This window comes from Macaca mulatta, chromosome 5, assembly GCF_049350105.2.
Source record: "Macaca mulatta isolate MMU2019108-1 chromosome 5, T2T-MMU8v2.0, whole genome shotgun sequence".
NCBI classification, from domain to species: domain Eukaryota; kingdom Metazoa; phylum Chordata; class Mammalia; order Primates; family Cercopithecidae; genus Macaca; species Macaca mulatta.
This window is the reverse complement of record NC_133410.1, coordinates 85078277-85150365: the sequence shown is the minus strand read 5'-3', so window position 1 is coordinate 85150365 and position 72089 is coordinate 85078277.

The window sequence follows — 72089 nt, the reverse complement described above, 5'->3', positions numbered from 1 at the left end:
GATGAATTAACAGAATACTAAGCAGTTTCTCAGAAAGCTTCTTTCCAGATTTCATCTGAGGATATTTCCTTTTTCACCATAGCCCTCTTTGGGCTTCCAAATATCACTTTGCCAATTCCAAAAGAACTGTCTTAGCGAAAGTCTTCTTGAGGGGAAAGCTGTAACTCTGTGAGATGATTTCACAGAACACAAAGAAGTTTCTCAGAAAGCTTCTTTCTCTTTGTTATCGGAGGATATTTCCTTTGGACCTATAGTCTTCAAAGGGATCCGAAATATCTGTTCTCAGATTCCACAGAAATAAGGCTAGCAAAGAGATCCACGAAAAACAGATGTAACTCTGTGAGATGAATTAACAGAACACTAAGCAGTTTCTCAGAAAGCTTCTTTCCAGATTGCATCTGAGGATATTTCCTTTTTCACCATAGCCCTCTATGGGCTTCCAAATATCACTTTGCCAATTCCACAAGAACTGTCTTAGCGAAAGGCTTCTTGAGGGGAAAGCTGTACCTCTGTGAGATGATTTCACAGAACACAAAGAAGTTTCTCAGAAAGCTTCTTTCTCTTTGTTATCGGAGGATATTTCCTTTGGCCCTTTAGTCTTCAAAGGGATCCGAAATATCTGTTCTCAGATTCCACAGAAATAAGGCTAGCAAAGAGATCCACGAAATACAGATGTAACTCTGTGAGATGAATTAACAGAACACTAAGCAGTTTCTCAGAAAGCTTCTTTCCAGATTTCATCTGAGGATATTTCCTTTTTCACCATAGCCCTCTATGGGCTTCCAAATATCACTTTGCCAATTCCACAAGAACTGTCTTAGCGAAAGGCTTCTTGAGGGGAAAGCTGTAACTCTGTGAGATGATTACACAGAACACAAAGAAGTTTCTCAGAAAGCTTCTTTCTCTTTGTTATCGGAGGTTATTTCCTTTGGCCCTATATTCTTCAAAGGTATCCGAAATATCTGTTCTCAGATTCCACAGAAATAAGGCTAGCAAAGAGATCCACGAAATACAGATGTAACTCTGTGAGATGAATTAACAGATCACTAAGCAGTTTCTCAGAAAGCTTCTTTCCAGATTTCATCTGAGGATATTTCCTTTTTCACCATAGCCCTCTATGTGCTTCCAAATATCACTTTGCCAGTTCCACAAGAACTGTCTTAGCGAAAGGCTTCTTGAGGGGAAAGCTGTAACTCTGTGAGATGATTTCACAGAACACAAAGAAGTTTCTCAGAAAGCTTCTTTCTCTTTGTTATCGGAGGATATTTCCTTTGGCCCTATAGTCTTCAAAGGGATCCGAAATATCTGTTCTCAGATTCCACAGAAATAAGGCTAGCAAAGAGATCCACGAAATACAGATGTAACTCTGTGAGATGTATTAACAGAACACTAAGCAGTTTCTCAGAAAGCTTCTTTCCAGATTTCATCTGAGGATATTTCCTTTTTCACCATAGCCCTCTATGGGCTTCCAAATATCACTTTGCCAATTCCACAAGAATTGTCTTAGCGAAAGCCTTCTTGAGGAGAAAGCTGTAATTCTGTGAGATGATTTCACAGAACACAAAGAAGTTTCTCAGAAAGCTTCTTTCTCTTTGTTATCGGAGGATATTTCCTTTGGCCCTATAGTCTTCAAAGGGATCCGAAATATCTGTTCTCAGATTCCACAGAAATAAGGCTAGCAAAGAGATCCACGAAATACAGATGTAACTCTGTGAGATGAATTAACAGAACACTAAGCAGTTTCTCAGAAAGCTTCTTTCCAGATTTCATCTGAGGATATTTCCTTTTTCACCATAGCCCCCTATGGGCTTCCAAATATCACTTTGCCAATTCCACAAGAACTGTCTTAGCGAAAGGCTTCTTGAGGGGAAAGCTGTAACTCTGTGAGATGATTTCAAAGAACACAAAGAAGTTTCTCAGAAAGCTTCTTTCTCTTTGTTATCGGACGATATTTCCTTTGGCCCTATAGTCTTCAAAGGGATCCGAAATATCTGTTCTCAGATTCCACAGAAATAAGGCTAGCAAAGAGATCCACGAAATACAGATGTAACTCTGTGAGATGAATTAACAGAACACTAAGCAGTTTCTCAGAAAGCTTCTTTCCAGATTTCATCTGAGGATATTTCCTTTTTCACCATAGCACTCTATGGGCTTCCAAATATCACTATGCCATTTCCACAAGAAATGTCTTAGCAAAAGGCTTCTTGAGGGGAAAGCTGTATCTCTGTGAGATGATTTCACAGAACACACAAAGAAGTTTCTCAGAAAGCTTCTTTCTCTTTGTTATCGGAGGATATTTCCTATGGCCCTATAGTCTTCAAAGGGATCCGAAATATCTGTTCTCAGATTCCACAGAAATAAGGCTAGCAAAGAGTTCCACGAAATACAGATGTAACTCTGTGAGATGAATTAACAGAACACTCAGCAGTTTCTCAGAAAGCTTCTTTCCAGATTTCATCTGAGGATATTTCCTTTTTCACCATAGCCCTCTATGGGCTTCCAAATATCACTTTGCCAATTCCACAAGAACTGTCTTAGCGAAAGGCTTCTTGAGGGGAAAGCTGTAACTCTGTGAGATGATTTCACAGAACACACAAAGAAGTTTCTCAGAAAGCTTCTTTCTCTTTGTTAACGGAGTATATTTCCTATGGCCCTATAGTCTTCAATGGGATCCGAAATATCTGTTCTCAGATTCCACAGAAATAAGGCAAGCAAAGAGATCCACGAATACAGATGTAACTCTGTGAGATGAATTAACAGAACACTAAGCAGTTTCTCAGAAAGCTTCTTTCCAGATTTCATCTGAGGATATTTTCTTTTTCACCATAGCCCTCTAAGGGCTTCCAAATATCACTTTGCCAATTCCACAAGAACTGTCTTAGCGAAAGGCTTCTTGAGGGGAAAGCTGTAACTCTGTGAGATGATTTCACAGAACACAAAGAAGTTTCTCAGAAAGCTTCTTTCTCTTTGTTATCGGAGATTATTTCCTATGGCCCTATAGTCTTCATAGGGATCCGAAATATCTGTTCTCAGATTCCACAGAAATAAGGCTAGCAAAGAGATCCACGAATACAGATGTAACTCTGTGAGATGAATTAACAGAACACTAAGCAGTTTCTAAGAAAGCTTCTTTCCAGATTTCATCTGAGGATATTTCCTTTTTCACCATAGCCCTCTATGGGCTTCCAAATATCACTTTGCCAATTCCACAAGAACTGTCTTAGCGAAAGGCTTCTTGAGGGGAAAGCTGTAACTCTGTGAGATGATTTCACAGAACACAAAGAAGTTTCTCAGAAAGCTTCTTTCTCTTTGTTATCGGAGGATATTTCCTTTGGCCCTTTAGTCTTCAAAGGGATCCGAAATATCTGTTCTCAGATTCCACAGAAATAAGGCTACCAAAGAGATCCACGAAATACAGATGTAACTCTGTGAGTGGGTGTCACAGAACACTAAGCGGTTTCTCAGAAAGCTTCTTTCCAGATTTCATCTGAGGATATTTCCTTTTTCACCATAGCCCTCTACGGGCTTCCAAATATCACTTTGCCAATTCCACAAGAACTGTCTTAGCGAAAGGCTTCTTGAGGGGAAAGCTGTAACTCTGTGAGATGATTACACAGAACACAAAGAAGTTTTTCAGAAAGCTTCTTTCTCTTTGTTATCAGAGGTTATTTCCTTTGGCCCTATATTCTTCAAAGGTATCCGAAATATCTGTTCTCAGATTCCACAGAAATAAGGCTAGCAAAGAGATGCACGAAATACAGATGTAACTCTGTGAGATGAATTAACAGAACACTAAGCAGTTTCTCAGAAAGCTTCTTTCCAGATTTCATCTGAGGATATTTCCTTTTTCACCATAGCCCTCTATGGGCTTCCAAATATCACTTTTCCAGTTCCACAAGAACTGTCTTAGCGAAAGGCTTCTTGAGGGGAAAGCTGTAACTCTGTGAGATGATTTCACAGAACACAAAGAAGTTTCTCAGAAAGCTTCTTTCTCTTTGTTATCGGAGGATATTTCCTTTGGCCCTATAGTCTTCAAAGGGATCCGAAATATCTGTTCTCAGATTCCACAGAAATAAGGCTAGCAAAGAGATCCACGAAATACAGATGTAACTCTGTGAGATGAATTAACAGAACACTAAGCAGTTTCTCAGAAAGCTTCTTTCCAGATTTCATCTGAGGATATTTCCTTTTTCACCATAGCCCTCTATGTGCTTCCAAATATCACTTTGCCAGTTCCACAAGAACTGTCTTAGCGAAAGGCTTCTTGAGGGGAAAGCTGTAACTCTGTGAGATGATTTCACAGAACACAAAGAAGTTTCTCAGAAAGCTTCTTTCTCTTTGTTATCAGAGGATATTTCCTTTGGCCCTATAGTCTTCAAAGGGATCCGAAATATCTGTTCTCAGATTCCACAGAAATAAGGCTAGCAAAGAGATCCACGAAATACAGATGTAACTCTGTGAGATGTATTAACAGAACACTAAGCAGTTTCTCAGAAAGCTTCTTTCCAGATTTCATCTGAGGATATTTCCTTTTTCACCATAGCCCTCTATGGGCTTCCAAATATCACTTTGCCAATTCCACAAGAATTGTCTTAGCGAAAGCCTTCTTGAGGGGAAAGCTGTAATTCTGTGAGATGATTTCACAGAACACAAAGAAGTTTCTCAGAAAGCTTCTTTCTCTTTGTTATCGGAGGATATTTCCTTTGGCCCTATAGTCTTCAAAGGGATCCGAAATATCTGTTCTCAGATTCCACAGAAATAAGGCTAGCAAAGAGATCCACGAAATACAGATGTAACTCTGTGAGATGAATTAACAGAACACTAAGCAGTTTCTCAGAAAGCTTCTTTCCAGATTTCATCTGAGGATATTTCCTTTTTCACCATAGCCCCCTATGGGCTTCCAAATATCACTTTGCCAATTCCACAAGAACTGTCTTAGCGAAAGGCTTCTTGAGGGGAAAGCTGTAACTCTGTGAGATGATTTCAAAGAACACAAAGAAGTTTCTCAGAAAGCTTCTTTCTCTTTGTTATCGGACGATATTTCCTTTGGCCCTATAGTCTTCAAAGGGATCCGAAATATCTGTTCTCAGATTCCACAGAAATAAGGCTAGCAAAGAGATCCACGAAATACAGATGTAACTCTGTGAGATGAATTAACAGAACACTAAGCAGTTTCTCAGAAAGCTTCTTTCCAGATTTCATCTGAGGATATTTCCTTTTTCACCATAGCACTCTATGGGCTTCCAAATATCACTATGCCATTTCCACAAGAAATGTCTTAGCAAAAGGCTTCTTGAGGGGAAAGCTGTATCTCTGTGAGATGATTTCACAGAACACACAAAGAAGTTTCTCAGAAAGCTTCTTTCTCTTTGTTATCGGAGGATATTTCCTATGGCCCTATAGTCTTCAAAGGGATCCGAAATATCTGTTCTCAGATTCCACAGAAATAAGGCTAGCAAAGAGTTCCACGAAATACAGATGTAACTCTGTGAGATGAATTAACAGAACACTCAGCAGTTTCTCAGAAAGCTTCTTTCCAGATTTCATCTGAGGATATTTCCTTTTTCACCATAGCCCTCTATGGGCTTCCAAATATCACTTTGCCAATTCCACAAGAACTGTCTTAGCGAAAGGCTTCTTGAGGGGAAAGCTGTAACTCTGTGAGATGATTTCACAGAACACACAAAGAAGTTTCTCAGAAAGCTTCTTTCTCTTTGTTAACGGAGTATATTTCCTATGGCCCTATAGTCTTCAATGGGATCCGAAATATCTGTTCTCAGATTCCACAGAAATAAGGCAAGCAAAGAGATCCACGAATACAGATGTAACTCTGTGAGATGAATTAACAGAACACTAAGCAGTTTCTCAGAAAGCTTCTTTCCAGATTTCATCTGAGGATATTTTCTTTTTCACCATAGCCCTCTAAGGGCTTCCAAATATCACTTTGCCAATTCCACAAGAACTGTCTTAGCGAAAGGCTTCTTGAGGGGAAAGCTGTAACTCTGTGAGATGATTTCACAGAACACAAAGAAGTTTCTCAGAAAGCTTCTTTCTCTTTGTTATCGGAGATTATTTCCTATGGCCCTATAGTCTTCATAGGGATCCGAAATATCTGTTCTCAGATTCCACAGAAATAAGGCTAGCAAAGAGATCCACGAATACAGATGTAACTCTGTGAGATGAATTAACAGAACACTAAGCAGTTTCTAAGAAAGCTTCTTTCCAGATTTCATCTGAGGATATTTCCTTTTTCACCATAGCCCTCTATGGGCTTCCAAATATCACTTTGCCAATTCCACAAGAACTGTCTTAGCGAAAGGCTTCTTGAGGGGAAAGCTGTAACTCTGTGAGATGATTTCACAGAACACAAAGAAGTTTCTCAGAAAGCTTCTTTCTCTTTGTTATCGGAGGATATTTCCTTTGGCCCTTTAGTCTTCAAAGGGATCCGAAATATCTGTTCTCAGATTCCACAGAAATAAGGCTACCAAAGAGATCCACGAAATACAGATGTAACTCTGTGAGTGGGTGTCACAGAACACTAAGCGGTTTCTCAGAAAGCTTCTTTCCAGATTTCATCTGAGGATATTTCCTTTTTCACCATAGCCCTCTACGGGCTTCCAAATATCACTTTGCCAATTCCACAAGAACTGTCTTAGCGAAAGGCTTCTTGAGGGGAAAGCTGTAACTCTGTGAGATGATTACACAGAACACAAAGAAGTTTTTCAGAAAGCTTCTTTCTCTTTGTTATCAGAGGTTATTTCCTTTGGCCCTATATTCTTCAAAGGTATCCGAAATATCTGTTCTCAGATTCCACAGAAATAAGGCTAGCAAAGAGATGCACGAAATACAGATGTAACTCTGTGAGATGAATTAACAGAACACTAAGCAGTTTCTCAGAAAGCTTCTTTCCAGATTTCATCTGAGGATATTTCCTTTTTCACCATAGCCCTCTATGGGCTTCCAAATATCACTTTTCCAGTTCCACAAGAACTGTCTTAGCGAAAGGCTTCTTGAGGGGAAAGCTGTAACTCTGTGAGATGATTTCACAGAACACAAAGAAGTTTCTCAGAAAGCTTCTTTCTCTTTGTTATCGGAGGATATTTCCTTTGGCCCTATAGTCTTCAAAGGGATCCGAAATATCTGTTCTCAGATTCCACAGAAATAAGGCTAGCAAAGAGATCCACGAAATACAGATGTAACTCTGTGAGATAAATTAACAGAACACTAAGCAGTTTCTCAGAAAGCTTCTTTCCAGATTTCATCTGAGGATATTTCCTTTTTCACCATAGCCCTCTAAGGGCTTCCAAATATCACTTTGCCAATTCCACAAGAACTGTCTTAGCGAAAGGCTTCTAGAGGGGAAAGCTGTAACTGTGTGAGATGATTTCACAGAACACAAAGAAGTTTCTCAGAAAGCTTCTTTCTCTTTGTTATCGGAGGATATTTCCTTTGGCCCTATAGTCTTCAAAGGGATCCGAAATATCTGTTCTCAGATTCTACAGAAATAAAGCTAGCAAACAGATCCACGAAATACAGATGTAACTCTGTGAGATGAATTAACAGAACACTAAGCAGTTTCTCAGAAAGCTTCTTTCCAGATTTCATCTGAGGATATTTCCATTTTCACCATAGCCCTCTATGGGCTTCCAAATATCACTTTGCCAATTCCACAAGAACTGTCTCAGCGATAGGCTTCTAGAGGGGAAAGCTGTAACTCTGTGGATGATTTCACAGAACACAAAGAAGTTTCTAAGAAATCTTCTTTTTCTTTGTTGTCGGAGGATATTTCCTTTGACCCTATAGTCTTCAAAGGGATCCGAAATATCTGTTCTCAGATTCCACAGAAATAAGGCTACCAAAGAGATCCACGAAATACAGATGTAACTCTGTGAGTGGGTGTCACAGAACACTAAGCGGTTTCTCAGAAAGCTTCTTTCCAGATTTCATCTGAGGATATTTCCTTTTTCACCGTAGCCCTCTATGGGCTTCCAAATATCACTTTGCCAATTCCACAAGAACTGTCTTAGCGAAAGGCTTCTTGAGGGGAAAGCTGTAACTCTGTGAGATGATTACACAGAACACAAAGAAGTTTCTCAGAAAGCTTCTTTCTCTTTGTTATCGGAGGTTATTTCCTTTGGCCCTATATTCTTCAAAGGTATCCGAAATATCTGTTCTCAGATTCCACAGAAATAAGGCTAGCAAAGAGATCCACGAAATACAGATGTAACTCTGTGAGATGAATTAACAGAACACTAAGCAGTTTCTCAGAAAGCTTCTTTCCAGGTTGCATCTGAGGATATTTCCTTTTTCACCATAGCCCTCTATGTGCTTCCAAATATCACTTTGCCAGTTCCACAAGAACTGTCTTAGCGAAAGGCTTCTTGAGGGAAAAGCTGTAACTCTGTGAGATGATTTCACAGGACACAAAGAAGTTTCTCAGAAAGCTTCTTTCTCTTTGTTATCGGAGGATATTTCCTTTGGCCCTATAGTCTTCAAAGGGATCCGAAATATCTGTTCTCAGATTCCACAGAAATAAGGCTAGAAAAGAGATCCACGAAATACAGATGTAACTCTGTGAGATGAATTAACAGAACACTAAGCAGTTTCTCAGAAAGCTTCTTTCCAGATTTCATCTGAGGATATTTCCTTTTTCACCATAGCCCTCTATGGGCTTCCAAATATCACTTTGCCAATTCCACAAGAACTGTCTTAGCGAAAGGCTTCTTGAGGGGAAAGCTGTAACTCTGTGAGATGATTTCACAGAACACAAAGAAGTTTCTCAGAAAGCTTCTTTCTCTTTGTTATCGGAGGATATTTCCTTTGGCCCTATAGTCTTCAAAGGGATCCGAAATATCTGTTCTCAGATTCCACAGAAATAAGGCTAGCAAAGAGATCCACGAAATACAGATGTAACTCTGTGAGATGAATTAACAGAACACTAAGCAGTTTCTCAGAAAGCTTCTTTCCAGATTTCATCTGAGGATATTTCCTTTTTCACCATAGCCCTCTATGGGCTTCCAAATATCACTTTGCCAATTCCACAAGAACTGTCTTAGCGAAAGGCTTCTTGAGGGGAAAGCTGTAACTCTGTGAGATGATTTCACAGAACACAAAGAAGTTTCTCAGAAAGCTTCTGTCTCTTTGTTATCGGACGATATTTTCTTTGGCCCTATAGTCTTCAAAGGGATCCGAAATATCTGTTCTCAGATTCCACAGAAATAAGGCTAGCAAAGAGATCCACGAAATACAGATGTAACTCTGTGAGATGAATTAACAGAACACTAAGCAGTTTCTCAGAAAGCTTCTTTCCAGATTTCATCTGAGGATATTTCCTTTTTCACTATAGCCCTCTATGGGCTTCCAAATATCACTTTGCCAATTCCACAAGAACTGTCTCAGCGATAGGCTTCTTGAGGGGAAAGCTGTAACTCATTGCGATGATTTCACAGAACACAAAGAAGTTTCTCAGAAATCTTCTTTCTCTTTGTTGTCGGAGGATATTTCCTTTGGCCCTATAGTCTTCAAAGGGATCCGAAATATCTGTTCTCAGATTCCACAGAAATAAGGCTACCAAAGAGATCCATGAAATACAGATGTAACTCTGTGAGTGGGTGTCACAGAACACTAAGCGGTTTCTCAGAAAGCTTCTTTCCAGATTTCATCTGAGGATATTTCCTTTTTCACCATAGCCCTCTATGGGCTTCCAAATATCACTTTGCCAATTCCACAAGAACTGTCTTAGCGAAAGGCTTCTTGAGGGGAAAGCTGTAACTCTGTGTGATGATTACACAGAACACAAAGAAGTTTCTCAGAAAGCTTCTTTCTCTTTGTTATCGGAGGTTATTTCCTTTGTCCCTATATTCTTCAAAGGTATCCGAAATATCTGTTCTCAGATTCCACAGAAATAAGGCTAGCAAAGAGATCCACGAAATACAGATGTAACTCTGTGAGATGAATTAACAGAACACTAAGCAGTTTCTCAGAAAGCTTCTTTCAGATTTCATCTGAGGATATTTCCTTTTTCACCATAGCCCTCTATGTGCTTCAAAATATCACTTTGCCAGTTCCACAAGAACTGTCTTAGCGAAAGGCTTCTTGAGGGGAAAGCTGTAACTCTGTGAGATGATTTTACAGAACACAAAGAAGTTTCTCAGAAAGCTTCTTTCTCTTTGTTATCGGAGGATATTTCCTTTGGCCCTATAGTCTTCAAAGGGATCCAAAATATCTGTTCTCAGATTCCACAGAAATAAGGCTAGCAAAGAGATCCACGAAATACAGATGTAACTCTGTGAGATGAATTAACAGAACACTAAACAGTTTCTCAGAAAGCTTCTTTCCAGATTTCATCTGAGGATATTTCCTTTTTCACCATAGCCCTCTAAGGGCTTCCAAATATCACTTTGCCAATTCCACAAGAACTGTCTTAGCGAAAGGCTTCTAGAGGGGAAAGCTGTAACTGTGTGAGATGATTTCACAGAACACAAAGAAGTTTCTCAGAAAGCTTCTTTCTCTTTGTTATCGGAGGATATTTCCTTTGGCCCTATAGTCTTCAAAGGGATCCGAAATATCTGTTCTCAGATTCCACAGAAATAAAGCTAGCAAAGAGATCCACGAAATACAGATGTAACTCTGTGAGATGAATTAACAGAACACTAAGCAGTTTCTCAGAAAGCTTCTTTCCAGATTTCATCTGAGGATATTTCCTTTTTCACCATAGCCCTCTTTGGGCTTCCAAATATCACTTTGCCAATTCCACAAGAACTGTCTTAGCGAAAGTCTTCTTGAGGGGAAAGCTGTAACTCTGTGAGATGATTTCACAGAACACAAAGAAGTTTCTCAGAAAGCTTCTTTCTCTTTGTTATCGGAGGATATTTCCTTTGGACCTATAGTCTTCAAAGGGATCCGAAATATCTCTTCTCAGATTCCACAGAAATAAGGCTAGCAAAGAGATCCACGAAATACAGATGTAACTCTGTGAGATGAATTAACAGAACACTAAGCAGTTTCTCAGAAAGCTTCTTTCCAGATTGCATCTGAGGATATTTCCTTTTTCACCATAGCCCTCTATGGGCTTCCAAATATCACTTTGCCAATTCCACAAGAACTGTCTTAGCGAAAGGCTTCTTGAGGGGAAAGCTGTACCTCTGTGAGATGATTTCACAGAACACAAAGAAGTTTCTCAGAAAGCTTCTTTCTCTTTGTTATCGGAGGATATTTCCTTTGGCCCTTTAGTCTTCAAAGGGATCCGAAATATCTGTTCTCAAATTCCACAGAAATAAGGCTAGCAAAGAGATCCACGAAATACAGATGTAACTCTGTGAGATGAATTAACAGAACACTAAGCAGTTTCTCAGAAAGCTTCTTTCCAGATTTCATCTGAGGATATTTCCTTTTTCACCATAGCCCTCTATGGGCTTCCAAATATCACTTTGCCAATTCCACAAGAACTGTCTTAGCGAAACGCTTCTTGAGGGGAAAGCTGTAACTCTGTGAGATGATTACACAGAACACAAAGAAGTTTCTCAGAAAGCTTCTTTCTCTTTGTTATCGGAGGTTATTTCCTTTGGCCCTATATTCTTCAAAGGTATCCGAAATATCTGTTCTCAGATTCCACAGAAATAAGGCTAGCAAAGAGATCCACGAAATACAGATGTAACTCTGTGAGATGAATTAACAGAACACTAAGCAGTTTCTCAGAAAGCTTCTTTCCAGATTTCATCTGAGGATATTTCCTTTTTCACCATAGCCCTCTATGTGCTTCCAAATATCACTTTGCCAGTTCCACAAGAACTGTCTTAGCGAAAGGCTTCTTGAGGGGAAAGCTGTAACTCTGTGAGATGATTTCACAGAACACAAAGAAGTTTTTCAGAAAGCTTCTTTCTCTTTGTTATCGGAGGATATTTCCTTTGGCCCTATAGTCTTCAAAGGGATCCGAAATATCTGTTCTCAGATTCCACAGAAATAAGGCTAGCAAAGAGATCCACGAAATACAGATGTAACTCTGTGAGATGAATTAACAGAACACTAAGCAGTTTCTCAGAAAGCTTCTTTCCAGATTTCATCTGAGGATATTTCCTTTTTCACCATAGCCCTCTATGGGCTTCCAAATATCACTTTGCAAATTCCACAAGAACTTTCTTAGCGAAAGGCTTCTTTGGGGTAAAGCTGTAACTCTGTGAGATGATTTCACAGAACACAAAGAAGTTTCTTAGAAAGCTTCTTTCTCTTTGTTATCCGAGGATATTTCCTTTGGCCCTATAGTCTTCAAAGGGATCCGAAATATCTGTTCTCAGATTCCACAGAAATAAGGCTAGCAAAGAGATCCAGGAAACACAGATGTAACTCTGTGAGATGAATTAACAGAACCCTAAGCAGTTTCTCAGAAAGCTTCTTTCCAGATTTCATCTGAGGATATTTCCTTTTTCACCATAGCCCTCTATGGGCTTCCAAATATCACTTTGCCAATTCCACAAGAACTGTCTTAGCGAAAGGCTTCTTGAGGGGAAAGCTGTAACTCTGTGAGATGATTTCACAGAACACAAAGAAGTTTCTCAGAAAGCTTCTTTCTCTTTGTTATCGGACGATATTTCCTTTGGCCCTATAGTCTTCAAAGGGATCCGAAATATCTGTTCTCAGATTCCACAGAAATAAGGCTAGCAAAGACATCCACGAAATACAGATGTAACTCTGTGAGATGAATTAACAGAACACTAAGCAGTTTCTCAGAAAGCTTCTTTCCAGATTTCATCTGAGGATATTTCCTTTTTCACCATAGCCCTCTATGGGCTTCCAAATATCACTTTGCCAATTCCACAAGAACTGTCTCAGCGATAGGCTTCTAGAGGGGAAAGCTGTAACTCTGTGAGATGATTTCACAGAACACAAAGAAGTTTCTAAGAAATCTTCTTTTTCTTTGTTGTCGGAGGATATTTCCTTTGGCCCTATAGTCTTCAAAGGGATCCGAAATATCTGTTCTCAGATTCCACAGAAATAAGGCTACCAAAGAGATCCACGAAATACAGATGTAACTCTGTGAGTGGGTGTCACAGAACACTAAGCGGTTTCTCAGAAAGCTTCTTTCCAGATTTCATCTGAGGATATTTCCTTTTTCACCATAGCCCTCTATGGGCTTCCAAATATCACTTTGCCAATTCCACAAGAACTGTCTTAGCGAAAGGCTTCTTGAGGGGAAAGCTGTAACTCTGTGAGATGATTACACAGAACACAAAGAAGTTTCTCAGAAAGCTTCTTTCTCTTTGTTATCGGAGGTTATTTCCTTTGGCCCTATATTCTTCAAAGGTATCCGAAATATCTGTTCTCAGATTCCACAGAAATAAGGCTAGCAAAGAGATCCACGAAATACAGATGTAACTCTGTGAGATGAATTAACAGAACACTAAGCAGTTTCTCAGAAAGCTTCTTTCCAGGTTGCATCTGAGGATATTTCCTTTTTCACCATAGCCCTCTATGTGCTTCCAAATATCACTTTGCCAGTTCCACAAGAACTGTCTTAGCGAAAGGCTTCTTGAGGGAAAAGCTGTAACTCTGTGAGATGATTTCACAGGACACAAAGAAGTTTCTCAGAAAGCTTCTTTCTCTTTGTTATCGGAGGATATTTCCTTTGGCCCTATAGTCTTCAAAGGGATCCGAAATATCTGTTCTCAGATTCCACAGAAATAAGGCTAGCAAAGAGATCCACGAAATACAGATGTAACTCTGTGAGATGAATTAACAGAACACTAAGCAGTTTCTCAGAAAGCTTCTTTCCAGATTTCATCTGAGGATATTTCCTTTTTCACCATAGCCCTCTATGGGCTTCCAAATATCACTTTGCCAATTCCACAAGAACTTTCTTAGCGAAAGGCTTCTTTGGGGTAAAGCTGTAACTCTGTGAGATGATTTCACAGAACACAAAGAAGTTTCTTAGAAAGCTTCTTTCTCTTTGTTATCCGAGGATATTTCCTTTGGCCCTATAGTCTTCAAAGGGATCCGAAATATCTGTTCTCAGATTCCACAGAAATAAGGCTAGCAAAGAGATCCAGGAAACACAGATGTAACTCTGTGAGATGAATTAACAGAACCCTAAGCAGTTTCTCAGAAAGCTTCTTTCCAGATTTCATCTGAGGATATTTCCTTTTTCACCATAGCCCTCTATGGGCTTCCAAATATCACTTTGCCAATTCCACAAGAACTGTCTTAGCGAAAGGCTTCTTGAGGGGAAAGCTGTAACTCTGTGTGATGATTACACAGAACACAAAGAAGTTTCTCAGAAAGCTTCTTTCTCTTTGTTATCGGAGGTTATTTCCTTTGTCCCTATATTCTTCAAAGGTATCCGAAATATCTGTTCCCAGATTCCACAGAAATAAGGCTAGCAAAGAGATCCACGAAATACAGATGTAACTCTGTGAGATGAATTAACAGAACACTAAGCAGTTTCTCAGAAAGCTTCTTTCAGATTTCATCTGAGGATATTTCCTTTTTCACCATAGCCCTCTATGTGCTTCAAAATATCACTTTGCCAGTTCCACAAGAACTGTCTTAGCGAAAGGCTTCTTGAGGGGAAAGCTGTAACTCTGTGAGATGATTTTACAGAACACAAAGAAGTTTCTCAGAAAGCTTCTTTCTCTTTGTTATCGGAGGATATTTCCTTTGGCCCTATAGTCTTCAAAGGGATCCAAAATATCTGTTCTCAGATTCCACAGAAATAAGGCTAGCAAAGAGATCCACGAAATACAGATGTAACTCTGTGAGATGAATTAACAGAACACTAAACAGTTTCTCAGAAAGCTTCTTTCCAGATTTCATCTGAGGATATTTCCTTTTTCACCATAGCCCTCTAAGGGCTTCCAAATATCACTTTGCCAATTCCACAAGAACTGTCTTAGCGAAAGGCTTCTAGAGGGGAAAGCTGTAACTGTGTGAGATGATTTCACAGAACACAAAGAAGTTTCTCAGAAAGCTTCTTTCTCTTTGTTATCGGAGGATATTTCCTTTGGCCCTATAGTCTTCAAAGGGATCCGAAATATCTGTTCTCAGATTCCACAGAAATAAAGCTAGCAAAGAGATCCACGAAATACAGATGTAACTCTGTGAGATGAATTAACAGAACACTAAGCAGTTTCTCAGAAAGCTTCTTTCCAGATTTCATCTGAGGATATTTCCTTTTTCACCATAGCCCTCTTTGGGCTTCCAAATATCACTTTGCCAATTCCACAAGAACTGTCTTAGCGAAAGTCTTCTTGAGGGGAAAGCTGTAACTCTGTGAGATGATTTCACAGAACACAAAGAAGTTTCTCAGAAAGCTTCTTTCTCTTTGTTATCGGAGGATATTTCCTTTGGACCTATAGTCTTCAAAGGGATCCGAAATATCTCTTCTCAGATTCCACAGAAATAAGGCTAGCAAAGAGATCCACGAAATACAGATGTAACTCTGTGAGATGAATTAACAGAACACTAAGCAGTTTCTCAGAAAGCTTCTTTCCAGATTGCATCTGAGGATATTTCCTTTTTCACCATAGCCCTCTATGGGCTTCCAAATATCACTTTGCCAATTCCACAAGAACTGTCTTAGCGAAAGGCTTCTTGAGGGGAAAGCTGTACCTCTGTGAGATGATTTCACAGAACACAAAGAAGTTTCTCAGAAAGCTTCTTTCTCTTTGTTATCGGAGGATATTTCCTTTGGCCCTTTAGTCTTCAAAGGGATCCGAAATATCTGTTCTCAAATTCCACAGAAATAAGGCTAGCAAAGAGATCCACGAAATACAGATGTAACTCTGTGAGATGAATTAACAGAACACTAAGCAGTTTCTCAGAAAGCTTCTTTCCAGATTTCATCTGAGGATATTTCCTTTTTCACCATAGCCCTCTATTGGCTTCCAAATATCACTTTGCCAATTCCACAAGAACTGTCTTAGCGAAACGCTTCTTGAGGGGAAAGCTGTAACTCTGTGAGATGATTACACAGAACACAAAGAAGTTTCTCAGAAAGCTTCTTTCTCTTTGTTATCGGAGGTTATTTCCTTTGGCCCTATATTCTTCAAAGGTATCCGAAATATCTGTTCTCAGATTCCACAGAAATAAGGCTAGCAAAGAGATCCACGAAATACAGATGTAACTCTGTGAGATGAATTAACAGAACACTAAGCAGTTTCTCAGAAAGCTTCTTTCCAGATTTCATCTGAGGATATTTCCTTTTTCACCATAGCCCTCTATGTGCTTCCAAATATCACTTTGCCAGTTCCACAAGAACTGTCTTAGCGAAAGGCTTCTTGAGGGGAAAGCTGTAACTCTGTGAGATGATTTCACAGAACACAAAGAAGTTTTTCAGAAAGCTTCTTTCTCTTTGTTATCGGAGGATATTTCCTTTGGCCCTATAGTCTTCAAAGGGATCCGAAATATCTGTTCTCAGATTCCACAGAAATAAGGCTAGCAAAGAGATCCACGAAATACAGATGTAACTCTGTGAGATGAATTAACAGAACACTAAGCAGTTTCTCAGAAAGCTTCTTTCCAGATTTCATCTGAGGATATTTCCTTTTTCACCATAGCCCTCTATGGGCTTCCAAATATCACTTTGCCAATTCCACAAGAACTTTCTTAGCGAAAGGCTTCTTTGGGGTAAAGCTGTAACTCTGTGAGATGATTTCACAGAACACAAAGAAGTTTCTTAGAAAGCTTCTTTCTCTTTGTTATCCGAGGATATTTCCTTTGGCCCTATAGTCTTCAAAGGGATCCGAAATATCTGTTCTCAGATTCCACAGAAATAAGGCTAGCAAAGAGATCCAGGAAACACAGATGTAACTCTGTGAGATGAATTAACAGAACCCTAAGCAGTTTCTCAGAAAGCTTCTTTCCAGATTTCATCTGAGGATATTTCCTTTTTCACCATAGCCCTCTATGGGCTTCCAAATATCACTTTGCCAATTCCACAAGAACTGTCTTAGCGAAAGGCTTCTTGAGGGGAAAGCTGTAACTCTGTGAGATGATTTCACAGAACACAAAGAAGTTTCTCAGAAAGCTTCTTTCTCTTTGTTATCGGACGATATTTCCTTTGGCCCTATAGTCTTCAAAGGGATCCGAAATATCTGTTCTCAGATTCCACAGAAATAAGGCTAGCAAAGACATCCACGAAATACAGATGTAACTCTGTGAGATGAATTAACAGAACACTAAGCAGTTTCTCAGAAAGCTTCTTTCCAGATTTCATCTGAGGATATTTCCTTTTTCACCATAGCCCTCTATGGGCTTCCAAATATCACTTTGCCAATTCCACAAGAACTGTCTCAGCGATAGGCTTCTAGAGGGGAAAGCTGTAACTCTGTGAGATGATTTCACAGAACACAAAGAAGTTTCTAAGAAATCTTCTTTTTCTTTGTTGTCGGAGGATATTTCCTTTGGCCCTATAGTCTTCAAAGGGATCCGAAATATCTGTTCTCAGATTCCACAGAAATAAGGCTACCAAAGAGATCCACGAAATACAGATGTAACTCTGTGAGTGGGTGTCACAGAACACTAAGCGGTTTCTCAGAAAGCTTCTTTCCAGATTTCATCTGAGGATATTTCCTTTTTCACCATAGCCCTCTATGGGCTTCCAAATATCACTTTGCCAATTCCACAAGAACTGTCTTAGCGAAAGGCTTCTTGAGGGGAAAGCTGTAACTCTGTGAGATGATTACACAGAACACAAAGAAGTTTCTCAGAAAGCTTCTTTCTCTTTGTTATCGGAGGTTATTTCCTTTGGCCCTATATTCTTCAAAGGTATCCGAAATATCTGTTCTCAGATTCCACAGAAATAAGGCTAGCAAAGAGATCCACGAAATACAGATGTAACTCTGTGAGATGAATTAACAGAACACTAAGCAGTTTCTCAGAAAGCTTCTTTCCAGGTTGCATCTGAGGATATTTCCTTTTTCACCATAGCCCTCTATGTGCTTCCAAATATCACTTTGCCAGTTCCACAAGAACTGTCTTAGCGAAAGGCTTCTTGAGGGAAAAGCTGTAACTCTGTGAGATGATTTCACAGGACACAAAGAAGTTTCTCAGAAAGCTTCTTTCTCTTTGTTATCGGAGGATATTTCCTTTGGCCCTATAGTCTTCAAAGGGATCCGAAATATCTGTTCTCAGATTCCACAGAAATAAGGCTAGCAAAGAGATCCACGAAATACAGATGTAACTCTGTGAGATGAATTAACAGAACACTAAGCAGTTTCTCAGAAAGCTTCTTTCCAGATTTCATCTGAGGATATTTCCTTTTTCACCATAGCCCTCTATGGGCTTCCAAATATCACTTTGCCAATTCCACAAGAACTTTCTTAGCGAAAGGCTTCTTTGGGGTAAAGCTGTAACTCTGTGAGATGATTTCACAGAACACAAAGAAGTTTCTTAGAAAGCTTCTTTCTCTTTGTTATCCGAGGATATTTCCTTTGGCCCTATAGTCTTCAAAGGGATCCGAAATATCTGTTCTCAGATTCCACAGAAATAAGGCTAGCAAAGAGATCCAGGAAACACAGATGTAACTCTGTGAGATGAATTAACAGAACCCTAAGCAGTTTCTCAGAAAGCTTCTTTCCAGATTTCATCTGAGGATATTTCCTTTTTCACCATAGCCCTCTATGGGCTTCCAAATATCACTTTGCCAATTCCACAAGAACTGTCTTAGCGAAAGGCTTCTTGAGGGGAAAGCTGTAACTCTGTGAGATGATTTCACAGAACACAAAGAAGTTTCTCAGAAAGCTTCTTTCTCTTTGTTATCGGACGATATTTCCTTTGGCCCTATAGTCTTCAAAGGGATCCGAAATATCTGTTCTCAGATTCCACAGAAATAAGGCTAGCAAAGAGATCCACGAAATACAGATGTAACTCTGTGAGATGAATTAACAGAACACTAAGCAGTTTCTCAGAAAGCTTCTTTCCAGATTTCATCTGAGGATATTTCCTTTTTCACCATAGCCCTCTATGGGCTTCCAAATATCACTTTGCCAATTCCACAAGAACTGTCTTAGCGAAAGGCTTCTTGAGGGGAAAGCTGTAACTCTGTGAGATGATTTCACAGAACACAAAGAAGTTTCTCAGAAAGCTTCTTTCTCTTTGTTATCGGACGATATTTTCTTTGGCCCTATAGTCTTCAAAGGGATCCGAAATATCTGTTCTCAGATTCCACAGAAATAAGGCTAGCAAAGAGATCCACGAAATACAGATGTAACTCTGTGAGATGAATTAACAGAACACTAAGCAGTTTCTCAGAAAGCTTCTTTCCAGATTTCATCTGAGGATATTTCCTTTTTCACCATAGCCCTCTATGGGCTTCCAAATATCACTTTGCCAATTCCACAAGAACTGTCTCAGCGATAGGCTTCTTGAGGGGAAAGCTGTAACTCATTGCGATGATTTCACAGAACACAAAGAAGTTTCTCAGAAATCTTCTTTCTCTTTGTTGTCGGAGGATATTTCCTTTGGCCCTATAGTCTTCAAAGGGATCCGAAATATCTGTTCTCAGATTCCACAGAAATAAGGCTACCAAAGAGATCCATGAAATACAGATGTAACTCTGTGAGTGGGTGTCACAGAACACTAAGCGGTTTCTCAGAAAGCTTCTTTCCAGATTTCATCTGAGGATATTTCCTTTTTCACCATAGCCCTCTATGGGCTTCCAAATATCACTTTGCCAATTCCACAAGAACTGTCTTAGCGAAAGGCTTCTTGAGGGGAAAGCTGTAACTCTGTGTGATGATTACACAGAACACAAAGAAGTTTCTCAGAAAGCTTCTTTCTCTTTGTTATCGGAGGTTATTTCCTTTGTCCCTATATTCTTCAAAGGTATCCGAAATATCTGTTCTCAGATTCCACAGAAATAAGGCTAGCAAAGAGATCCACGAAATACAGATGTAACTCTGTGAGATGAATTAACAGAACACTAAGCAGTTTCTCAGAAAGCTTCTTTCAGATTTCATCTGAGGATATTTCCTTTTTCACCATAGCCCTCTATGTGCTTCAAAATATCACTTTGCCAGTTCCACAAGAACTGTCTTAGCGAAAGGCTTCTTGAGGGGAAAGCTGTAACTCTGTGAGATGATTTTACAGAACACAAAGAAGTTTCTCAGAAAGCTTCTTTCTCTTTGTTATCGGAGGATATTTCCTTTGGCCCTATAGTCTTCAAAGGGATCCAAAATATCTGTTCTCAGATTCCACAGAAATAAGGCTAGCAAAGAGATCCACGAAATACAGATGTAACTCTGTGAGATGAATTAACAGAACACTAAACAGTTTCTCAGAAAGCTTCTTTCCAGATTTCATCTGAGGATATTTCCTTTTTCACCATAGCCCTCTAAGGGCTTCCAAATATCACTTTGCCAATTCCACAAGAACTGTCTTAGCGAAAGGCTTCTAGAGGGGAAAGCTGTAACTGTGTGAGATGATTTCACAGAACACAAAGAAGTTTCTCAGAAAGCTTCTTTCTCTTTGTTATCGGAGGATATTTCCTTTGGCCCTATAGTCTTCAAAGGGATCCGAAATATCTGTTCTCAGATTCCACAGAAATAAAGCTAGCAAAGAGATCCACGAAATACAGATGTAACTCTGTGAGATGAATTAACAGAACACTAAGCAGTTTCTCAGAAAGCTTCTTTCCAGATTTCATCTGAGGATATTTCCTTTTTCACCATAGCCCTCTTTGGGCTTCCAAATATCACTTTGCCAATTCCACAAGAACTGTCTTAGCGAAAGTCTTCTTGAGGGGAAAGCTGTAACTCTGTGAGATGATTTCACAGAACACAAAGAAGTTTCTCAGAAAGCTTCTTTCTCTTTGTTATCGGAGGATATTTCCTTTGGACCTATAGTCTTCAAAGGGATCCGAAATATCTGTTCTCAGATTCCACAGAAATAAGGCTAGCAAAGAGATCCACGAAATACAGATGTAACTCTGTGAGATGAATTAACAGAACACTAAGCAGTTTCTCAGAAAGCTTCTTTCCAGATTGCATCTGAGGATATTTCCTTTTTCACCATAGCCCTCTATGGGCTTCCAAATATCACTTTGCCAATTCCACAAGAACTGTCTTAGCGAAAGGCTTCTTGAGGGGAAAGCTGTAGCTCTGTGAGATGATTTCACAGAACACAAAGAAGTTTCTCAGAAAGCTTCTTTCTCTTTGTTATCGGAGGATATTTCCTTTGGCCCTTTAGTCTTCAAAGGGATCCGAAATATCTGTTCTCAAATTCCACAGAAATAAGGCTAGCAAAGAGATCCACGAAATACAGATGTAACTCTGTGAGATGAATTAACAGAACACTAAGCAGTTTCTCAGAAAGCTTCTTTCCAGATTTCATCTGAGGATATTTCCTTTTTCACCATAGCCCTCTATGGGCTTCCAAATATCACTTTGCCAATTCCACAAGAACTGTCTTAGCGAAACGCTTCTTGAGGGGAAAGCTGTAACTCTGTGAGATGATTACACAGAACACAAAGAAGTTTCTCAGAAAGCTTCTTTCTCTTTGTTATCGGAGGTTATTTCCTTTGGCCCTATATTCTTCAAAGGTATCCGAAATATCTGTTCTCAGATTCCACAGAAATAAGGCTAGCAAAGAGATCCACGAAATACAGATGTAACTCTGTGAGATGAATTAACAGAACACTAAGCAGTTTCTCAGAAAGCTTCTTTCCAGATTGCATCTGAGGATATTTCCTTTTTCACCATAGCCCTCTATGTGCTTCCAAATATCACTTTGCCAGTTCCACAAGAACTGTCTTAGCGAAAGGCTTCTTGAGGGGAAAGCTGTAACTCTGTGAGATGATTTCACAGAACACAAAGAAGTTTTTCAGAAAGCTTCTTTCTCTTTGTTATCGGAGGATATTTCCTTTGGCCCTATAGTCATCAAAGGGATCCGAAATATCTGTTCTCAGATTCCACAGAAATAAGGCTAGCAAAGAGATCCACGAAATACAGATGTAACTCTGTGAGATGAATTAACAGAACACTAAGCAGTTTCTCAGAAAGCTTCTTTCCAGATTTCATCTGAGGATATTTCCTTTTTCACCATAGCCCTCTATGGGCTTCCAAATATCACTTTGCCAATTCCACAAGAACTTTCTTAGCGAAAGGCTTCTTTGGGGTAAAGCTGTAACTCTGTGAGATGATTTCACAGAACACAAAGAAGTTTCGTAGAAAGCTTCTTTCTCTTTGTTATCCGAGGATATTTCCTTTGGCCCTATAGTCTTCAAAGGGATCCGAAATATCTGTTCTCAGATTCCACAGAAATAAGGCTAGCAAAGAGATCCAGGAAACACAGATGTAACTCTGTGAGATGAATTAACAGAACCCTAAGCAGTTTCTCAGAAAGCTTCTTTCCAGATTTCATCTGAGGATATTTCCTTTTTCACCATAGCCCTCTATGGGCTTCCAAATATCACTTTGCCAATTCCACAAGAACTGTCTTAGCGAAAGGCTTCTTGAGGGGAAAGCTGTAACTCTGTGAGATGATTTCACAGAACACAAAGAAGTTTCTCAGAAAGCTTCTTTCTCTTTGTTATCGGACGATATTTCCTTTGGCCCTATAGTCTTCAAAGGGATCCGAAATATCTGTTCTCAGATTCCACAGAAATAAGGCTAGCAAAGACATCCACGAAATACAGATGTAACTCTGTGAGATGAATTAACAGAACACTAAGCAGTTTCTCAGAAAGCTTCTTTCCAGATTTCATCTGAGGATATTTCCTTTTTCACCATAGCCCTCTATGGGCTTCCAAATATCACTTTGCCAATTCCACAAGAACTGTCTCAGCGATAGGCTTCTAGAGGGGAAAGCTGTAACTCTGTGAGATGATTTCACAGAACACAAAGAAGTTTCTAAGAAATCTTCTTTTTCTTTGTTGTCGGAGGATATTTCCTTTGGCCCTATAGTCTTCAAAGGGATCCGAAATATCTGTTCTCAGATTCCACAGAAATAAGGCTACCAAAGAGATCCACGAAATACAGATGTAACTCTGTGAGTGGGTGTCACAGAACACTAAGCGGTTTCTCAGAAAGCTTCTTTCCAGATTTCATCTGAGGATATTTCCTTTTTCACCATAGCCCTCTATGGGCTTCCAAATATCACTTTGCCAATTCCACAAGAACTGTCTTAGCGAAAGGCTTCTTGAGGGGAAAGCTGTAACTCTGTGAGATGATTACACAGAACACAAAGAAGTTTCTCAGAAAGCTTCTTTCTCTTTGTTATCGGAGGTTATTTCCTTTGGCCCTATATTCTTCAAAGGTATCCGAAATATCTGTTCTCAGATTCCACAGAAATAAGGCTAGCAAAGAGATCCACGAAATACAGATGTAACTCTGTGAGATGAATTAACAGAACACTAAGCAGTTTCTCAGAAAGCTTCTTTCCAGGTTGCATCTGAGGATATTTCCTTTTTCACCATAGCCCTCTATGTGCTTCCAAATATCACTTTGCCAGTTCCACAAGAACTGTCTTAGCGAAAGGCTTCTTGAGGGAAAAGCTGTAACTCTGTGAGATGATTTCACAGGACACAAAGAAGTTTCTCAGAAAGCTTCTTTCTCTTTGTTATCGGAGGATATTTCCTTTGGCCCTATAGTCTTCAAAGGGATCCGAAATATCTGTTCTCAGATTCCACAGAAATAAGGCTAGCAAAGAGATCCACGAAATACAGATGTAACTCTGTGAGATGAATTAACAGAACACTAAGCAGTTTCTCAGAAAGCTTCTTTCCAGATTTCATCTGAGGATATTTCCTTTTTCACCATAGCCCTCTATGGGCTTCCAAATATCACTTTGCCAATTCCACAAGAACTTTCTTAGCGAAAGGCTTCTTTGGGGTAAAGCTGTAACTCTGTGAGATGATTTCACAGAACACAAAGAAGTTTCTTAGAAAGCTTCTTTCTCTTTGTTATCCGAGGATATTTCCTTTGGCCCTATAGTCTTCAAAGGGATCCGAAATATCTGTTCTCAGATTCCACAGAAATAAGGCTAGCAAAGAGATCCAGGAAACACAGATGTAACTCTGTGAGATGAATTAACAGAACCCTAAGCAGTTTCTCAGAAAGCTTCTTTCCAGATTTCATCTGAGGATATTTCCTTTTTCACCATAGCCCTCTATGGGCTTCCAAATATCACTTTGCCAATTCCATAAGAACTGTCTTAGCGAAAGGCTTCTTGAGGGGAAAGCTGTAACTCTGTGAGATGATTTCACAGAACACAAAGAAGTTTCTCAGAAAGCTTCTTTCTCTTTGTTATCGGACGATATTTCCTTTGGCCCTATAGTCTTCAAAGGGATCCGAAATATCTGTTCTCAGATTCCACAGAAATAAGGCTAGCAAAGAGATCCACGAAATACAGATGTAACTCTGTGAGATGAATTAACAGAACACTAAGCAGTTTCTCAGAAAGCTTCTTTCCAGATTTCATCTGAGGATATTTCCTTTTTCACCATAGCCCTCTATGGGCTTCCAAATATCACTTTGCCAATTCCACAAGAACTGTCTTAGCGAAAGGCTTCTTGAGGGGAAAGCTGTAACTCTGTGAGATGATTTCACAGAACACAAAGAAGTTTCTCAGAAAGCTTCTTTCTCTTTGTTATCGGACGATATTTTCTTTGGCCCTATAGTCTTCAAAGGGATCCGAAATATCTGTTCTCAGATTCCACAGAAATAAGGCTAGCAAAGAGATCCACGAAATACAGATGTAACTCTGTGAGATGAATTAACAGAACACTAAGCAGTTTCTCAGAAAGCTTCTTTCCAGATTTCATCTGAGGATATTTCCTTTTTCACCATAGCCCTCTATGGGCTTCCAAATATCACTTTGCCAATTCCACAAGAACTGTCTCAGCGATAGGCTTCTTGAGGGGAAAGCTGTAACTCAGTGCGATGATTTCACAGAACACAAAGAAGTTTCTCAGAAATCTTCTTTCTCTTTGTTGTCGGAGGATATTTCCTTTGGCCCTATAGTCTTCAAAGGGATCCGAAATATCTGTTCTCAGATTCCACAGAAATAAGGCTACCAAAGAGATCCACGAAATACAGATGTAACTCTGTGAGTGGGTGTCACAGAACACTAAGCGGTTTCTCAGAAAGCTTCTTTCCAGATTTCATCTGAGGATATTTCCTTTTTCACCATAGCCCTCTATGGGCTTCCAAATATCACTTTGCCAATTCCACAAGAACTGTCTTAGCGAAAGGCTTCTTGAGGGGAAAGCTGTAACTCTGTGTGATGATTACACAGAACACAAAGAAGTTTCTCAGAAAGCTTCTTTCTCTTTGTTATCGGAGGTTATTTCCTTTGTCCCTATATTCTTCAAAGGTATCCGAAATATCTGTTCTCAGATTCCACAGAAATAAGGCTAGCAAAGAGATCCACGAAATACAGATGTAACTCTGTGAGATGAATTAACAGAACACTAAGCAGTTTCTCAGAAAGCTTCTTTCAGATTTCATCTGAGGATATTTCCTTTTTCACCATAGCCCTCTATGTGCTTCCAAATATCACTTTGCCAGTTCCACAAGAACTGTCTTAGCGAAAGGCTTCTTGAGGGGAAAGCTGTAACTCTGTGAGATGATTTTACAGAACACAAAGAAGTTTCTCAGAAAGCTTCTTTCTCTTTGTTATCGGAGGATATTTCCTTTGGCCCTATAGTCTTCAAAGGGATCCAAAATATCTGTTCTCAGATTCCACAGAAATAAGGCTAGCAAAGAGATCCACGAAATACAGATGTAACTCTGTGAGATGAATTAACAGAACACTAAACAGTTTCTCAGAAAGCTTCTTTCCAGATTTCATCTGAGGATATTTCCTTTTTCACCATAGCCCTCTAAGGGCTTCCAAATATCACTTTGCCAATTCCACAAGAACTGTCTTAGCGAAAGGCTTCTAGAGGGGAAAGCTGTAACTGTGTGAGATGATTTCACAGAACACAAAGAAGTTTCTCAGAAAGCTTCTTTCTCTTTGTTATCGGAGGATATTTCCTTTGGCCCTATAGTCTTCAAAGGGATCCGAAATATCTGTTCTCAGATTCCACAGAAATAAAGCTAGCAAAGAGATCCACGAAATACAGATGTAACTCTGTGAGATGAATTAACAGAACACTAAGCAGTTTCTCAGAAAGCTTCTTTCCAGATTTCATCTGAGGATATTTCCTTTTTCACCATAGCCCTCTTTGGGCTTCCAAATATCACTTTGCCAATTCCACAAGAACTGTCTTAGCGAAAGTCTTCTTGAGGGGAAAGCTGTAACTCTGTGAGATGATTTCACAGAACACAAAGAAGTTTCTCAGAAAGCTTCTTTCTCTTTGTTATCGGAGGATATTTCCTTTGGACCTATAGTCTTCAAAGGGATCCGAAATATCTGTTCTCAGATTCCACAGAAATAAGGCTAGCAAAGAGATCCACGAAATACAGATGTAACTCTGTGAGATGAATTAACAGAACACTAAGCAGTTTCTCAGAAAGCTTCTTTCCAGATTGCATCTGAGGATATTTCCTTTTTCACCATAGCCCTCTATGGGCTTCCAAATATCACTTTGCCAATTCCACAAGAACTGTCTTAGCGAAAGGCTTCTTGAGGGGAAAGCTGTACCTCTGTGAGATGATTTCACAGAACACAAAGAAGTTTCTCAGAAAGCTTCTTTCTCTTTGTTATCGGAGGATATTTCCTTTGGCCCTTTACTCTTCAAAGGGATCCGAAATATCTGTTCTCAAATTCCACAGAAATAAGGCTAGCAAAGAGATCCACGAAATACAGATGTAACTCTGTGAGATGAATTAACAGAACACTAAGCAGTTTCTCAGAAAGCTTCTTTCCAGATTTCATCTGAGGATATTTCCTTTTTCACCATAGCCCTCTATGGGCTTCCAAATATCACTTTGCCAATTCCACAAGAACTGTCTTAGCGAAAGGCTTCTTGAGGGGAAAGCTGTAACTCTGTGAGATGATTACACAGAACACAAAGAAGTTTCTCAGACAGCTTCTTTCTCTTTGTTATCGGAGGTTATTTCCTTTGGCCCTATATTCTTCAAAGGTATCCGAAATATCTGTTCTCAGATTCCACAGAAATAAGGCTAGCAAAGAGATCCACGAAATACAGATGTAACTCTGTGAGATGAATTAACAGAACACTAAGCAGTTTCTCAGAAAGCTTCTTTCCAGATTTCATCTGAGGATATTTCCTTTTTCACCATAGCCCTCTATGTGCTTCCAAATATCACTTTGCCAGTTCCACAAGAACTGTCTTAGCGAAAGGCTTCTTGAGGGGAAAGCTGTAACTCTGTGAGATGATTTCACAGAACACAAAGAAGTTTTTCAGAAAGCTTCTTTCTCTTTGTTATCGGAGGATATTTCCTTTGGCCCTGTAGTCTTCAAAGGGATCCGAAATATCTGTTCTCAGATTCCACAGAAATAAGGCTAGCAAAGAGATCCACGAAATACAGATGTAACTCTGTGAGATGAATTAACAGAACACTAAGCAGTTTCTCAGAAAGCTTCTTTCCAGATTTCATCTGAGGATATTTCCTTTTTCACCATAGCCCTCTATGGGCTTCCAAATATCACTTTGCCAATTCCACAAGAACTGTCTTAGCGAAAGGCTTCTTGAGGGGAAAGCTGTAACTCTGTGAGATGATTTCACAGAACACAAAGAAGTTTCTCAGAAAGCTTCTTTCTCTTTTTTATCGGACGATATTTCCTTTGGCCCTATAGTCTTCAAAGGGATCCGAAATATCTGTTCTCAGATTCCACAGAAATAAGGCTAGCAAAGAGATCCACGAAATACAGATGTAACTCTGTGAGATGAATTAACAGAACACTAAGCAGTTTCTCAGAAAGCTTCTTTCCAGATTTCATCTGAGGATATTTCCTTTTTCACCATAGCCCTCTATGGGCTTCCAAATATCACTTTGCCAATTCCACAAGAACTGTCTTAGCGAAAGGCTTCTTGAGGGGAAAGCTGTAACTCTGTGAGATGATTTCACAGAACACAAAGAAGTTTCTCAGAAAGCTTCTTTCTCTTTGTTATCGGAGGATATTTCCTTTGGCCCTATAGTCTTCAAAGGGATCCGAAATATCTGTTCTCAGATTCCACAGAAATAAGGCTAGCAAAGAGATCCACGAAATACAGATGTAACTCTGTGAGATGAATTAACAGAACACTAAGCAGTTTCTCAGAAAGCTTCTCTCCAGATTTCATCTGAGGATATTTCCTTTTTCACCATAGCCTTCTATGGGCTTCCAAATATCACTTTTCCAATTCCACAAGAACTGTCTCAGCGATAGGCTTCTTGAGGGGAAAGCTGTAACTCTGTGACATGATTTCACAGAACACAAAGAAGTTTCTCAGAAATCTTCTTTCTCTTTGTTGTCGGAGGATATTTCCTTTGGCCCTATAGTCTTCAAAGGGATCCGAAATATCTGTTCTCAGATTCCACAGAAATAAGGCTACCAAAGAGATCCACGAAATACAGATGTAACTCTGTGAGTGGGTGTCACAGAACACTAAGCGGTTTCTCAGAAAGCTTCTTTCCAGATTTCATCTGAGGATATTTCCTTTTTCACCATAGCCCTCTATGGGCTTCCAAATATCACTTTGCCAATTCCACAAGAACTGTCTTAGCGAAAGGCTTCTTGAGGGGAAAGCTGTAACTCTGTGTGATGATTACACAGAACACAAAGAAGTTTCTCAGAAAGCTTCTTTCTCTTTTTTATCGGACGATATTTCCTTTGGCCCTATAGTCTTCAAAGGGATCCGAAATATCTGTTCTCAGATTCCACAGAAATAAGGCTAGCAAAGAGTTCCACGAAATACAGATGTAACTCTGTGAGATGAATTAACAGAACACTAAGCAGTTTCTCAGAAAGCTTCTTTCCAGATTTCATCTGAGGATATTTCCTTTTTCACCATAGCCCTCTATGGGCTTCCAAATATCACTTTGCCAATTCCACAAGAACTGTCTCAGCGATAGGCTTCTTGAGGGGAAAGCTGTAACTCTGTGAGATGATTTCACAGAACACAAAGAAGTTTCTCAGAAATCTTCTTTCTCTTTGTTGTCGGAGGATATTTCCTTTGGCCCTATAGTCTTCAAAGGGATCCGAAATATCTGTTCTCAGATTCCACAGAAATAAGGCTACCAAAGAGATCCACGAAATACAGATGTAACTCTGTGAGTGGGTGTCACAGAACACTAAGCGGTTTCTCAGAAAGCTTCTTTCCAGATTTCATCTGAGGATATTTCCTTTTTCACCATAGCCCTCTATGGGCTTCCAAATATCACTTTGCCAATTCCACAAGAACTGTCTTAGCGAAAGGCTTCTTGAGGGGAAAGCTGTAACTCTGTGTGATGATTACACAGAACACAAAGAAGTTTCTCAGAAAGCTTCTTTCTCTTTGTTATCGGAGGTTATTTCCTTTGGCCCTATATTCTTCAAAGGTATCCGAAATATCTGTTCTCAGATTCCACAGAAATAAGGCTAGCAAAGAGATCCACGAAATACAGATGTAACTCTGTGAGATGAATTAACAGAACACTAAGCAGTTTCTCAGAAAGCTTCTTTCCAGATTTCATCTGAGGATATTTCCTTTTTCACCATAGCCCTCTAAGTGCTTCAAAATATCACTTTGCCAGTTCCACAAGAACTGTCTTAGCGAAAGTCTTCTTGAGGGGAAAGCTGTAACTCTGTGAGATGATTTCACAGAACACAAAGAAGTTTCTCAGAAAGCTTCTTTCTCTTTGTTATCGGAGGATATTTCCTTTGGCCCTATAGTCTTCAAAGGGATCCAAAATATCTGTTCTCAGATTCCACAGAAATAAGGCTAGCAAAGAGATCCACGAAATACAGATGTAACTCTGTGAGATGAATTAATAGAACACTAAGCAGTTTCTCAGAAAGCTTCTTTCCAGATTTCATCTGAGGATATTTCCTTTTTCACCATAGCCCTCTAAGGGCTTCCAAATATCACTTTGCCAATTCCACAAGAACTGTCTTAGCGAAAGGCTTCTTGAGGGGAAAGCTGTAACTGTGTGAGATGATTTCACAGAACACAAAGAAGTTTCTCAGAAAGCTTCTTTCTCTTTGTTATCGGAGGATATTTCCTTTGGCCCTATAGTCTTCAAAGGGATCCGAAATATCTGTTCTCAGATTCCACAGAAATAAAGCTAGCAAAGAGATCCACGAAATACAGATGTAACTCTGTGAGATGAATTAACAGAACACTAAGCAGTTTCTCAGAAAGCTTCTTTCCAGATTTCATCTGAGGATATTTCCTTTTTCACCATAGCCCTCTATGGGCTTCCATATATCACTTTGCCAATTCCGCAAGAACTGTCTTAGAGAAAGGCTTCTTGAGGGGAAAGCTGTAACTCTGTGAGATGATTTCACAGAACACAAAGAAGTTTCTCAGAAAGCTTCTTTCTCTTTGTTATCGGAGGATATTTCCTTTGGACCTATAGTCTTCAAAGGGATCCGAAATATCTGTTCTCAGATTCCACAGAAATAAGGCTAGCAAAGAGATCCACGAAATACAGATGTAACTCTGTGAGATGAATTAACAGAACACTAAGCAGTTTCTCAGAAAGCTTCTTTCCAGATTGCATCTGAGGATATTTCCTTTTTCACCATAGCCCTCTATGGGCTTCCAAATATCACTTTGCCAATTCCACAAGAACTGTCTTAGCGAAAGGCTTCTTTGGGGGAAAGCTGTAACTCTGTGAGATGATTTCACAGAACACAAAGAAGTTTCTCAGAAAGCTTCTTTCTCTTTGTTATCCGAGGATATTTCCTTTGGCCCTATAGTCTTCAAAGGGATCCGAAATATCTGTTCTCAGATTCCACAGAAATAAGGCTAGCAAAGAGATCCAGGAAATACAGATGTAACTCTGTGAGATGAATTAACAGAACCCTAAGCAGTTTCTCAGAAAGCTTCTTTCCAGATTTCATCTGAGGATATTTCCTTTTTCACCATAGCCCTCTATGGGCTTCCAAATATCACTTTGCCAATTCCACAAGAACTGTCTTAGCGAAAGGCTTCTTGAGGGGAAAGCTGTAACTCTGTGAGATGATTTCACAGAACACAAAGAAGTTTCTCAGAAAGCTTCTTTCTCTTTGTTATCGGACGATATTTCCTTTGGCCCTATAGTCTTCAAAGGGATCCGAAATATCTGTTCTCAGATTCCACAGAAATAAGGCTAGCAAAGAGATCCACGAAATACAGATGTAACTCTGTGAGATGAATTAACAGAACACTAAGCAGTTTCTCAGAAAGCTTCTTTCCAGATTTCATCTGAGGATATTTCCTTTTTCACCATAGCCCTCTATGGGCTTCCAAATATCACTTTGCCAATTCCACAAGAACTGTCTCAGCGATAGGCTTCTTGAGGGGAAAGCTGTAACTCTGTGAGATGATTTCACAGAACACAAAGAAGTTTCTCAGAAATCTTCTTTCTCTTTGTTGTCGGAGGATATTTCCTTTGGCCCTATAGTCTTCAAAGGGATCCGAAATATCTGTTCTCAGATTCCACAGAAATAAGGCTACCAAAGAGATCCACGAAACACAGATGTAACTCTGTGAGTGGGTGTCACAGAACACTAAGCGGTTTCTCAGAAAGCTTCTTTCCAGATTTCATCTGAGGATATTTCCTTTTTCACCATAGCCCTCTATGGGCTTCCAAATATCACTTTGCCAATTCCACAAGAACTGTCTTAGCGAAAGGCTTCTTGAGGGGAAAGCTGTAACTCTGTGTGATGATTACACAGAACACAAAGAAGTTTCTCAGAAAGCTTCTTTCTCTTTGTTATCGGAGGTTATTTCCTTTGGCCCTATATTCTTCAAAGGTATCCGAAATATCTGTTCTCAGATTCCACAGAAATAAGGCTAGCAAAGAGATCCACGAAATACAGATGTAACTCTGTGAGATGAATTAACAGAACACTAAGCAGTTTCTCAGAAAGCTTCTTTCCAGGTTGCATCTGAGGATATTTCCTTTTCCACCATAGCCCTCTATGGGCTTCCAAATATCACTTTGCCAATTCCACAAGAACTGTCTTAGCGAAAGGCTTCTTGAGGGGAAAGCTGTAACTCTGTGAGATGATTTCACAGAACACAAAGAAGTTTCTCAGAAAGCTTCTTTCTCTTTGTTATCGGAGGATATTTCCTTTGGCCCTATAGTCTTCAAAGGGATCCGAAATATCTGTTCTCAGATTCCACAGAAATAAGGCTAGCAAAGAGATCCACGAAATACAGATGTAACTCTGTGAGATGAATTAACAGAACACTAAGCAGTTTCTCAGAAAGCTTCTTTCCAGATTTCATCTGAGGATATTTCCTTTTTCACCATAGCCCTCTATGGGCTTCCAAATATCACTTTGCCAATTCCACAAGAACTGTCTCAGCGATAGGCTTCTTGAGGGGAAAGCTGTAACTCTGTGCGATGATTTCACAGAACACAAAGAAGTTTCTCAGAAATCTTCTTTCTCCTTGTTGTCGGAGGATATTTCCTTTGGCCCTATAGTCTTCAAAGGGATCCGAAATATCTGTTCTCAGATTCCACAGAAATAAGGCTACCAAAGAGATCCACGAAATACAGATGTAACTCTGTGAGTGGGTGTCACAGAACACTAAGCGGTTTCTCAGAAAGCTTCTTTCCAGATTTCATCTGAGGATATTTCCTTTTTCACCATAGCCCTCTATGGGCTTCCAAATATCACTTTGCCAATTCCACAAGAACTGTCTTAGCGAAAGGCTTCTAGAGGGGAAAGCTGTAACTCTGTGTGATGATTACACAGAACACAAAGAAGTTTCTCAGAAAGCTTCTTTCTCTTTGTTATCGGAGGTTATTTCCTTTGTCCCTATATTCTTCAAAGGTATCCGAAATATCTGTTCTCAGATTCCACAGAAATAAGGCTAGCAAAGAGATCCACGAAATACAGATGTAACTCTGTGAGATGAATTAACAGAACACTAAGCAGTTTCTCAGAAAGCTTCTTTCCAGATTTCATCTGAGGATATTTCCTTTTTCACCATAGCCCTCTATGTGCTTCAAAATATCACTTTGCCAGTTCCACAAGAACTGACTTAGCGAAAGGCTTCTTGAGGGGAAAGCTGTAACTCTGTGAGATGATTTTACAGAACACAAAGAAGTTTCTCAGAAAGCTTCTTTCTCTTTGTTATCGGAGGATATTTCCTTTGGCCCTATAGTCTTCAAAGGGATCCAAAATATCTGTTCTCAGATTCCACAGAAATAAGGCTAGCAAAGAGATCCACGAAATACAGATGTAACTCTGTGAGATGAATTAACAGAACACTAAGCAGTTTCTCAGAAAGCTTCTTTCCAGATTTCATCTGAGGATATTTCCTTTTTCACCATAGCCCACTAAGGGCTTCCAAATATCACTTTGCCAATTCCACAAGAACTGTCTTAGCGAAAGGCTTCTTGAGGGGAAAGCTGTAACTGTGTGAGATGATGTCACAGAACACAAAGAAGTTTCTCAGAAAGCTTCTTTCTCTTTGTTATCGGGGGATATTTCCTTTGGCCCTATAGTCTTCAAAGGGATCCGAAATATCTGTTCTCAGATTCCACAGAAATAAGGCTAGCAAAGAGTTCCACGAAATACAGATGTAACTCTGTGAGATGAATTAACAGAACACTCAGCAGTTTCTCAGAAAGCTTCTTTCCAGATTTCATCTGAGGATACTTCCTTTTTCACCATAGCCCTCTATGGGCTTCCAAATATCACTTTGCCAATTCCACAAGAACTGTCTTAGCGAAAGGCTTCTTGAGGGGAAAGCTGTAACTCTGTGAGATGATTTCACAGAACACACAAAGAAGTTTCTCAGAAAGCTTCTTTCCCTTTGTTAACGGAGGATATTTCCTATGGCCCTATAGTCTTCATAGGGATCCGAAATATCTGTTCTCAGATTCCACAGAAATAAGGCTAGCAAAGAGATCCACGAATACAGATGTAACTCTGTGAGATGAATTAACAGAACACTAAGCAGTTTCTAAGAAAGCTTCTTTCCAGATTTCATCTGAGGATATTTCCTTTTTCACCATAGCCCTCTATGGGCTTCCAAATATCACTTTGCCAATTCCACAAGAACTGTCTTAGCGAAAGGCTTCTTGAGGGGAAAGCTGTAACTCTGTGAGATGATTTCACAGAACACAAAGAAGTTTCTCAGAAAGCTTCTTTCTCTTTGTTATAGGAGGATATTTCCTTTGGCCCTTTAGTCTTCAAAGGGATCCGAAATATCTGTTCTCAGATTCCACAGAAATAAGGCTAGCAAAGAGATCCACGAAATACAGATGTAACTCTTTGAGTGGGTGTCACAGAACACTAAGCGGTTTCTCAGAAAGCTTCTTTCCAGATTTCATCTGAGGATATTTCCTTTTTCACCATAGCCCTCTATGGGCTTCCAAATATCACTTTGCCAATTCCACAAGAACTGTCTTAGCGAAAGGCTTCTTGAGGGGAAAGCTGTAACTCTGTGAGATGATTACACAGAACACAAAGAAGTTTCTCAGAAAGCTTCTTTCTCTTTGTTATCGGAGATTATTTCCTTTGGCCCTATATTCTTCAAAGGTATCCGAAATATCTGTTCTCAGATTCCACAGAAATAAGGCTAGCAAAGAGATCCACGAAATACAGATGTAACTCTGTGAGATGAATTAACAGAACACTAAGCAGTTTCTCAGAAAGCTTCTTTCCAGGTTGCATCTGAGGATATTTCCTTTTTCACCATAGCCCTCTATGTGCTTCCAAATATCACTTTGCCAGTTCCACAAGAACTGTCTTAGCGAAAGGCTTCTTGAGGGAAAAGCTGTAACTCTGTGAGATGATTTCACAGAACACAAAGAAGTTTCTCAGAAAGCTTCTTTCTCTTTGTTATCGGAGGATATTTCCTTTGGCCCTATAGTCTTCAAAGGGATCCGAAATATCTGTTCTCAGATTCCACAGAAATAAGGCTAGCAAAGAGATCCACGAAATACAGATGTAACTCTGTGAGATGAATTAACAGAACACTAAGCAGTTTCTCAGAAAGCTTCTTTCCAGATTTCATCTGAGGATATTTCCTTTTTCACCATAGCCCTCTATGGGCTTCCAAATATCACTTTGCCAATTCCACAAGAACTGTCTCAGCGATAGGCTTCTTGAGGGGAAAGCTGTAACTCTGTGAGATGATTTCACAGAACACAAAGAAGTTTCTCAGAAATCTTCTTTCTCTTTGTTGTCGGAGGATATTTCCTTTGGCCCTATAGTCTTCAAAGGGATCCGAAATATCTGTTCTCAGATTCCACAGAAATAAGGCTACCAAAGAGATCCACGAAATACAGATGTAACTCTGTGAGTGGGTGTCACAGAACACTAAGCGGTTTCTCAGAAAGCTTCTTTCCAGATTTCATCTGAGGATATTTCCTTTTTCACCATAGCCCTCTATGGGCTTCCAAATATCACTTTGACAATTCCACAAGAACTGTCTTAGCGAAAGGCTTCTTGAGGGGAAAGCTGTAACTCTGTGTGATGATTACACAGAACACAAAGAAGTTTCTCAGAAAGCTTCTTTCTCTTTGTTATCGGAGGTTATTTCCTTTGTCCCTATAGTCTTCAAAGGTATCCGAAATATCTGTTCTCAGATTCCACAGAAATAAGGCTACCAAAGAGATCCACGAAATACAGATGTAACTCTGTGAGATGAAATAACAGAACACTAAGCAGTTTCTCAGAAAGCTTCTTTCCAGATTTCATCTGAGGATATTTCCTTTTTCACCATAGCCCTCTATGTGCTTCAAAATATCACTTTGCCAGTTCCACAAGAACTGTCTTAGCGAAAGGCTTCTTGAGGGGAAAGCTGTAACTCTGTGAGATGATTTTACAGAACACAAAGAAGTTTCTCAGAAAGCTTCTTTCTCTTTGTTATCGGAGGATATTTCCTTTGGCCCTATAGTCTTCAAAGGGATCCAAAATATCTGTTCTCAGATTCCACAGAAATAAGGCTAGCAAAGAGATCCACGAAATACAGATGTAACTCTGTGAGATGAATTAACAGAACACTAAGCAGTTTCTCAGAAAGCTTCTTTCCAGATTTCATCTGAGGATATTTCCTTTTTCACCATAGCCCTCTAAGGGCTTCCAAATATCACTTTGCCAATTCCACAAGAACTGTCTTAGCGAAAGGCTTCTAGAGGGGAAAGCTGTAACTGTGTGAGATGATTTCACAGAACACAAAGAAGTTTCTCAGAAAGCTTCTTTCTCTTTGTTATCGGAGGATATTTCCTTTGGCCCTATAGTCTTCAAAGGGATCCGAAATATCTGTTCTCAGATTCCACAGAAATAAAGCTAGCAAAGAGGTCCACGAAATACAGATGTAACTCTGTGAGATGAATTAACAGAACACTAAGCATTTTCTCAGAAAGCTTCTTTCCAAATTTCATCTGAGGATATTTCCTTTTTCACCATAGCCCTCTAAGGGCTTCCAAATATCACTTTGCCCATTCCACAAGAACTGTCTTAGCGAAAGGCTTCTAGAGGGGAAAGCTGTAACTGTGTGAGATGATTTCACAGAACACAAAGAAGTTTCTCAGAAAGCTTCTTTCTATTTGTTATCGGAGGATATTTCCTTTGGCCCTATAGTCTTCAAAGGGATCCGAAATATCTGTTCTCAGATTCCACAGAAATAAAGCTAGCAAAGAGATCCACGAAATACAGATGTAACTCTGTGAGATGAATTAACAGAACACTAAGCAGTTTCTCAGAAAGCTTCTTTCCAGATTTCATCTGAGGATATTTCCTTTTTCACCATAGCCCTCTATGGGCTTCCATATATCACTTTGCCAATTCCACAAGAACTGTCTTAGCGAAAGTCTTCTTGAGGGAAAAGCTGTAACTCTGTGAGATGATTTCACAGAACACAAAGAAGTTTCTCAGAAAGCTTCTTTCTCTTTGTTATCGGAGGATATTTCATTTGGACCTATAGTCTTCAAAGGGATCCGAAATATCTGTTCTCAGATTCCACAGAAATAAGGCTAGCAAAGAGATCCACGAAATACAGATGTAACTCTGTGAGATGAATTAACAGAACACTAAGCAGTTTCTCAGAAAGCTTCTTTCCAGATTGCATCTGAGGATATTTCCTTTTTCACCATAGCCCTCTATGGGCTTCCAAATATCACTTTGCCAATTCCACAAGAACTGTCTTAGCGAAAGGCTTCTTGAGGGGAAAGCTGTAACTCTGTGAGATGATTTCACAGAACACAAAGAAGTTTCTCAGAAAGCTTCTTTCTCTTTGTTATCGGAGGATATTTCCTTTGGCCCTTTAGTCTTCAAAGGGATCCGAAATATCTGTTCTCAGATTCCACAGAAATAAGGCTAGCAAAGAGATCCACGAAATACAGATGTAACTCTGTGAGATGAATTAACAGAACACTAAGCAGTTTCTCAGAAAGCTTCTTTCCAGATTTCATCTGAGGATATTTCCTTTTTCACCATAGCCCTCTTTGGGCTTCCAAATATCACTTTGCCAATTCCACAAGAACTGTCTTAGCGAAAGGCTTCTTTGGGGGAAAGCTGTAACTCTGTGAGATGATTTCACAGAACACAAAGAAGTTTCTCAGAAAGCTTCTTTCTCTTTGTTATCCGAGGATATTTCCTTTGGCCCTATAGTCTTCAAAGGGATCCGAAATATCTGTTCTCAGATTCCACAGAAATAAGGCTAGCAAAGAGATCCAGGAAATACAGATGTAACTCTGTGAGATGAATTAACAGAACCCTAAGCAGTTTCTCAGAAAGCTTCTTTCCAGATTTCATCTGAGGATATTTCCTTTTTCACCATAGCCCTCTATGGGCTTCCAAATATCACTTTGCCAATTCCACAAGAACTGTCTTAGCGAAAGGCTTCTTGAGGGGAAAGCTGTAACTCTGTGAGATGATTTCACAGAACACAAAGAAGTTTCTCAGAAAGCTTCTTTCTCTTTGTTATCGGAGGATATTTCCTTTGGCCCTATAGTCTTCAAAGGGATCCGAAATATCTGTTCTCAGATTCCACAGAAATAAGGCTAAAAAAGAGATCCAAGAAATACAGATGTAACTCTGTGAGATGAATTAACAGAACACTAAGCAGCTTCTCAGAAAGCTTCTTTCCAGATTTCATCTGAGGATATTTCCTTTTTCACCATAGCCCTCTATGGGCTTCCAAATATCACTTTGCCAATTCCACAAGAACTGTCTCAGCGATAGGCTTCTTGAGGGGAAAGCTGTAACTCTGTGAGATGATTTCACAGAACACAAAGAAGTTTCTAAGAAATCTTCTTTCTCTTTGTTGTCGGAGGTTATTTCCTTTGGCCCTATAGTCTTCAAAGGGATCCGAAATATCTGTTCTCAGATTCCACAGAAATAAGGCTACCAAAGAGATCCACGAAATACAGATATAACTCTGTGAGTGGGTGTCACAGAACACTAAGCGGTTTCTCAGAAAGCTTCTTTCCAGATTTCATCTGAGGATATTTCCTTTTTCACCATAGCCCTCTATGGGCTTGCAAATATCACTTTGCCAATTCCACAAGAACTGTCTTAGCGAAAGGCTTCTTGAGGGGAAAGCTGTAACTCTGTGAGATGATTACACAGAACACAAAGAAGTTTCTCAGAAAGCTTCTTTCTCTTTGTTATCGGAGGTTATTTCCTTTGGCCCTATATTCTTCAAAGGTATCCGAAATATCTGTTCTCAGATTCCACAGAAATAAGGCTAGCAATGAGATCCACGAAATACAGATGTAACTCTGTGAGATGAATTAACAGAACACTAAGCAGTTTCTCAGATAGCTTCTTTCCAGGTTGCATCTGAGGATATTTCCTTTTTCACCATAGCCCTCTTTGTGCTTCCAAATATCACTTTGCCAGTTCCACAAGAACTGTCTTAGCGAAAGGCTTCTTGAGGGAAAAGCTGTAACTCTGTGAGATGATTTCACAGAACACAAAGAAGTTTCTCAGAAAGCTTCTTTCTCTTTGTTATCGGAGGATATTTCCTTTGGCCCTATAGTCTTCAAAGGGATCTGAAATATCTGTTCTCAGATTCCACAGAAATAAGGCTAGCAAAGAGATCCACGAAATACAGATGTAACTCTGTGAGATGAATTAACAGAACACTAAGCAGTTTCTCAGAAAGCTTCTTTCCAGATTTCATCTGAGGATATTTCCTTTTTCACCATAGCCCTCTATGGGCTTCCAAATATCACTTTGCCAATTCCACAAGAACTGTCTTAGCGAAAGGCTTCTTGAGGGGAAAGCTGTAACTCTGTGAGATGATTTCACAGAGCACAAAGAAGTTTCTCAGAAAGCTTCTTTCTCTTTGTTATCGGAGGATATTTCCTTTGGCCCTATAGTCTTCAAAGGGATCCGAAATATCTGTTCTCAGATTCCACAGAAATAAGGCTAGCAAAGAGATCCACGAAATACAGATGTAACTCTGTGAGATGAATTAACAGAACACTAAGCAGTTTCTCAGAAAGCTTCTTTCCAGATTGCATCTGAGGATATTTCCTTTTTCACCATAGCCCTCTATGGGCTTCCAAATATCACTTTGGCAATTCCACAAGAACTGTCTCAGCGATAGGCTTCTTGAGGGGAAAGCTGTAACTCTGTGAGATGATTTCACAGAACACAAAGAAGTTTCTCAGAAATCTTCTTTCTCTTTGTTGTCGGAGGATATTTCCTTTGGCCCTATAGTCTTCAAAGGGATCCGAAATATCTGTTCTCAGATTCCACAGAAATAAGGCTACCAAAGAGATCCACGAAATACAGATGTAACTCTGTGAGTGGGTGTCACAGAACACTAAGCGGTTTCTCAGAAAGCTTCTTTCCAGATTTCATCTGAGGATATTTCCTTTTTCACCATAGCCCTCTATGTGCTTCAAAATATCACTTTGCCAGTTCCACAAGAACTGTCTTAGCGAAAGGCTTCTTGAGGGGAAAGCTGTAACTCTGTGAGATGATTTTACAGAACACAAAGAAGTTTCTCAGAAAGCTTCTTTCTCTTTGTTATCGGAGGATATTTCCTTTGGCCCTATAGTCTTCAAAGGGATCCAAAATATCTGTTCTCAGATTCCACAGAAATAAGGCTAGCAAAGAGATCCACGAAATACAGATGTAACTCTGTGAGATGAATTAACAGAACACTAAGCAGTTTCTCAGAAAGCTTCTTTCCAGATTTCATCTGAGGATATTTCCTTTTTCACCATAGCCCTCTAAGGGCTTCCAAATATCACTTTGCCAATTCCACAAGAACTGTCTTAGCGAAAGGCTTCTAGAGGGGAAAGCTGTAACTGTGTGAGATGATTTCACAGAACACAAAGAAGTTTCTCAGAAAGCTTCTTTCTCTTTGTTATCGGAGGATATTTCCTTTGGCCCTATAGTCTTCAAAGGGATCCGAAATATCTGTTCTCAGATTCCACAGAAATAAAGCTAGCAAAGAGGTCCACGAAATACAGATGTAACTCTGTGAGATGAATTAACAGAACACTAAGCATTTTCTCAGAAAGCTTCTTTCCAAATTTCATCTGAGGATATTTCCTTTTTCACCATAGCCCTCTAAGGGCTTCCAAATATCACTTTGCCCATTCCACAAGAACTGTCTTAGCGAAAGGCTTCTAGAGGGGAAAGCTGTAACTGTGTGAGATGATTTCACAGAACACAAAGAAGTTTCTCAGAAAGCTTCTTTCTATTTGTTATCGGAGGATATTTCCTTTGGCCCTATAGTCTTCAAAGGGATCCGAAATATCTGTTCTCAGATTCCACAGAAATAAAGCTAGCAAAGAGATCCACGAAATACAGATGTAACTCTGTGAGATGAATTAACAGAACACTAAGCAGTTTCTCAGAAAGCTTCTTTCCAGATTTCATCTGAGGATATTTCCTTTTTCACCATAGCCCTCTATGGGCTTCCATATATCACTTTGCCAATTCCACAAGAACTGTCTTAGCGAAAGTCTTCTTGAGGGAAAAGCTGTAACTCTGTGAGATGATTTCACAGAACACAAAGAAGTTTCTCAGAAAGCTTCTTTCTCTTTGTTATCGGAGGATATTTCATTTGGACCTATAGTCTTCAAAGGGATCCGAAATATCTGTTCTCAGATTCCACAGAAATAAGGCTAGCAAAGAGATCCACGAAATACAGATGTAACTCTGTGAGATGAATTAACAGAACACTAAGCAGTTTCTCAGAAAGCTTCTTTCCAGATTGCATCTGAGGATATTTCCTTTTTCACCATAGCCCTCTATGGGCTTCCAAATATCACTTTGCCAATTCCACAAGAACTGTCTTAGCGAAAGGCTTCTTGAGGGGAAAGCTGTAACTCTGTGAGATGATTTCACAGAACACAAAGAAGTTTCTCAGAAAGCTTCTTTCTCTTTGTTATCGGAGGATATTTCCTTTGGCCCTTTAGTCTTCAAAGGGATCCGAAATATCTGTTCTCAGATTCCACAGAAATAAGGCTAGCAAAGAGATCCACGAAATACAGATGTAACTCTGTGAGATGAATTAACAGAACACTAAGCAGTTTCTCAGAAAGCTTCTTTCCAGATTTCATCTGAGGATATTTCCTTTTTCACCATAGCCCTCTTTGGGCTTCCAAATATCACTTTGCCAATTCCACAAGAACTGTCTTAGCGAAAGGCTTCTTTGGGGGAAAGCTGTAACTCTGTGAGATGATTTCACAGAACACAAAGAAGTTTCTCAGAAAGCTTCTTTCTCTTTGTTATCCGAGGATATTTCCTTTGGCCCTATAGTCTTCAAAGGGATCCGAAATATCTGTTCTCAGATTCCACAGAAATAAGGCTAGCAAAGAGATCCAGGAAATACAGATGTAACTCTGTGAGATGAATTAACAGAACCCTAAGCAGTTTCTCAGAAAGCTTCTTTCCAGATTTCATCTGAGGATATTTCCTTTTTCACCATAGCCCTCTATGGTCTTCCAAATATCACTTTGCCAATTCCACAAGAACTGTCTTAGCGAAAGGCTTCTTGAGGGGAAAGCTGTAACTCTGTGAGATGATTTCACAGAACACAAAGAAGTTTCTCAGAAAGCTTCTTTCTCTTTGTTATCGGAGGATATTTCCTTTGGCCCTATAGTCTTCAAAGGGATCCGAAATATCTGTTCTCAGATTCCACAGAAATAAGGCTAAAAAAGAGATCCAAGAAATACAGATGTAACTCTGTGAGATGAATTAACAGAACACTAAGCAGCTTCTCAGAAAGCTTCTTTCCAGATTTCATCTGAGGATATTTCCTTTTTCACCATAGCCCTCTATGGGCTTCCAAATATCACTTTGCCAATTCCACAAGAACTGTCTCAGCGATAGGCTTCTTGAGGGGAAAGCTGTAACTCTGTGAGATGATTTCACAGAACACAAAGAAGTTTCTAAGAAATCTTCTTTCTCTTTGTTGTCGGAGGTTATTTCCTTTGGCCCTATAGTCTTCAAAGGGATCCGAAATATCTGTTCTCAGATTCCACAGAAATAAGGCTACCAAAGAGATCCACGAAATACAGATATAACTCTGTGAGTGGGTGTCACAGAACACTAAGCGGTTTCTCAGAAAACTTCTTTCCAGATTTCATCTGAGGATATTTCCTTTTTCACCATAGCCCTCTATGGGCTTGCAAATATCACTTTGCCAATTCCACAAGAACTGTCTTAGCGAAAGGCTTCTTGAGGGGAAAGCTGTAACTCTGTGAGATGATTACACAGAACACAAAGAAGTTTCTCAGAAAGCTTCTTTCTCTTTGTTATCGGAGGTTATTTCCTTTGGCCCTATATTCTTCAAAGGTATCCGAAATATCTGTTCTCAGATTCCACAGAAATAAGGCTAGCAAAGAGATCCACGAAATACAGATGTAACTCTGTGAGATGAATTAACAGAACACTAAGCAGTTTCTCAGATAGCTTCTTTCCAGGTTGCATCTGAGGATATTTCCTTTTTCACCATAGCCCTCTTTGTGCTTCCAAATATCACTTTGCCAGTTCCACAAGAACTGTCTTAGCGAAAGGCTTCTTGAGGGAAAAGCTGTAACTCTGTGAGATGATTTCACAGAACACAAAGAAGTTTCTCAGAAAGCTTCTTTCTCTTTGTTATCGGAGGATATTTCCTTTGGCCCTATAGTCTTCAAAGGGATCTGAAATATCTGTTCTCAGATTCCACAGAAATAAGGCTAGCAAAGAGATCCACGAAATACAGATGTAACTCTGTGAGATGAATTAACAGAACACTAAGCAGTTTCTCAGAAAGCTTCTTTCCAGATTTCATCTGAGGATATTTCCTTTTTCACCATAGCCCTCTATGGGCTTCCAAATATCACTTTGCCAATTCCACAAGAACTGTCTTAGCGAAAGGCTTCTTGAGGGGAAAGCTGTAACTCTGTGAGATGATTTCACAGAGCACAAAGAAGTTTCTCAGAAAGCTTCTTTCTCTTTGTTATCGGAGGATATTTCCTTTGGCCCTATAGTCTTCAAAGGGATCCGAAATATCTGTTCTCAGATTCCACAGAAATAAGGCTAGCAAAGAGATCCACGAAATACAGATGTAACTCTGTGAGATGAATTAACAGAACACTAAGCAGTTTCTCAGAAAGCTTCTTTCCAGATTGCATCTGAGGATATTTCCTTTTTCACCATAGCCCTCTATGGGCTTCCAAATATCACTTTGGCAATTCCACAAGAACTGTCTCAGCGATAGGCTTCTTGAGGGGAAAGCTGTAACTCTGTGAGATGATTTCACAGAACACAAAGAAGTTTCTCAGAAATCTTCTTTCTCTTTGTTGTCGGAGGATATTTCCTTTGGCCCTATAGTCTTCAAAGGGATCCGAAATATCTGTTCTCAGATTCCACAGAAATAAGGCTACCAAAGAGATCCACGAAATACAGATGTAACTCTGTGAGTGGGTGTCACAGAACACTAAGCGGTTTCTCAGAAAGCTTCTTTCCAGATTTCATCTGAGGATATTTCCTTTTTCACCATAGCCCTCTATGGGCTTCCAAATATCACTTTGCCAATTCCACAAGAACTGTCTTAGCGAAAGGCTTCTAGAGGGGAAAGCTGTAACTCTGTGTGATGATTACACAGAACACAAAGAAGTTTCTCAGAAAGCTTCTTTCTCTTTGTTATCGGAGGTTATTTCCTTTGTCCCTATATTCTTCAAAGGTATCCGAAATATCTGTTCTCAGATTCCACAGAAATAAGGCTAGCAAAGAGATCCACGAAATACAGATGTAACTCTGTGAGATGAATTAACAGAACACTAAGCAGTTTCTCAGAAAGCTTCTTTCCAGATTTCATCTGAGGATATTTCCTTTTTCACCATAGCCCTCTATGTGCTTCCAAATATCACTTTGCCAGTTCCACAAGAACTGTCTTAGCGAAAGGCTTCTTGAGGGGAAAGCTGTAACTCTGTGAGATGATTTTACAGAACACAAAGAAGTTTCTCAGAAAGCTTCTTTCTCTTTGTTATCGGAGGATATTTCCTTTGGCCCTATAGTCTTCAAAGGGATCCGAAATATCTGTTCTCAGATTCCACAGAAATAAGGCTAGCAAAGAGATCCACGAAATACAGATGTAACTCTGTGAGATGAATTAACAGAACACTAAGCAGTTTCTCAGAAAGCTTCTTTCCAGATTGCATCTGAGGATATTTCCTTTTTCACCATAGCCCTCTATGGGCTTCCAAATATCACTTTGCCAATTCCACAAGAACTGTCTTAGCGAAAGGCTTCTTGAGGGGAAAGCTGTAACTCTGTGAGATGATTTCACAGAACACAAAGAAGTTTCTCAGAAAGCTTCTTTCTCTTTGTTATCGGACGATATTTCCTTTGGCCCTATAGTCTTCAAAGGGATCCGAAATATCTGTTCTCATATTCCACAGAAATAAGGCTAGCAAAGAGATCCACGAAATACAGATGTAACTCTGTGAGATGAATTAACAGAACACTAAGCAGTTTCTCAGAAAGCTTCTTTCCAGATTTCATCTGAGGATATTTCCTTTTTCACCATAGCCCTCTATGGGCTTCCAAATATCACTTTGCCAATTCCACAAGAACTGTCTCAGCGATAGGCTTCTTGAGGGGAAAGCTGTAACTCTGTGAGATGATTTCACAGAACACAAAGAAGTTTCTCAGAAATCTTCTTTCTCTTTGTTGTCGGAGGATATTTCCTTTGGCCCTATAGTCTTCAAAGGGATCCGAAATATCTGTTCTCAGATTCCACAGAAATAAGGCTACCAAGGAGATCCACGAAATACAGATGTAACTCTGTGAGTGGGTGTCACAGAACACTAAGCGGTTTCTCAGAAAGCTTCTTTCAAGATTTCATCTGAGGATATTTCCTTTTTCACCATAGCCCTCTATGGGCTTCCAAATATCACTTTGCCAATTCCACAAGAACTGTCTTAGCGAAAGGCTTCTAGAGGGGAAAGCTGTAACTCTGTGTGATGATTACACAGAACACAAGGAAGTTTCTCAGAAAGCTTCTTTCTCTTTGTTATCGGAGGTTATTTCCTTTGTCCCTATATTCTTCAAAGGTATCCGAAATATCTGTTCTCAGATTCCACAGAAATAAGGCTAGCAAAGAGATCCACGAAATACAGATGTAACTCTGTGAGATGAATTAACAGAACACTAAGCAGTTTCTCAGAAAGCTTCTTTCCAGATTTCATCTGAGGATATTTCCTTTTTCACCATAGCCCTCTATGTGCTTCCAAATATCACTTTGCCAGTTCCACAAGAACTGTCTTAGCGAAAGGCTTCTTGAGGGGAAAGCTGTAACTCTGTGAGATGATTTTACAGAACACAAAGAAGTTTCTCAGAAAGCTTCTTTCTCTTTGTTATCGGAGGATATTTCCTTTGGCCCTATAGTCTTTAAAGGGATCCAAAATATCTGTTCTCAGATTCCACAGAAATAAGGCTAGCAAAGAGATCCACGAAATACAGATGTAACTCTGTGAGATGAATTAACAGAACACTAAGCAGTTTCTCAGAAAGCTTCTTTCCAGATTTCATCTGAGGATATTTCCTTTTTCACCATAGCCCTCTATGGGCTTCCAAATATCACTTTGCCAATTCCACAAGAACTGTCTTAGCGAAAGGCTTCTTGAGGGGAAAGCTGTAACTCTGTGAGATGATTTCACAGAACACAAAGAAGTTTCTCAGAAAGCTTCTTTCTCTTTGTTATCGGACGATATTTCCTTTGGCACTATAGTCTTCAAAGGGATCTGAAATATCTGTTCTCAGATTCCACAGAAATAAGGCTACCAAAGAGATCCACGAAATACAGATGTAACTCTGTGAGATGAATTAACAGAACACTAAGCAGTTTCTCAGAAAGCTTCTTTCCAGATTTCACCTGAGGATATTTCCTTTTTCACCATAGCCCTCTATGGGCTTCCAAATATCACTTTGCCAATTCCACAAGAACTGTCTGAGCGATAGGCTTCTTGAGGGGAAAGCTGTAACTCTGTGAGATGATTTCACAGAACACAAAGAAGTTTCTAAGAAATCTTCTTTCTCTTTGTTGTCGGAGGATATTTCCTTTGGCCCTATAGTCTTCAAAGGGATCCGAAATATCTGTTCTCAGATTCCACAGAAATAAGGCTACCAAAGAGATCCACGAAATACAGATGTAACTCTGTGAGTGGGTGTCACAGAACACTAAGCGGTTTCTCAGAAAGCTTCTTTCCACATTTCATCTGAGGATATTTCCTTTTTCACCATAGCCCTCTATGGGCTTCCAAATATCACTTTGCCAATTCCACAAGAACTGTCTTAGCGAAAGGCTTCTTGAGGGGAAAGCTGTAACTCTGTGAGATGATTACACAGAACACAAAGAAGTTTCTCAGAAAGCTTCTTTCTCTTTGTTTTCGGAGGTTATTTCCTTTGGCCCTATATTCTTCAAAGATATCCGAAATATCTGTTCTCAGATTCCACAGAAATAAGGCTAGCAAAGAGATCCACGAAATACAGATGTAACTCTGTGAGATGAATTAACAGAACACTAAGCAGTTTCTCAGAAAGCTTCTTTCCAGGTTGCATCTGAGGATATTTCCTTTTTCACCATAGCCCTCTATGTGCTTCCAAATATCACTTTGACAGTTCCACAAGAACTGTCTTAGCGAAAGGCTTCTTGAGGGAAAAGCTGTAATTCTGTGAGATGATTTCACAGAACACAAAGAAGTTTCTCAGAAAGCTTCTTTCTCTTTGTTATCGGAGGATATTTCCTTTGGCCCTATAGTCTTCAAAGGGATCCGAAATATCTGTTCTCAGATTCCACAGAAATAAGGCTAGCAAAGAGATCCACGAAATACAGATGTAACTCTGTGAGATGAATTAACAGAACACTAAGCAGTTTCTCAGAAAGCTTCTTTCCAGATTTCATCTGAGGATATTTCCTTTTTCACCATAGCCCTCTTTGGGCTTCCAAATATCACTTTGCCAATTCCAGAAGAACTGTCTTAGCGAAAGTCTTCTTGAGGGGAAAGCTGTAACTCTGTGAGATGATTTCACAGAACAAAAAGAAGTTTCTCAGAAAGCTTCTTTCTCTTTGTTATCGGAGGATATTTCCTTTGGACCTATAGTCTTCAAAGGGATCCGAAATATCTGTTCTCAGATTCCACAGAAATAAGTCTAGCAAAGAGTTCCACGAAATACAGATGTAACTCTGTGAGATGAATTAACAGAACACTCAGCAGTTTCTCAGAAAGCTTCTTTCCAGATTTCATCTGAGGATATTTCGTTTTTCACCATAGCCCTCTATGGGCTTCCAAATATCACTTTGCCAATTCCACAAGAACTGTCTTAGCGAAAGGCTTCTTGAGGGGAAAGCTGTAACTCTGTGAGATGATTTCACAGAACACAAAGGAGTTTCACAGAAAGCTTCTTTCTCTTTGTTATCGGAGGATGTTTCCTTTGCCCTATAGTCTTCAAGGGGATCCGAAATATCTGTTCTCAGATTCCACAGAAATAAGGCTAGCAAAACGATCCACGAAATACAGTTGTAACTCTGTGAGTGGAAGTCACAGAACACTAAGCAGTTTCTTAGAAAGCTTCTTTCCAGATTTCATCTGAGGATATTTCTTTTTCACCATAGCCCTCTAAGGGATTCCAAATATCACTTTGCCAATTCCACAAGAACTGTCTTAGCGAACGGCTTCTTGAGGGGAAAGCTGTAACTCTGTGAGATGATTTCAGAGAACACAAAGAAGTTTCTCAGAAAGCTTCTTTCTCTTTGTTATCGGACGATATTTCCTTTGGCCCTATAGTCTTCAAAGGGATCCGAAATATCTGTTCTCAGATTCCACAGAAATAAGGCTAGCAAAGAGATCCACGAAATACAGATGTAACTCTGTGAGATGAATTAACAGAACACTAAGCAGTTTCTCAGAAAGCTTCTTTCCAGATTTCATCTGAGGATATTTCCTTTTTCACCATAGCCCTCTATGTGCTTCCAAATATCACTTTGCCAATTCCACAAAAACTGTCTCAGCGATAGGCTTCTTGAGGGGAAAGCTGTAACTCTGTGAGATGATTTCACAGAACACAAAGAAGTTTCTCAGAAGTCTTCTTTCTCTTTGTTTTCGGAGGATATTTCCTTTGGCCCTAGAGTCTTCAAAGGGATCCGAAATATCTGTTCTCAGATTCCACAGAAATAAGGCTACCAAAGAGATCCACGAAATACAGATGTAACTCTGTGAGTGGGTGTCACAGAACACTAAGCGGTTTCTCAGAAAGCTTCTTTCCAGATTTCATCTGAGGATATTTCCTTTTTCACCATAGCCCTCTATGGGCTTCCAAATATCACTTTGCCAACTCCACAAGAACTGGCTTAGCGAAAGGCTTCTTGAGGGGAAAGCTGTAATTCTGTGAGATGATTTCACAGTCCCAAAGAAGTTTCTCAGAAAGCTTCTTTCTCTTTGTTATCGGAGGATATTTCCTTTGGCGCTATAGTCTTCAAAGGGATCCGAAATATCTGTTCTGAGATTCCACAGAAATAAGGCTAGCAAAGAGATCCACGAAATACAGATGTAACTCTGTGAGATGAATTAACAGAACAATAAGCAGTTTCTCAGAAAGCTTCTTTCAGATTTCATCTGAGGATATTTCCTTTTTCACCATAGCCCTCTATGGGCTTCCAAATATCACTTTGCCAATTCCACAAGAACTGTCTTAGCGAAAGGCTTCTTGAGGGGAAAGCTGTAACTCTGTGAGATGATTTCACAGAACACAAAGAAGTTTCTCAGAAAGCTTCTTTCTCTTTGTTATCGGACGATATTTCCTTTGGCCCTATAGTCTTCAAAGGGATCCGAAATATCTGTTCTCAGATTCCACAGAAATAAGGCTAGCAAAGAGATCCACGAAATACAGATGTAACTCTGTTAGATGAATTAACAGAACACTAAGCAGTTTCTCAGAAAGCTTCTTTCCAGATTTCATCTGAGGATATTTCCTTTTTCACCATAGCCCTCTATGGGCTTCCAAATATCACTTTGCCAATTCCACAAGAACTGTCTTAGCGAAAGGATTCTTGAGGGGAAAGCTGTAACTCTGTGAGATGATTTCACAGAACACAAAGAAGTTTCTCAGAAAGCTTCTTTCTCTTTGTTATTGGAGGATATTTCCTTTGGCCCTATAGTCTTCAAAGGGATCCGAAATATCTGTTCTCAGATTCCACATAAATAAGGCTAGCAAAGAGATCCACGAAATACAGATGTAACTCTGTGAGATGAATTAAGAGAACAATAAGCAGTTTCTCAGAAAGCTTCTTTCCAGATTTCATCTGAGGATATTTCCTTTTTCACCATAGCCCTCTATGGGCTTCCAAATATCACTTTGCCAATTCCACAAGAACTGTCTTAGCGAAAGGCTTCTTGAGGGGAAAGCTGTAACTCTGTGAGATGATTTCACAGAACACAAAGAAGTTTCTCAGAAAGCTTCTTTCTCTTTGTTATTGGAGGATATTTCCTTTGGCCCTATAGTCTTCAAAGGGATCCGAAATATCTGTTATCAGATTCCACAGAAATAAGGCTAGGAAAGAGATCCACGAAATACAGATGTAACTCTGTGAGATGAATTAACAGAACACTCAGCAGTTTCTCAGAAAGCTTCTTTCCAGATTTCATCTGAGGATATTTCCTTTTTCACCATAGCCCTCTATGGGCTTCCAAATATCACTTTGCCAATTCCACAAGAACTGTCTTAGCGAAAGGCTTCTTGAGGGGAAAGCTGTAACTCTGTGAGATGATTTCACAGAACACAAAGAAGTTTCTCAGAAAGCTTCTTTCTCTTTGTTATTGGAGGATATTTCCTTTGGCCCTATAGTCTTCAAAGCGATCTGAAATATCTGTTCTCTGATTCCACAGAAATAAGGCGAGGAAAGAGATCCATGAAATACAGATGTAACTCTGTGAGATGAATTAACAGAACACTAAGCAGTTTCTCAGAAAGCTTCTTTTCAGATTTCATCTGAGGATACTTCCTTTTTCACCATAGCCCTCTATGGGCTTCCAAATATCACTTTGCCAATTCCACAAGAACTGTCTTAGCGAAAGGCTTCTTGAGGGGAAAGCTGTAACTCTGTGAGGTGATTTCACAGAACACAAAGAAGTTTCTCAGAAAGCTTAATTCTCTTTGTTATCAGAGGATATTTCCTTTGGCCCTATAGTCTTCAAAGGGATCCGAAATATCTGTTCTCAGATTCCACAAAAATAAGGATAGCAAAGGGATCCACGAAATACAGATGTAACTCTGTGAGATGAATTAGCAGAACACTAAGCAGTTTCTCAGAAAGCTTCTTTCCAGATTTCATCTGAGGATATTTCCTTTTTCACCATAGACCTCTATGGGCTTCCAAATATCACTTTGCCAATTCCACAAGAACAGTCTTAGCGATAGACTTCTTGAGGGGAAAGCTGTAACTCTGTGAGATGATTTCACAGAACACAAAGAAGTTTCTCAGAATGCTTCTTTCCCTTTGTTATCGGAGGAGATTTCCTTTGGCCCTGTAGTCTTCAAAGGGATCTGAAATATCTGTTCTCAGATTCCAGAGAAATAAGGCTAGCAAAGAGATCCACGAAATACAGATGTAACTCTGTGAGTGGAAGTCACAGAACACTAAGCGGTTTTTCACAAAGCTTCTTTCCAGATTTCATTTGAGGATATTTCCTTTTTCACCATAACCCTCTATGGGCTTCCAAATATCACTTTGCCAATTCCGCAAGAACTGTCATCGTGAAAGGCTTCTTGAGGGGAAAGCTGTAACTCTGTGAGATGATTTCACAGAGCACAAAGAAGTTTCTCAGAAAGCTTCTTTCTCTTTGTTATTGGAGGACATTTCCTTTGGCCCTATAGTCTTCAAAGCGATCTGAAATATCTGTTCTCTGATTCCACAGAAATAAGGCGGGCAAAGAGATCCATGAAATACAGATGTAACGCTGTGAGATGAATTCACAGAACACTAAGCAGTTTCTCAGAAAGCTTCTTTCCAGATTTCATCTGAGGATACTTCCTTTTTCACCATAGCCCTCTATGGGCTTCCAAATATCACTTTGCCAATTCCACAAGAACTGTCTTAGCGAAAGGCTTCTTGAGGGGAAAGCTGTAACTCTGTGAGATGATTTCACAGAACACAAAGAAGTTTCTCAGAAAGCTTCTTTCTCTTTGTTATCGGAGGATATTTCCTTTGGCCCTATAGTCTTCAAAGGGATCCGAAATATCTGTTCTCAGATTCCAAATAAATAAGGGTACCAAAGATATCCACGAAATAGAGATGTAACTCTGTGAGATGAATTAAGAGAACACTAAGCAGTTTCTCAGAAAGCTTCTTTCCAGATTTCATCTGAGTATATTTCCTTTTTCACCAGAGCCCTCTAAGGGCTTCCAAATATCACTTTGCGAATTCCACAAGAACTGTCTTAGCGAAAGGCTTCTTGAGGGGAAAGCTGTAACTCTGTGAGATGATTTCACAGTAACAAAGAATTTTCTCAGAAATTCTTTCTCTTTGTTATCGGAGAATATTTCCTTTGGCCCTATATTCTTCAAAGGGATCCGAAATATATCTTCTCAGATTCCACAGAAATAAGGCTAGCAAAGGGATCCACGAAATACAGATGTAACTCTGTGAGATGAATTAGCAGAACACTAAGCAGTTTCTCAGAAAGCTTCTTTCCAGATTTCATCTGAGGATATTTCCTTTTTCACCATAGCCCTCTAGGGGCTTCCAAATATCACTTTGCCAATTCCACAAGAACAGTCTTAGCGATAGACTTCTTGAGGGGAAAGCTGTAACTCTGTGAGATGATTTCACAGAACACAAAGAAGTTTCTCAGAATGCTTCTTTCCCTTTGTTATCGGAGGAGATTTCCTTTGGCCCTGTAGTCTTCAAAGGGATCTGAAATATCTGTTCTCAGATTCCACAGAAATAAGGATAGCCAAGAGATCCACGAAATACAGATGTAACTCTGTGAGTGGAAGTCACAGAACACTAAGCGGTTTCTCAGAAAGCTTCTTTCCAGATTTCATCTGAGGATATTTCCTTTTTCACCATAGCCCTCTATGGGCGTCCATATTTCACTTTGCCAATTCCACAAGAACTGTCTTAGCGAAAGGCTTCTTTAGGGGAAAGCTGTAACTCTGTGAGATGATTTCATAGAACACAAAGAAGTTTCTCAGAAAGCTTCTTTCTCTTTGTTGTCGGAGGATATTTCTTTTGGCCCTATAGTCTTCAAAGGAATCCGCAATATCTGTTCTCAGATTCCACAGAAATAAGGCTAGCAAAGAGATCCACGAAATACAGATGTAACTCTGTGAGATGAATTAACAGAACACTAAGCGGTTTCTCAGAAAGCTTCTTTCCAGATTTCATCTGAGGATATTTCCTTTTTCACCATAGCCCTCTATGGGCTTCCAAATATCACTTTGCCAATTCCACAAGAACTGTCTTAGCGAAAGGCTTCTTGAGGGGAAAGCTGTAACTCTGTGAGATGATTTCACAGAACACAAAGGAGTTTCACAGAAAGCTTCTTTCTCTTTGTTATCGGAGGATGTTTCCTTTGCCCTATAGTCTTCAAAGGGATCCAAAATATCTGTTCTCAGATTCCACAGAAATAAGGCTAGCAAAACGATCCACGAAATACAGTTGTAACTCTGTGAGTGGAAGTCACAGAACACTAAGCAGTTTCTTAGAAAGCTTCTTTCCAGATTTCATCTGAGGATATTTTCTTTTTCACCATAGCCCTCTATGGGCTTCCAAATATCACTTTGCCAATTCCACAAGAACTGTCTTAGCGAAAGGCTTCTTGAGGGGAAAGCTGTAACTCTGGAGATGATTTCACAGAACACAAAGAAGTTTCTCAGAAAGCTTCTTTCTCTTTGTTATCGGAGGATATTTCCTATGGCCCTATAGTCCTCATAGGGATCCGAAATATCTGTTCTCAGATTCCACAGAAATAAGGCTAGCAAAGAGATCCACGAATACAGATGTAACTCTGTGAGATGAATTAACAGAACACTAAGCAGTTTCTCAGAAAGCTTCTTTCCAGATTTCATCTGAGGATATTTCCTTTTTCACCATAGCCCTCTATGGGCTTCCAAATATCACTTTGCCAATTCCACAAGAACTGTCTTAGCGAAAGGCTTCTTGAGGGGAAAGCTGTAACTCTGTGAGATGATTTCACAGAACACAAAGAAGTTTCTCAGAAAGCTTCTTTCTCTTTGTTATCGGAGGATATTTCCTTTGGCCCTATAGTCTTCAAAGGGATCCGAAATATCTGTTCTCAGATTCCACAGAAATAAGGCTAACAAAGAGATCCACGAAATACAGATGTAACTCTGTGAGATGAATTAACAGAACACTAAGCAGTTTCTCAGAAAGCTTCTTTCCAGATTTCATCTGAGGATATTTCCTTTTTCACCATAGCCCTCTAGGGGCTTCCAAATATCACTTTGCCAATTCCACAAGAACTGTCTTAGCGATAGGCTTCTTAAGGGGAAAGCTGTAACTCTGTGAGATGATTTCACAGAACACAAAGAAGTTTCTCAGAAAGCTTCTTTCTCTTTGTTATCGGAGGATATTTCCTTTGGCCCTATAGTCTTCAAAGCGATCCGAAATATCTGTTCTCAGATTCCACAGAAATAAGGCTAGCAAAGAGATCCACGAAATACAGATGTAACTCTGTGAGATGAATTAAGAGAACACTAAGCAGTTTCTCAGAAAGCTTCTTTCCAGGTTGCATCTGAGGATATTTCCTTTTTCACCATAGCCCTCTATGGGCTTCCAAATATCACTTTGCCAATTCCACAAGAACTGTCTTAGCGAAAGGCTTCTTGAGGGAAAAGCTGTAACTCTGTGAGATGATTTCACAGAACACAAAGAAGTTTCTCAGAAAGCTTCTTTCTCTTTGTTATCGGAGGATATTTCCTTTGGCCCTATAGTCTTCAAAGGGATCCGAAATATCTGTTCTCAGATTCCACAGAATTAAGGCTAGCAAAGAGATCCACGAAATACAGATGTAACTCTGTGAGATGAATTAACAGAACACTAAGCAGTTTCTCAGAAAGCTTCTTTCCAGATTTCATCTGAGGATATTTCCTTTTTCACCGTAGCCCTCTATGGGCTTCCAAATATCACTTTGCCAATTCCACAAGAACTGTCTTAGCGAAAGGCTTCTTGAGGGGAAAGCTGTAACTCTGTGAGATGATTTCACAGAACACAAAGAAGTTTCTCAGAAAGCTTCTTTCTCTTTGTTATTGGAGGATATTTCCTTTGGCCCTATAGTCTTCAAAGGGATCCGAAATATCTGTTCTCAGATTACACAGAAATAAGGCTAGCAAAGAGATCCACGAAATACAGATGTAACTCTGTGAGATGAATTAACAGAACACTAAGCAGTTTCTCAGAAAGCTTCTTTCCAGATTTCATCTGAGGATATTTCCTTTTTCACCATAGCCCTCTATGGGCTTCCAAATATCACTTTGCCAATTCCACAAGAACTGTCTTAGCGAAAGGCTTCTTGAGGGGAAAGCTGTAACTCTGTGAGATGATTTCACAGAACACAAAGAAGTTTCTCAGAAAGCTTCTTTCTCTTTGTTATCGGACGATATTTCCTTTGGCCCTATAGTCTTCAAAGGGATCCGAAATATCTGTTCTCAGATTCCACAGAAATAAGGCTAGCAAAGAGATCCACGAAATACAGATGTAACTCTGTGAGATGAATTAACAGAACACTAAGCTGTTTCTCAGAAAGCTTCTTTCCAGATTTCATCTGAGGATATTTCCTTTTTCACCATAGCCCTCTATGGGCTTCCAAATATCACTTTGCCAATTCCACAAGAACTGTCTCAGCGATAGGCTTCTTGAGGGGAAAGCTGTAACTCTGTGAGATGATTTCACAGAACACAAAGAAGTTTCTCAGAAATCTTCTTTCTCTTTGTTGTCGGAGGATATTTCCTTTGGCCCTATAGTCTTCAAAGGGATCCGAAATATCTGTTCTCAGATTCCACAGAAATAAGGCTACCAAAGCGATCCACGAAATACAGATGTAACTCTGTGAGTGGCTGTCACAGAACACTAAGCGGTTTCTCAGAAAGCTTCTTTCCAGATTTCATCTGAGGATATTTCCTTTTTCACCATAGCCCTCTATGGGCTTCCAAATATCACTTTGCCAATTCCACAAGAACTGTCTTAGCGAAAGGCTTCTTGAGGGGAAAGCTGTAACTCTGTGTGATGATTACACAGAACACAAAGAAGTTTCTCAGAAGGCTTCTTTGTCTTTGTTATCGGAGGTTATTTCCTTTGTCCCTATATTCTTCAAAGGTATCCGAAATATCTGTTCTCAGATTCCACAGAAATAAGGCTAGCAAAGAGATTCACGAAATACAGATGTAACCCTGTGAGATGAATTAACAGAACACTAAGCAGTTTCTCAGAAAGCTTCTTTCCAGATTTCATCTGAGGATATTTCCTTTTTCACCATAGCCCTCTATGTGCTTCAAAATATCACTTTGCCAGTTCCACAAGAACTGTCTTAGCGAAAGGCTTCTTGAGGGGAAAGCTGTAACTCTGTGAGATGATTTTACAGAACACAAAGAAGTTTCTCAGAAAGCTTCTTTCTCTTTGTTATCGGACGATATTTCCTTTGGCCCTATAGTCTTCAAAGGGATCCGAAATATCTGTTCTCAGATTCCACAGAAATAAGGCTAGCAAAGAGATCCACGAAATACAGATGTAACTCTGTTAGCTGAATTAACAGAACACTAAGCAGTTTCTCAGAAAGCTTCTTTCCAGATTTCATCTGAGGATATTTCCTTTTTCACCATAGCCCTCTAAGGGCTTCCAAATATCACTTTGCCAATTCCACAAGAACTGTCTTAGCGAAAGTCTTCTTGAGGGGAAAGCTGTAACTCTGTGAGATGATTTCACAGAACACAAACAAGTTTCACAGAAAGCTTCTTTCTCTTTGTTATCGGAGGATATTTCGTTAGGACCTATAGTCTTCAAAGGGATCCGAAATATCTGTTCTCAGATTCCAGAGAAATAAGGCTAGCAAAGAGATCCACGAAATAAAGATGTAACTCTGTGAGATGAATTAACAGAACACTAAGCAGTTTCTCAGAAAGCTTCTTTCCAGATTGCATCTGAGGATATTTCCTTTTTCACCATAGCCCCCTATGGGCTTCCAAATATCACTTTGCCAATTCCACAAGAACTGTCTTAGCGAAAGGCTTCTTGAGGGGAAAGCTGTAACTCTGTGAGATGATTTCACAGAACACAAAGAAGTTTCTCAGAAAGCTTCTTTCTCTTTGTTATCGGACGATATTTCCTTTGGCCCGATAGTCTTCAAAGGGATCCGAAATATCTGTTCTCAGATTCCACAGAAATAAGGCTAGCAAAGAGATCCACGAAATACAGATGTAACTCTGTGAGATGAATTAACAGAACACTAAGCAGTTTCTCAGAAAGCTTCTTTCCAGATTTCATCTGAGGATATTTCCTTTTTCACCGTAGCCCTCTATGGGCTTCCAAATATCACTTTGCCAATTCCACAAGAACTGTCTTAGCGAAAGGCTTCTTGAGGGGAAAGCTGTAACTCTGTGAGATGATTTCACAGAACACAAAGAAGTTTCTCAGAAAGCTTCTTTCTCTTTGTTATTGGAGGATATTTCCTTTGGCCCTATAGTCTTCAAAGGGATCCGAAATATCTGTTCTCAGATTACACAGAAATAAGGCTAGCAAAGAGATCCACGAAATACAGATGTAACTCTGTGAGATGAATTAACAGAACACTAAGCAGTTTCTCAGAAAGCTTCTTTCCAGATTTCATCTGAGGATATTTCCTTTTTCACCATAGCCCTCTATGGGCTTCCAAATATCACTTTGCCAATTCCACAAGAACTGTCTTAGCGAAAGGCTTCTTGAGGGGAAAGCTGTAACTCTGTGAGATGATTTCACAGAACACAAAGAAGTTTCTCAGAAAGCTTCTTTCTCTTTGTTATCGGACGATATTTCCTTTGGCCCTATAGTCTTCAAAGGGATCCGAAATATCTGTTCTCAGATTCCACAGAAATAAGGCTAGCAAAGAGATCCACGAAATACAGATGTAACTCTGTGAGATGAATTAACAGAACACTAAGCTGTTTCTCAGAAAGCTTCTTTCCAGATTTCATCTGAGGATATTTCCTTTTTCACCATAGCCCTCTATGGGCTTCCAAATATCACTTTGCCAATTCCACAAGAACTGTCTCAGCGATAGGCTTCTTGAGGGGAAAGCTGTAACTCTGTGAGATGATTTCACAGAACACAAAGAAGTTTCTCAGAAATCTTCTTTCTCTTTGTTGTCGGAGGATATTTCCTTTGGCCCTATAGTCTTCAAAGGGATCCGAAATATCTGTTCTCAGATTCCACAGAAATAAGGCTACCAAAGCGATCCACGAAATACAGATGTAACTCTGTGAGTGGGTGTCACAGAACACTAAGCGGTTTCTCAGAAAGCTTCTTTCCAGATTTCATCTGAGGATATTTCCTTTTTCACCATAGCCCTCTATGGGCTTCCAAATATCACTTTGCCAATTCCACAAGAACTGTCTTAGCGAAAGGCTTCTTGAGGGGAAAGCTGTAACTCTGTGTGATGATTACACAGAACACAAAGAAGTTTCTCAGAAGGCTTCTTTGTCTTTGTTATCGGAGGTTATTTCCTTTGTCCCTATATTCTTCAAAGGTATCCGAAATATCTGTTCTCAGATTCCACAGAAATAAGGCTAGCAAAGAGATTCACGAAATACAGATGTAACCCTGTGAGATGAATTAACAGAACACTAAGCAGTTTCTCAGAAAGCTTCTTTCCAGATTTCATCTGAGGATATTTCCTTTTTCACCATAGCCCTCTATGTACTTCAAAATATCACTTTGCCAGTTCCACAAGAACTGTCTTAGCGAAAGGCTTCTTGAGGGGAAAGCTGTAACTCTGTGAGATGATTTTACAGAACACAAAGAAGTTTCTCAGAAAGCTTCTTTCTCTTTGTTATCGGACGATATTTCCTTTGGCCCTATAGTCTTCAAAGGGATCCGAAATATCTGTTCTCAGATTCCACAGAAATAAGGCTAGCAAAGAGATCCACGAAATACAGATGTAACTCTGTTAGCTGAATTAACAGAACACTAAGCAGTTTCTCAGAAAGCTTCTTTCCAGATTTCATCTGAGGATATTTCCTTTTTCACCATAGCCCTCTAAGGGCTTCCAAATATCACTTTGCCAATTCCACAAGAACTGTCTTAGCGAAAGTCTTCTTGAGGGGAAAGCTGTAACTCTGTGAGATGATTTCACAGAACACAAACAAGTTTCACAGAAAGCTTCTTTCTCTTTGTTATCGGAGGATATTTCGTTAGGACCTATAGTCTTCAAAGGGATCCGAAATATCTGTTCTCAGATTCCAGAGAAATAAGGCTAGCAAAGAGATCCACGAAATAAAGATGTAACTCTGTGAGATGAATTAACAGAACACTAAGCAGTTTCTCAGAAAGCTTCTTTCCAGATTGCATCTGAGGATATTTCCTTTTTCACCATAGCCCCCTATGGGCTTCCAAATATCACTTTGCCAATTCCACAAGAACTGTCTTAGCGAAAGGCTTCTTGAGGGGAAAGCTGTAACTCTGTGAGATGATTTCACAGAACACAAAGAAGTTTCTCAGAAAGCTTCTTTCTCTTTGTTATCGGACGATATTTCCTTTGGCCCGATAGTCTTCAAAGGGATCCGAAATATCTGTTCTCAGATTCCACAGAAATAAGGCTAGCAAAGAGATCCACGAAATACAGATGTAACTCTGTGAGATGAATTAACAGAACACTAAGCAGTTTCTCAGAAAGCTTCTTTCCAGATTTCATCTGAGGATATTTCCTTTTTCACCATAGCACTCTACGGGCTTCCAAATATCACTATGCCATTTCCACAAGAAATGTCTTAGCAAAAGGCTTCTTGAGGGGAAAGCTGTATCTCTGTGAGATGATTTCACAGAACACACAAAGAAGTTTCTCAGAAAGCTTCTTTCTCTTTGTTATCGGAGGATATTTCCTATGGCCCTATAGTCTTCAAAGGGATCCGAAATATCTGTTCTCAGATTCCACAGAAATAAGGCTAGCAAAGAGTTCCACGAAATACAGATGTAACTCTGTGAGATGAATTAACAGAACACTCAGCAGTTTCTCAGAAAGCTTCTTTCCAGATTTCATCTGAGGATATTTCCTTTTTCACCATAGCCCTCTATGGGCTTCCAAATATCACTTTGCCAATTCCACAAGAACTGTCTTAACGAAAGGCTTCTTGAGGGGAAAGCTGTAACTCTGTGAGATGATTTCACAGAACACACAAAGAAGTTTCTCAGAAAGCTTCTTTCTCTTTGTTAACGGAGGATATTTCCTATGGCCCTATAGTCTTCAATGGGATCCGAAATATCTGTTCTCAGATTCCACAGAAATAAGGCAAGCAAAGTGATCCACGAATACATATGTAACTCTGTGAGATGAATTAACAGAACACTAAGCAGTTTCTCAGAAAGCTTCTTTCCAGATTTCATCTGAGGATATTTCCTTTTTCACCATAGCCCTCTATGGGCTTCCAAATATCACTTTGCCAATTCCACAAGAACTGTCTTAGCGAAAGGCTTCTTGAGGGGAAAGCTGTAACTCTGTGAGATGATTTCACAGAACACAAAGGAGTTTCACAGAAAGCTTCTTTCTCTTTGTTATCGGAGGATGTTTCCTTTGCCCTATAGTCTTCAAAGGGATCCGAAATATCTGTTCTGAGATTCCACAGAAATAAGGCTAGCAAAACGATCCACGAAATACAGTTGTAACTCTGTGAGTGGAAGTCACAGAACACTAAGCAGTTTCTTAGAAAGCTTCTTTCCAGATTTCATCTGAGGATATTTTCTTTTTCACCATAGCCCTCTAAGGGCTTCCAAATATCACTTTGCCAATTCCACAAGAACTGTCTTAGCGAAAGGCTTCTTGAGGGGAAAGCTGTAACTCTGTGAGATGATTTCAGAGAACACAAAGAAGTTTCTCAGAAAGCTTCTTTCTCTTTGTTATCGGACGATATTTCCTTTGGCCCTATAGTCTTCAAAGGGATCCGAAATATCTGTTCTCAGATTCCACAGAAATAAGGCTAGCAAAGAGATCCACGAAATACAGATGTAACTCTGTGAGATGAATTAACAGAACACTAAGCAGTTTCTCAGAAAGCTTCTTTCCAGATTTCATCTGAGGATATTTCCTTTTTCACCATAGCCCCCTATGGGCTTCCAAATATCACTTTGCCAATTCCACAAGAACTGTCTTAGCGAAAGGCTTCTTCAGGGGAAAGCTGTAACTCTGTGAGATGATTTCACAGAACACAAAGAAGTTTCTCAGAAAGCTTCTTTCTCTTTGTTATCGGACGATATTTCCTTTGGCCCTATAGTCTTCAAAGGGATCCGAAATATCTGTTCTCAGATTCCACAGAAATAAGGCTAGCAAAGAGATCCACGAAATACAGATGTAACTCTGTGAGATTAATTAACAGAACACTAAGCAGTTTCTCAGAAAGCTTCTTTCCAGATTTCATCTGAGGATATTTCCTTTTTCACCATAGCCCTCTATGGGCTTCCAAATATCACTTTGCCAATTCCACAAGAACTGTCTTAGCGAAAGGCTTCTTGAGGGGAAAGCTGTAACTCTGTGAGATGATTTCACAGAACACAAAGAAGTTTCTCAGAAAGCTTCTTTCTCTTTGTTATCGGACGATATTTCCTTTGGCCCTATAGTCTTCAAAGGGATCCGAAATATCTGTTCTCAGATTCCACAGAAATAAGGCTAGCAAAGAGATCCACGAAATACAGATGTAACTCTGTGAGATGAATTAACAGAACACTAAGCAGTTTCTCAGAAAGCTTCTTTCCAGATTTCATCTGAGGATATTTCCTTTTTCACCATAGCACTCTACGGGCTTCCAAATATCACTATGCCATTTCCACAAGAAATGTCTTAGCAAAAGGCTTCTTGAGGGGAAAGCTGTATCTCTGTGAGATGATTTCACAGAACACACAAAGAAGTTTCTCAGAAAGCTTCTTTCTCTTTGTTATCGGAGGATATTTCCTATGGCCCTATAGTCTTCAAAGGGATCCGAAATATCTGTTCTCAGATTCCACAGAAATAAGGCTAGCAAAGAGTTCCACGAAATACAGATGTAACTCTGTGAGATGAATTAACAGAACACTCAGCAGTTTCTCAGAAAGCTTCTTTCCAGATTTCATCTGAGGATATTTCCTTTTTCACCATAGCCCTCTATGGGCTTCCAAATATCACTTTGCCAATTCCACAAGAACTGTCTTAGCGAAAGGCTTCTTGAGGGGAAAGCTGTAACTCTGTGAGATGATTTCACAGAACACACAAAGAAGTTTCTCAGAAAGCTTCTTTCTCTTTGTTAACGGAGGATATTTCCTATGGCCCTATAGTCTTCAATGGGATCCGAAATATCTGTTCTCAGATTCCACAGAAATAAGGCAAGCAAAGAGATCCACGAATACAGATGTAACTCTGTGAGATGAATTAACAGAACACTAAGCAGTTTCTCAGAAAGCTTCTTTACCGATTTCATCTGAGGATATTTCCTTTTTCACCATAGCCCTCTATGGGCTTCCAAATATCACTTTGCCAATTCCACAAGAACTGTCTTAGCGAAAGGCTTCTTGAGGGGAAAGCTGTAACTCTGTGAGATGATTTCACAGAACACAAAGGAGTTTCACAGAAAGCTTCTTTCTCTTTGTTATCGGAGGATGTTTCCTTTGCCCTATATTCTTCAAAGGGATCCGAAATATCTGTTCTCAGATTCCACAGAAATAAGGCTAGCAAAACGATCCACGAAATACAGTTGTAACTCTGTGAGTGGAAGTCACAGAACACTAAGCAGTTTCTTAGAAAGCTTCCTTCCAGATTTCATCTGAGGATATTTTCTTTTTCACCATAGCCCTCTAAGGGCTTCCAAATATCACTTTGCCAATTCCACAAGAACTGTCTTAGCGAAAGGCTTCTTGAGGGGAAAGCTGTAACTCTGTGAGATGATTTCAGAGAACACAAAGAAGTTTCTCAGAAAGCTTCTTTCTCTTTGTTATCGGACGATATTTCCTTTGGCCCTATAGTCTTCAAAGGGATCCGAAATATCTGTTCTCAGATTCCACAGAAATAAGGCTAGCAAAGAGATCCACGAAATACAGATGTAACTCTGTGAGATGAATTAACAGAACACTAAGCAGTTTCTGAGAAAGCTTCTTTCCAGATTTCATCTGAGGATATTTCCTTTTTCACCATAGCCCCCTATGGGCTTCCAAATATCACTTTGCCAATTCCACAAGAACTGTCTTAGCGAAAGGCTTCTTGAGGGGAAAGCTGTAACTCTGTGAGATGATTTCACAGAACACAAAGAAGTTTCTCAGAAAGCTTCTTTCTCTTTGTTATCGGACGATATTTCCTTTGGCCCTATAGTCTTCAAAGGGATCCGAAATATCTGTTCTCAGATTCCACAGAAATAAGGCTAGCAAAGAGATCCACGAAATACAGATGTAACTCTGTGAGATGAATTAACAGAACACTAAGCAGTTTCTCAGAAAGCTTCTTTCCAGATTTCATCTGAGGATATTTCCTTTTTCACCATAGCCCTCTATGGGTTTCCAAATATCACTTTGCCAATTCCACAAGAACTGTCTTAGCGAAAGGCTTCTTGAGGGGAAAGCTGTAACTCTGTGAGATGATTTCACAGAACACAAAGAAGTTTCTCAGAAAGCTTCTTTCTCTTTGTTATCGGACGATATTTCCTTTGGCCCTATAGTCTTCAAAGGGATCCGAAATATCTGTTCTCAGATTCCACAGAAATAAGGCTAGCAAAGAGATCCACGAAATACAGATGTAACTCTGTGAGATGAATTAACAGAACACTAAGCAGTTTCTCAGAAAGCTTCTTTCCAGATTTCATCTGAGGATATTTCCTTTTTCACCATAGCACTCTACGGGCTTCCAAATATCACTGTGCCATTTCCACAAGAAATGTCTTAGCAAAAGGCTTCTTGAGGGGAAAGCTGTATCTCTGTGAGATGATTTCACAGAACACACAAAGAAGTTTCTCAGAAAGCTTCTTTCTCTTTGGTATCGGAGGATATTTCCTATGGCCCTATAGTCTTCAAAGGGATCCGAAATATCTGTTCTCAGATTCCACAGAAATAAGGCTAGCAAAGAGTTCCACGAAATACAGATGTAACTCTGTGAGATGAATTAACAGAACACTAAGCAGTTTCTCAGAAAGCTTCTTTCCAGATTTCATCTGAGGATATTTCCTTTTTCACCATAGCCCTCTATGGGCTTCCAAATATCACTTTGCCAATTCCACAAGAACTGTCTTAGCGAAAGGCTTCTTGAGGGGAAAGCTGTAACGCTGTGAGATGATTTCACAGAACACAAAGAAGTTTCTCAGAAAGCTTCTTTCTCTTTGTTATCGGACGATATTTCCTTTGGCCCTATAGTCTTCAAAGGGATCCCAAATATCTGTTCTCAGATTCCACAGAAATAAGGCTAGGAAAGAGATCCACGAAATACAGATGTAACTCTGTGAGATGAATTAACAGAACACTAAGCAGTTTCTCAGAAAGCTTCTTTCCAGATTTCATCTGAGGATATTTCCTTTTTCACCATAGCCCTCTATGGGCTTCCAAATATCACTTTGCCAATTCCACAAGAACTGTCTTAGCGAAAGGCTTCTTGAGGGGAAAGCTGTAACTCTGTGAGATGATTTCACAGAACACAAAGAAGTTTCTCAGAAAGCTTCTTTCTCTTTGTTATTGGAGGATATTTCCTTTGGCCCTATAGTGTTCAAAGGGATCCGAAATATCTGTTCTCAGATTCCACAGAAATAAGGCTAGCAAAGAGATCCACGAAATACAGATGTAACTCTGTGAGATGACTTAACAGAACACTCAGCAGTTTCTCAGAAAGCTTCTTTCCAGATTTCATCTGAGGATATTTCCTTTTTCACCATAGCCCTCTATGGGCTTCCAAATATCACTTTGCCAATTCCACAAGAACTGTCTTAGCGAAAGGCTTCTTGAGGGGAAAGCTGTAACTCTGTGAGATGATTTCACAGAACACAAAGAAGTTTCTCAGAAAGCTTCTTTCTCTTTGTTATTGGAGGATATTTCCTTTGGCCCTATAGTCTTCAAAGCGATCTGAAATATCTGTTCTCTGATTCCACAGAAATAAGGCGAGGAAAGAGATCCATGAAATACAGATGTAACTCTGTGAGATGAATTAACAGAACACTAAGCAGTTTCTCAGAAAGCTTCTTTTCAGATTTCATCTGAGGATACTTCCTTTTTCACCATAGCCCTCTATGGGCTTCCAAATATCACTTTGCCAATTCCACAAGAACTGTCTTAGCGAAAGGCTTCTTGAGGGGAAAGCTGTAACTCTGTGAGGTGATTTCACAGAACACAAAGAAGTTTCTCAGAAAGCTTAATTCTCTTTGTAATCAGAGGATATTTCCTTTGGCCCTATAGTCTTCAAAGGGATCCGAAATATCTGTTCTCATATTCCACAAAAATAAGGCTAGCAAAGGGATCCACGAAATACAGATGTAACTCTGTGAGATGAATTAGCAGAACACTAAGCAGTTTCTCAGAAAGCTTCTTTCCAGATTTCATCTGAGGATATTTCCTTTTTCACCATAGACCTCTATGGGCTTCCAAATATCACTTTTCCAATTCCACAAGAACAGTCTTAGCGATAGACTTCTTGAGGGGAAAGCTGTAACTCTGTGAGATGATTTCACAGAACACAAAGAAGTTTCTCATAATGCTTCTTTCCCTTTGTTATCGGAGGAGATTTCCTTTGGCCCTGTAGTCTTCAAAGGGATCTGAAATATCTGTTCTCAGATTCCACAGAAATAAGGCTAGCAAAGAGATCCACGAAATACAGATGTAACTCTGTGAGTGGAAGTCACAGAACACTAAGCGGTTTTTCACAAAGCTTCTTTCCAGATTTCATTTGAGGATATTTCCTTTTTCACCATAACCCTCTATGGGCTTCCAAATATCACTTTGCCAATTCCGCAAGAACTGTCATCGCGAAAGGCTTCTTGAGGGGAAAGCTGTAACTCTGTGAGATGATTTCACAGAGCACAAAGAAGTTTCTCAGAAAGCTTCTTTCTCTTTGTTATTGGAGGATATTTCCTTTGGCCCTATAGTCTTCAAAGCGATCTGAAATATCTGTTCTCTGATTCCACAGAAATAAGGCGAGCAAAGAGATCCATGAAATATAGATGTAACTCTGTGAGATGAATTCACAGAACACTAAGCAGTTTCTCAGAAAGCTTCTTTCCAGATTTCATCTGAGGATACTTCCTTTTTCACCATAGCCCTCTATGGGCTTCCAAATATCACTTTGCCAATTCCACAAGAACTGTCTTAGCGAAAGGCTTCTTGAGGGGAAAGCTGTAACTCTGTGAGATGATTTCACAGAACACAAAGAAGTTTCTCAGAAAGCTTCTTTCTCTTTGTTATCGGAGGATATTTCCTTTGGCCCTATAGTCTTCAAAGGGATCCGAAATATCTGTTCTCAGATTCCAAATAAATAAGGGTACCAAAGATATCCACGAAATAGAGATGTAACTCTGTGAGATGAATTAAGAGAACACTAAGCAGTTTCTCAGAAAGCTTCTTTCCAGATTTCATCTGAGTATATTTCCTTTTTCACCAGAGCCCTCTAAGGGCTTCCAAATATCACTTTGCGAATTCCACAAGAACTGTCTTAGCGAAAGGCTTCTTGAGGGGAAAGCTGTAACTCTGTGAGATGATTTTACAGTAACAAAGAATTTTCTCAGAAATTCTTTCTCTTTGTTATCGGAGAATATTTCCTTTGGCCCTATATTCTTCAAAGGGATACGAAATATCTGTTCTCAGATTCCACAGAAATAAGGCTAGCAAAGAGATCCACGAAATACAGATGTAACTCTGTGAGATGAATTAACAGAACACTAAGCAGTTTCTCAGAATGCTTCTTTCCAGATTTCATCTGATGATATTTCCTTTTTCACTGTAGCCCTCTATGGGCTTCCAAATATCACTTTGCCAATTCCAGAAGAACTGTCTCAGCGAAAGTCTTCTTGAGGGGAAAGCTGTAACTCTGTGAGATGATTTCACAGAACACAAAGAAGTTTCTCAGAACGCTTCTTTCTCTTTGTTATTGGAGGATATTTCCTTTGGCCCTATGGTCTTCAAAGGGATACGAAATATCTGTTCTCAGATTCCACAGAAATAAGGCTAGCAAAGAGATCCACGAAATACAGATGTAACTCTGTGAGATGAATTAACAGAACACTAAGCAGTTTCTCAGAAAGCTTCTTTCCAGATTTCATCTGAGGATATTTCCTTTTTCACTGTAGCCCTCTATGGGCTTCCAAATATCACTTTGCCAATTCCACAAGAACTGTCTTAGCGAAAGGCTTCTTGAGTGGAAAGCTGTAACTCTGTGAGATGATTTCACAGAACACAAAGAAGTTTCTCAGAATGCTTCTTTCTCTTTGTTATCGGACGATATTTCCTTGGCCCTATAGTCTTCAAAGGGATCCGAAATATCTCTTCTCAGATTCCACAGAAATAAGGCTAGCAAAGGGATCCACGAAATACAGATGTAACTCTGTGAGATGAATTAGCAGAACACTAAGCAGTTTCTCAGAAAGCTTCTTTCCAGATTTCATCTGAGGATATTTCCTTTTTCACCGTAGCCCTCTATGGGCTTCCAAATATCACTTTGCCAATTCCACAAGAACAGTCTTAGCGATAGACTTCTTGAGGGGAAAGCTGTAACTCTGTGAGATGATTTCACAGAACACAAAGAAGTTTCTCAGAATGCTTCTTTCCCTTTGTTATCGGAGGAGATTTCCTTTGGCCCTGTAGTCTTCAAAGGGATCTGAAATATCTGTTCTCAGGTTCCACAGAAATAAGGCTAGCAAAGAGATCCACGAAATACAGATGTAACTCTGTGAGTGGAAGTCACAGAACACTAAGCGGTTTCTCACAAAGCTTCTTTCCAGATTTCATCTGAGGATATTTCCTTTCTCACCATAGCCCTCTAAGGGCGTCCATATATCACTTTGCCAATTCCACAAGAACTGTCTTAGCGAAAGGCTTCTTGAGGCGAAAGCTGTAACTCTGTGAGATGATTTCATAGAACACAAAGAAGTTTCTCAGAAAGCTTCTTTCTCTTGTTGTCGGAGGATATTTCTTTTGGCCCTATAGTCTTCAAAGGGATCCGCAATATCTGTTCTCAGATTCCACAGAAATAAGGCTAGCAAAGAGATCCACGAAATACAGATGTAACTCTGTGAGATGAATTAACAGAACACTAAGCGGTTTCTCAGACAGCTTCTTTCCAGATTTCATCTGAGGATATTTCCTTTTTCACCATAGCCCTCTATGGGCTTCCAAATATCACTTTGCCAATTCCACAAGAACTGTCTTAGCGAAAGGCTTCTTGAGGGGAAAGCTGTAACTCTCTGAGATGATTTCACAGAACACAAAGGAGTTTCACAGAAAGCTTCTTTCTCTTTGTTATCGGAGGATGTTTCCTTTGCCCTATAGTCTTCAAAGGGATCCGAAATATCTGTTCTCAGATTCCACAGAAATAAGGCTAGCAAAACGATCCACGAAATACAGTTGTAACTCTGTGAGTGGAAGTCACAGAACACTAAGCAGTTTCTTAGAAAGCTTCTTTCCAGATTTCATCTGAGGATATTTTCTTTTTCACCATAGCCCTCTAAGGGCTTCCAAATATCACTTTGCCAATTCCACAAGAACTGTCTTAGCGAAAGGCTTCTTGAGGGGAAAGCTGTAACTCTGTGAGATGATTTCACAGAACACAAAGAAGTTTCTCAGAAAGCTTCTTTCTCTTTGTTATCGGAGGATATTTCCTATGGCCCTATAGTCTTCATAGGGATCCGAAATATCTGTTCTCAGATTCCACAGAAATAAGGCTAGCAAAGAGATCCACGAATACAGATGTAACTCTGTGAGATGAATTAACAGAACACTAAGCAGTTTCTCAGAAAGCTTCTTTCCAGATTTCATCTGAGGATATTTCCTTTTTCACCATAGCCCTCTATGGGTTTCCAAATATCACTTTGCCAATTCCACAAGAACTGTCTTAGCGAAAGGCTTCTTGAGGGGAAAGCTGTAACTCTGTGAGATGATTTCACAGAACACAAAGGAGTTTCACAGAAAGCTTCTTTCTCTTTGTTATCGGAGGATGTTTCCTTTGCCCTATAGTCTTCAAAGGGATCCGAAATATCTGTTCTCAGATTCCACAGAAATAAGGCTAGCAAAACGATCCACGAAATACAGTTGTAACTCTGTGAGTGGAAGTCACAGAAAACTAAGCAGTTTCTTAGAAAGCTTCTTTCCAGATTTCATCTGAGGATATTTTCTTTTTCACCATAGCCCTCTAAGGGCTTCCAAATATCACTTTGCCAATTCCACAAGAACTGTCTTAGCGAAAGGCTTCTTGAGGGGAAAGCTGTAACTCTGTGAGATGATTTCACAGAACACAAAGAAGTTTCTCAGAAAGCTTCTTTCTCTTTGTTATCGGAGGATATTTCCTATGGCCCTATAGTCTTCAAAGGGATCCGAAATATCTGTTCTCAGATTCCACAGAAATAAGGCTAGCAAAGAGATCCACGAATACAGATGTAACTCTGTGAGATGAATTAACAGAACACTAAGCAGTTTCTCAGAAAGCTTCTTTCCAGATTTCATCTGAGGATATTTCCTTTTTCACCATAGCCCTCTATGGGCTTCCAAATATCACTTTGCCAATTCCACAAGAACTGTCTTAGCGAAAGGCTTCTTGAGGGGAAAGCTGTAACTCTGTGAGATGATTTCACAGAACACAAAGAAGTTTCTCAGAAAGCTTCTTTCTCTTTGTTATCGGAGGATATTTCCTTTGGCCCTTTAGTCTTCAAAGGGATCCGAAATATCTGTTCTCAGATTCCACAGAAATAAGGCTAACAAAGAGATCCACGAAATACAGATGTAACTCTGTGAGATGAATTAACAGAACACTAAGCAGTTTCTCAGAAAGCTTCTTTCCAGATTTCATCTGAGGATATTTCCTTTTTCACCATAGCCCTCTAGGGGCTTCCAAATATCACTTTGTCAATTCTACAAGAACTGTCTTAGCGAAAGGCTTCTTAAGGGGAAAGCTGTAACTCTGTGAGATGATTTCACAGAACACAAAGAAGTTTCTCAGAAAGCTTCTTTCTCTTTGTTATCGGAGGATATTTCCTTTGGCCCTATAGTCTTCAAAGGGATCCGAAATATCTGTTCTCAGATTCCACAGAAATAAGGCTAGCAAAGAGATCCACGAAATACAGATGTAACTCTGTGAGATGAATTAACAGAACACTAAGCAGTTTCTCAGAAAGCTTCTTTCCAGGTTGCATCTGAGGATATTTCCTTTTTCACCATAGCCCTCTATGGGCTTCCAAATATCACTTTGCCAATTACACAAGAACTGTCTTAGCGAAAGGCTTCTTGAGGGAAAAGCTGTAACTCTGTGAGATGATTTCACAGAACACAAAGAAGTTTCTCAGAAAGCTTCTTTCTCTTTGTTATCGGAGGATATTTCCTTTGGCCCTATAGTCTTCAAAGGGATCCGAAATATCTGTTCTCAGATTCCACAGAATTAAGGCTAGCAAAGAGATCCACGAAATACAGATGTAACTCTGTGAGATGAATTAACAAAACACTAAGCAGTTTCTCAGAAAGCTTCTTTCCAGATTTCATCTGAGGATATTTCCTTTTTCACCGTAGCCCTCTATGGGCTTCCAAATATCACTTTGCCAATTCCACAAGAACTGTCTTAGCGAAAGGCTTCTTGAGGGGAAAGCTGTAACTCTGTGAGATGATTTCACAGAACACAAAGAAGTTTCTCAGAAAGCTTATTTCTCTTTGTTATTGGAGGATATTTCCTTTGGCCCTATAGTCTTCAAAGGGATCCGAAATATCTGTTCTCAGATTCCACAGAAATAAGGCTAGCAAAGAGATCCACGAAATACAGATGTAACTCTGTGAGATGAATTAACAGAACACTAAGCAGTTTCTCAGAAAGCTTCTTTCCAGATTTCATCTGAGGATATTTCCTTTTTCACCATAGCCCTCTATGGGCTTCCAAATATCACTTTGCCAATTCCACAAGAACTGTCTTAGCGAAAGGCTTCTTGAGGGGAAAGCTGTAACTCTGTGAGATGATTTCACAGAACACAAAGAAGTTTCTCAGAAAGCTTCTTTCTCCTTGTTATCGATCGATATTTCCTTTGGCCCTATAGTCTTCAAAGGGATCCGAAATATCTGTTCTCAGATTCCACAGAAATAAGGCTAGCAAAGAGATCCACGAAATACAGATGTAACTCTGTGAGATGAATTAACAGAACACTAAGCAGTTTCTCAGAAAGCTTCTTTCCAGATTTCATCTGAGGATATTTCCTTTTTCACCATAGCCCTCTACGGGCTTCCAAATATCACTTTGCCAATTCCACAAGAACTGTCTCAGCGATAGGCTTCTTGAGGGGAAAGCTGTAACTCTGTGAGATGATTTCACAGAACACAAAGAAGTTTCTCAGAAATCTTCTTTCTCTTTGTTGTCGGAGGATATTTCCTTTGGCCCTATAGTCTTCAAAGGGATCCGAAATATCTGTTCTCAGATTCCACAGAAATAAGGCTACCAAAGAGATCCACGAAATACAGATGTAACTCTGTGAGTGGGTGTCACAGAACACTAAGCGGTTTCTCAGAAAGCTTCTTTCCAGATTTCATCTGAGGATATTTCCTTTTTCACCATAGCCCTCTATGGGCTTCCAATTATCACTTTGCCAATTCCACAAGAACTGTCTTAGCGAAAGGCTTCTTGAGGGGAAAGCTGTAACTCTGTGTGATGATTACACAGAACACAAAGAAGTTTCTCAGAAAGCTTCTTTCTCTTTGTTATCGGACGATATTTCCTTTGGGCCTATAGTCTTCAAAGGGATCCGAAATATCTGTTCTCAGATTCCACAGAAATAAGGCTAGCAAAGAGATCCACGAAATACAGATGTAACTCTGTTAGCTGAATTAACAGAACACTCAGCAGTTTCTCAGAAAGCTTCTTTCCAGATTTCATCTGAGGATATTTCCTTTTTCACCATAGCCCTCTAAGGGCTTCCAAATATCACTTTGCCAATTCCACAAGAACTGTCTTAGCGAAAGGCTTCTAGAGGGGAAAGCTGTAACTGTGTGAGATGATTTCACAGAACACAAAGAAGTTTCTCAGAAAGCTTCTTTCTCTTTGTTAACGGAGGATATTTCCTTTGGCCCTATAGTCTTCAAAGGGATCCGAAATATCTGTTCTCAGATTCCACAGAAATAAAGCTAGCAAAGAGATCCACGAAATACAGATGTAACTCTGTGAGCTGAATTAACAGAACACTAAGCAGTTTCTCAGAAAGCTTCTTTCCAGATTTCATCTGAGGATATTTCCTTT